Source organism: Cynara cardunculus (assembly GCF_001531365.2).
Source record: "Cynara cardunculus var. scolymus isolate 2C chromosome LG 9, CcrdV1, whole genome shotgun sequence".
In the NCBI taxonomy this organism is placed as follows: Eukaryota; Viridiplantae; Streptophyta; class Magnoliopsida; order Asterales; family Asteraceae; genus Cynara; species Cynara cardunculus.
This window is the reverse complement of record NC_037536.1, coordinates 15359672-15422724: the sequence shown is the minus strand read 5'-3', so window position 1 is coordinate 15422724 and position 63053 is coordinate 15359672. Positions and strand designations below refer to the sequence as shown.

At 32.0% G+C, this 63053-nt stretch overlaps 6 protein-coding genes across 8 annotated transcripts in view; 2 read left to right on the top strand and 4 right to left on the bottom strand.

Annotated features, from left to right (window-relative positions):
- The first annotated feature begins 2511 nt into the window (after nt 1-2511).
- On the top strand, nt 2512-3906 carry LOC112517837 (piriformospora indica-insensitive protein 2). The gene has a single exon (XM_025125207.1). It carries the CDS (start codon nt 2512-2514, stop codon nt 3904-3906), a length of 1395 nt encoding a protein of 464 aa, XP_024980975.1.
- A 1686-nt stretch (nt 3907-5592) lies between these two features.
- Nucleotides 5593-6890, bottom strand: LOC112517836 (CRIB domain-containing protein RIC6-like). Its single transcript, XM_025125206.1, has 4 exons — nt 6830-6890; nt 6656-6753; nt 6521-6560; nt 5593-5891 (listed from the first exon to the last, which is right to left on the bottom strand). Exons 1-4 carry the CDS (start codon nt 6888-6890, stop codon nt 5593-5595), a joined length of 498 nt encoding a protein of 165 aa, XP_024980974.1.
- Nucleotides 6891-9341: 2451 nt separating this feature from the next.
- Nucleotides 9342-11747, bottom strand: LOC112518190 (60S ribosomal protein L14-2). Its single transcript, XM_025125801.1, has 5 exons — nt 11682-11747; nt 11484-11585; nt 10421-10550; nt 10226-10338; nt 9342-9560 (listed from the first exon to the last, which is right to left on the bottom strand). Exons 1-5 carry the CDS (start codon nt 11682-11684, stop codon nt 9504-9506), a joined length of 405 nt encoding a protein of 134 aa, XP_024981569.1. The 5' UTR covers nt 11685-11747; the 3' UTR covers nt 9342-9503.
- Nucleotides 11748-26963: 15216 nt separating this feature from the next.
- On the bottom strand, nt 26964-35234 carry LOC112518206 (casein kinase 1-like protein 10). The gene is made up of 14 exons (XM_025125820.1): nt 34749-35234; nt 34598-34638; nt 33300-33369; nt 32902-33050; nt 32721-32816; nt 32179-32249; nt 31143-31204; nt 30853-30916; nt 30662-30746; nt 29416-29542; nt 29232-29305; nt 28621-28684; nt 27626-27699; nt 26964-27535 (listed from the first exon to the last, which is right to left on the bottom strand). Exons 1-14 carry the CDS (start codon nt 34822-34824, stop codon nt 27269-27271), a joined length of 1320 nt encoding a protein of 439 aa, XP_024981588.1. The 5' UTR covers nt 34825-35234; the 3' UTR covers nt 26964-27268.
- Nucleotides 35235-38961: 3727 nt separating this feature from the next.
- Nucleotides 38962-47832, bottom strand: LOC112518371 (serine/threonine-protein kinase tricorner-like). 3 transcript variants are annotated; one of them, XM_025126041.1, is made up of 13 exons: nt 47618-47832; nt 46880-47054; nt 45628-45711; nt 45301-45542; nt 44997-45216; nt 44365-44444; nt 43996-44080; nt 42404-42535; nt 42196-42309; nt 41907-41954; nt 41034-41118; nt 40116-40172; nt 38962-39100 (listed from the first exon to the last, which is right to left on the bottom strand). In XM_025126041.1, exons 1-13 carry the CDS (start codon nt 47827-47829, stop codon nt 38988-38990), a joined length of 1647 nt encoding a protein of 548 aa, XP_024981809.1. In that variant the 5' UTR covers nt 47830-47832; the 3' UTR covers nt 38962-38987. The 3 variants fall into 3 exon arrangements, with proteins under 3 accessions (XP_024981809.1, XP_024981807.1, XP_024981808.1); XM_025126039.1 differs by having other exon boundaries at nt 38962-39094; nt 47618-47829; XM_025126040.1 differs by having other exon boundaries at nt 38962-39088; nt 47618-47829.
- Nucleotides 47833-55445: 7613 nt separating this feature from the next.
- The window catches only part of LOC112518519 (protein CHROMATIN REMODELING 8), an 8851-nt gene continuing 1243 nt past the window's right edge, over nt 55446-63053 (top strand). Inside the window, exons 1-7 of the mRNA XM_025126237.1 lie at nt 55446-55724; nt 56272-56421; nt 56963-57520; nt 57718-58114; nt 59081-59936; nt 60486-61095; nt 62084-62539. Of these exons, the coding sequence (XP_024982005.1) occupies nt 56329-56421; nt 56963-57520; nt 57718-58114; nt 59081-59936; nt 60486-61095; nt 62084-62539 (2970 nt within the window). The 5' untranslated portion in view covers nt 55446-55724; nt 56272-56328. The remainder of the gene's footprint in view (nt 55725-56271; nt 56422-56962; nt 57521-57717; nt 58115-59080; nt 59937-60485; nt 61096-62083; nt 62540-63053) is intronic.

The following is a 63053-nucleotide window of genomic DNA, read 5'->3' as shown; positions in this document are numbered from 1 at the left end:
TAATTTTAATTAAAATAAATTTTATCAATTTTTTTTAAATGTAATTATTTTTTTGTAAATGTAAGTATTTTTTTGTTATATTTGTTTAATTTTATAGATTTAAATCATTTTTTGTTCAAAAAATGTTTATGGACTTAATCGTTTAAAATATAAATGTTTATTGAGTTTTTTTTTGGACTTTTTTCACTATTTTACCATATTAACTAGTTGTACAAGCTATAAGAATGTATTCAACATGTTTTAGAAAAATCCAAGAAGTTATTTAACATGTTTTAGAAAAATCCAAGAAGTTATTTAACATGTTTTAGATTGTCCAATGACTTATTTGTTCCAAAAAATTGTCCAATGAGTTATTTAACATGTTTTAAATTGTCTAAGGAGTTATTTAACATGTTTTGCAATGTTCAAGGACTTATTTGTTCCAAAATATTATCCAAGGACTTAATCATTCCAAACACTAAAGTCCATTGAGTTTTTTTAAATTTTTTCTTATTTTTTATTAAATCATTCAACAACTACCAAATAACTATGTAATCCATCATAATTTATTGTATAATAACAAAAATATTTAATTTGTTTTGAATTTTATTAATTTAATGGTAAAAATGTGAAATTGTGGACAATGAAGACTGAATTACATAACCTTAATTATTGAAGCGTCGTTTTCGTGTGGTTCGTAGGTGTTTTATTTGCGGAACGCGACAGGTCGGCGGCGCCGGCGGGTCTCTGTTGGAACTCTTATTTTTTGCTTTCGTGTCTTGTTGTCTCCCCCTATGCCGCCCTTTTCTTTTTTCATTTTACCCCCCTTTACTTTTCCATTTTCTTCAATTTTACCCTTCTAATCTAGTATATTACATTCTGGATATAACACCACTTCAAAAGGTTCCAAACCCTACATGTTCTTTTCTTTATTAATTTAATTTTATCGTTTTGGTATTTAGGGTGCGTTTGGTATTCGCATAGAATATGACAAAGTTGGACATAACAACTGTTCAGTGTTCAGTAAAAAAAAACTGAATATGACATAACAAATAAAATGATTAATTTACCTCTAATAAGTTGTTTATATATTTTGATCAGTTATGTAATTTACACAGTTTCGTGAAGAATATTAATCTGAAATCAAAGTAAAAAGTTTACATAGTTTCCAACTTTTGTTTTGTATCTTTTCTATACTATTTTTTTTATTTTGATATTTATATTGATAAAATATATGTTTGTTCCACCTTATTTCATGGGGTAGAGATGGAACACGTCTATTCCACTTTATTCATCTTTGTTCTTCATAAAATTTCTATTAAACATAGAACAATGAATTTTTGTTCTTAACTATCATGTCCAATATATCAAATGTACAGAAAGGTTTTTATAAAATTAATAATTATAAATTGAAAAAAGAGACTAATATGAAAATAATCAAAGTAAAGGGGACTAAACTGTAAATTACAGTCTGTATTTTAAAAGCCGTTGGCCGTTGCGGCGGGAATAAATAGGACTATAGGAGAGGATGCTAGCTAGGATCACAGGGGTATTCTGGTCATTTCATAAAGATTTCAATTGTTAACCTGCAGTCCTGCAGCGAGAAGATCTCTGCTACCACATTCGTACTATGATCTTCTTTTCTTTATTTTAGAAAAAGACAAATATACCCTCAATTCTTTATTTGAAAGGGGGACATCAATTTTTTTACTGTGAAGGTAAAAAACTCGAACATTTATAACAAAAACATTGTAAATGTTATCTTTATTTTTACAGTGTTTTTGCTGTGAAGTTTTAAATAACAAGATGTCTCACATGTTTCATAAAAACAACTTTGTTTCACATAATCTCAAGTTTCTCTTTCTATATATATATATATATATATATATATATGAAATATGTGGGTGTGTGTATATGTTGTTTCATTTTTTAAATCAAATAATTATTATTAATTATGTGAACCAACATTAGTCCTTAATAATTGAAATTTATGAATTAAATTATGACATATTTGTAATAAACGAAAATTTTGAATAAAAATAAACATTCTAAAAAATGAGTATTTGTAAACAGATAATATGACATATGAACATTTATAAAAAATCTTATTAAACACCTATGAACACCATACGGGTTTGAACACAATTTTATGAACATCTTATGATAATAAACACATATGAGCATATTATTATGTATACCTTATGGTTATCAACTAATTGTTATGAACAACTATACACATAATTAAATACCATAAAAAGAACTTACACATAAAAAATTATAAATTTTCATTAAATACCATACAATTAACATACACATAAAAGTTACATGTTTGTCCTTCATCATTAATTCAAACATTTGAAATAACGTCTATTTCAGAATGAATCTTATTAGTCCAATAAGTTGTACAGTTTCATCTCTATTTCTCTCTATATACATACATATATATATATATATATATATATATATATGAGACACTAAATGCATATAATTCCATATTCCCAGAAATCCCATTTCTGTCCTTTGCATTCTTCAATGGAGATTTCCTGTTCTTCATCATATTCCCTCGCTTTCTTCATCTCTTTGCTCATAACTACTGGAATCGCCATCGCCAACTCACAACCTGTTCTCAACTCGCTGGAGCAAGAATCGGTCTACCGAGTCCTTGAATCGCTCAACTCCGACATCCCATGGCGCTCTCTCTTCCCTGACGACCTCTGCTCCTCCGCTCCACACGGCGTCGTTTGCGGCTACACCACCGTCCCAACCGCCACCGACGACGGAGCTGTAAACATCCTCGAACTTAGTTTCGGGTACGTTTCTGACCACAACCCAAACCCGCCTTGTAACCCGAACTCCACGATTCACGACCCGTTTATGTTCTCTTCCTTTCCTTACCTTCGAAAGCTCTTCTTCTACAACTGTTTCACAACCCGACCCGTTTCTTTACAGACCTTCTCAACTCTCGGATCTTCTCTTGAAGAACTTGTTTTCATAGAAAACCCGAGTCTTTTCGGATCTTTGACTGAATCCATTAGTAACATGACGAGCTTGAAGAGGTTGGTTATCACCGGAACTAATGTCTCCGGCGAAATCCCAGATGGGTTTGGTGGGTTATTGAATCTTGAAGAAGCTACACTTTCACGGAATAGATTCACCGGAATCGTACCGGAAAACGTGTCAAATCTCAAGAATCTAAAGATTCTTGATCTCAGCCAAAATGGGTTTGACGGCAAACTTCCGGCATCCATCGGAGAGCTGCAGAACCTTATAAAACTCGATTTGAGTTTGAATCTTTTTTCCGGCGAATTTCCTGCGAGCATGAAGGATCTAAAGTGTTTGGAGCTTTTGGATTTGAGTTATAACCGATTTACGAACTCCGGGATACCCATTTTCTTATCGGAGATGAGTAAATTGAAGGGGTTGTATTTGAGTGGGAATGAATTAGGAGGGGTGATTCCTGACATTTGGGAAAACATGAGGGGTATAAATGGAATTGGGTTTTCAGGGGTAGGGCTGTTTGGTAATATTCCATCTTCAATAGGGGTATTTTTGGGAAACTTAACATATTTGGGTCTTGATGACAACCACCTAAGTGGTGGGGTACCTTTGGAGCTTGAAAGGTTGGCAATGGTGAATGAATTGAATTTGAAGAACAACAATTTGAGTGGGAGACTTCCATTTTCTGCTAATTTTGTTTCAAGGGTTGGAAGGAAGCTAAGGGTAGAAGGGAACCCTGAATTGTGTGTGGATGTAGGGGCAATTAAGTCATTTTCCAAAGTTCATGGAAGTTTGGATGAGTTGAAGGTATGCAATAATAGGGTTGCAAATTCCAGATTTACCCTTCTCCATGTTACTAGTAGTTCCATTTCTGTTAGTCGTCAAATTCCTTATCTAGTAACAGTCTTTCTTTTGGTTGTCATTATGTAGTTTTTGCCAATCTTGAAGGGCAAAAATGTAATTACAATCTCACAAAGTGTACACCTTGTATATGAAATGACTTGTGAAATAGCAAGAGAGATTCTGAAACCCATATGATTATTTCATTTGTGAAGTCCATATCCTCCTCTTTGATTGCAATCATTGATGAAATTGAGGTGAAGTGGTTAGATGATGGTATTTTTATTGAGGGGGTGTTTGAGATTGCTTATTTAAAACAATTTATGTTTTTTTGTAAAAATGCTTATTAATTTATGTGATATCAAATCGGAGTTAAATAAAGCAGAGTTAAAATTGTAAACTGGTAATAAAGGTTTTTTATAAGTCATGAATGATTAACTTATCAAAAACAGCTTATTACCGGTTTGGCACTGGTATAAACAGTTTTTTTTCTTATCCAAACATCAAAAAACAGCTTATCACCGGTGTCAGACTAAAATAAATTAAAAAACAGCTTTTATAAGCAATACCAAACACCCCCTCAATCTCCTTAATAAATGGATTGTTCTGCATCTTATGTGTAGTTCAGTTGTCAAAAAGGTGAAAAGATTTTGCACAAATACAAAACACGTCCTGATCTCGATTCCATCCCCTCCCCCCGGGGCGGATGCAATGGCAAAAAAGAGGGGAAGAGACCTCAGTCAAAAACACAAAAAAAAAATCATAGGTTAAAATTTAGATTTTACATTATTTACCTTTCACTTCCCCCATTACATTTTTCCATGAACCCCCAACCCCAATCGAAATCGTTACTCTAACCGAAAAAATCTATTGAAGGCAATCAAAAAAACCAAAAAAGTTATTCGAAATCGACAAAAAAAAAATCCCTCGAAATCAATCAAAAAAACTTTATAATTCACTCGAAAACATTATAATTAGGTTAAAAACACATCGAATGATTTTGTGGGTCTTTAGTCTACCTTAAAGGTGACCCCACTGAACAAAAATCTTGGATCCGCCACTGCCTCCCCCTGCTAGCCTCAACCTTTGAGTGAGCCAAAAAAATGCCCCTGGGTTTGGTATGTAATTGATTGAAATCAACGATAATCAACTTTTTATCCAAATAAATAGATAATTGTATTTAATTGATGGATAGATATATTTGAGGTAAGCTTATTGGGCCCCAAACTTATAGGTACGCATCTTAAAACCACTTTAATGTGTTCATTTATATTTTACACTAACACACCAAATTTTGCATAAAATCATTCTATTGAGCACATTAAATGTTGAACCAAATTTAATGTAATTAATAAAGTCACACTAAATAATGTTACATTAAATTAGGTGTAACATTATTCATCACACTACTTTTTGATCTATCTTGCAATTTAGGTAAATTAGTGGAGAGAGGGATCTTCCTGATTTTTGTTACACCTATTTTAATGTTTTGTTTTATCCCAGTATAATATTTGTGTCAGACGTGGAAAAACAGTTTTTTTGTATTTTCATATCTCGTCTTGTTCAGTGTATCAAACGCATTCTTATATCCAAGGAGTTAAAAGAGAGAGGGCAAGAAAATGTATTCTTGCAACCAAAACACCCATGGTTGTTTCTATGGGTAATCATACAACCAATGGGACTAGCTAAACAAAAACAAAGCAAAAACCCAAACTTTGGGGGTCGTTTTCGCCCCTTTTGCCTCGTGTTACAAAACTTGTGGTTCTACTTTCATCGTTATACGTCTGATCCATGATCGGAATCGTCTGTAAGATTGGACGATGATCTTGTTGCAGATTCGTCCTTTGGTTTCCTACGTCGTGAAGACTTCTTTGGGACGTCTGCATTTGAATCCTCCCCTTCGGTACGCCTTCTAGCTTCGGACGATCGATTTCTTCTTGTACGCCTAGCTTTAAGTGACGAGTCAGAAGAATCCAGAGTGTTGTCCATTGAACGGTGGCGGTTTCTAGCTGCTCGTGGAACCGATGGGAGGTCTCGAGAAGATTCCACACTTCGAGTACTCCTGTGGCTTGAATCTGCAGAAGATGATAAACAAGCAAATACATTTGTGTAATGGTTTTCTCTGCCTCAAGAAAATGTTCCTTTTTATTCATGTCACAACTAAGAGCATTCTCAACTGTTTCTTCTAATACTCCAAAATGGAGTGGAGGTGAGAATGGAAATTACAGTGAGAAGGGTAAGAAGAAACATCTACCTTAGATCAATCATAATTGAAGATCAACAATAATGAGATGCACCAAATCAATTCTTGTATCCAGCTTTATTCATTGGGTGGAGGTGAGATTAAAAGTGATTAAGGATCCAGATCCTTTCTTATGCTTCTAACCAAAATTCTTATTTCTCATACGATCATTCGTCTCTTTTTGGTTTGAGATGCTATTTTCTGAAAGCATCTCAAACATAATATCGAAAGTGAGATTTTGATGTTTGTCTCAATTAACAGATTCTCCAAAACGTTATTAAAATGGAGAAAATATGAAAGAAAGAATTTTCTTCATATCAGAAAAACAAGACGTCTATAGGATCAAATTGGATTCACCAATTCAACGATGACATAGAATTTGGGACTCATCATATTCATGAATCAAAATCAACATTCAATTCAATGATCGAATTACGTTAAAACATAAAGAAGATGAATTACCTATTGATTGAGTATCTGATGATGCATCAAACCCTTTCATCTGCATCAGATCGATCCCACAATAAAAAAAAATCATAAAATCATTCAACCAAAAAAAACCAACGATTTTGATCACAATGAAACGAAATACAATACCCAGCTCGGAGATTCAACAGCCGTTTCACAGCCAATATGCGAGACATGTTTCACATCGGTCGGCTCACCGATCTGTATTTCTTCTTCTTTTTCGTCCTCTGCAACCCAGAAAAACCTCTATTCACATGTGAATTCATAATGAATAGTATCGATATTTAATGGGAGAAATCTAACCAAAACGTGCAGAAATGTTCTTTTTGATGCCTTTGATGAGGCCTTTCACCTTTGTAGTCATATCTTAAAAGGATTTTAATGGGGTCAATGTGACCCCAAGAAAAAGGTTTGAAATGGGGGAGAAAGATTAGGAGTTTAGAGTGTGTATGCATTAAACCTCAACCTTAACTTTGCTTTTTATTTTTGCCCATTCAAATTACTGGACTAAATTTAGAGATAAAAGGAGAGGTTGTGTTGAGGTTAATTTGTACAATTTTTTTTTGTTTGAAAAATGGAGATTGAGAGTTTAATACGGTATTAGACATTTCAATCATTTATATTGCTTTTTTTTTGCCTAAGACTAAAAGCCCCTACTGAAGATTCAAAGGGTGCTGCCTTTGGCTCTACTCTAATTGGCATCTCCAGGGAGTCAGATGATTGTCTGGACTGCTTAGCTGTTCTTTTCGGATGATCCGCCACATTGGGACTGAGACACGACCTGGACTCTCGTGGGGGGGGGGGGGGAATATGACTAAGCATAGGGGTCTACGAGGATTCGTGGGGAGATCTAGAGAATGAATCGGGCGATACGTAGCATTCTAAACGATTTATAGTTCAAGAGAGAGAATCAAGGTTTAGTAGTACGCATGGTTCTCTTTTGGTTCAAAGAAAGAATAGAAAATTGCATACGAGAAGAAGGATGCATAAATTTTTGAGCTTGATCCTTTCTCTTTCTCGAGAGTCCCTTGGAAATATATAATGTATATTTATTGTGTTGATGTAGTAGGACCCACTCTACAGAATATGGTGGTACTGACTACAACTTCATTCTTTGTCGCAGTGTAAAAAATTAGTGGATCATGGAAGGTGTCAACGTATTATTTGTTGTGTGGAACCATGTATATTTTGAAACTATAATAATGACATAAATTTCCCTTGGTGGAGTTGATTTGTATGGGATTTTCCCACCTCGGACATGAGTTTGAATCCTGTTTGAATCATTTTTTTTTCTTAGTTTTTGGTTTTTAATTTATTACGTCTCTCAAATAATTTGATTTAAAAAAATTCGAAGACAGGACCTTACATATGCAAAACAAGGAATGAACCAACAAGCCAATGATGATTTTGTAGAAAAAATATTCATATATTAGTTTCTTATAGTCAAATGGTGTCACCGCTTGAAATAATTTCTAAGTCTCCCTCTGATGTGAGGTAAATGGTGTTGAAATTGGGGGCGTGAAACCTGACAGACATATTCCTGACATTTTATAGGTCGTGGACGAAATGTAAAAAAGCGCCCTCAATATGCACCAAAATATCTTCAATATATTATTTTATTATCAGAAATAAAATTGAATGCATAAAATATAATTGTGTATTGTAAAATGGTATAAAGTTTAACTATGGTTATAAAATTTAGTACAAAAACTAAAAAATTAGGGAAAAACTAGGTTGAGATGGCTTATTCATTGATGGGTTGTGAGGTGAGCATAAAGATCGGCTTATTTTAATAAAAATGACGTGAGGTATGACAAGGCAGCGAGGTCAAACCTTACTGCTTTGTTCTCGATTTCAGAAGGAAAATAAAATAAAATAAAATAAAGACTTTTTTGTGTGTGTGTGTGTTATTAAGAGTGGAAGAAAAGGGAAGAAAAGATAATAAATTTCCATGTTTTTAAACGGGAGAGAAAGAAAATATATCATTTTTACAAGTATATTCTTTGTTTTTTTTTTTGTAGTAGAATGTAAGTGATGGATAGATGTATGATCTTTTTTAAATAATTTTGATTTTTATAAATGTTTATTTTTCCTTTCCTCCTAAGAAAGGAAAAATAAAATAACTTCGTTCTGTTTCCCTAAAAAAAATTCGAGAACACATATTTTTCTTCCCTCTCTGCTTTCCTTCATTTTGCCCTGAATTCTCTGTAAAAGAAACTTGAGAACACAATGTAACACTTACACGCTATGGTGGTAGACGTGACATTTTTCAAGACTGTAAATTTATATGTCATATAAAATTATAAATATGTTTTCTATATATTATAAAATCAGATTATAATATTAAAAAAATTATATTCATATTAGAAATTATTATAATATAATTTATTATTAATTAAATATTTAAAATAGAAGGTAGTTTGACAAGTTTGTTTTAATTGCAAGTCTATTACATATATAAGTTGGTAGTGAAACTACACCAGACGTAATTAAATAAATCTATAAAAGTATAAAATCTAAAACTTAAATGTAAATACACAAATGTTACAAAAATAAACAAAATACTAAGAAAAATGTTCTTTCAAAAAAAGTCACGAAATGTAAAACGGCCCTCTCGAAATTCCTTCTAGAGCCTGTTGAATCATTTTTATGGATTCTGTCCCTAAGATGCTGCTAACTTTGTGCTAGCAGTCGCGGTAATACATAAATTTCCCCCTACTTCTTTTCTTTCTAGGAAGGAAGTGTCAAACACACAAAATAACACAAAGCAACGCCTTCAGAAAATGCAATCCTAATGACAGAGAAACGCCTGAGCTTGTTTGAATCCAATGCATTTGCCACTTAAAACACAAAGAAAAATGAAAATGGCAAAAATCTGATTTAATCCCAAAAAAATACAATATCATAAGCAACAAGTAATTCATCAAATATTAAAAAAAAGCTACACCAAAATCTTGATTTTCAGAAGAAAATTATATCAAGCTGTGGTCTGTTTCTTAAGGTTGGCTAGTTCTTGCCTTATAACTCCAGCTTTCTGCAAAACCACCAATTACCATTCACCCAATCAGAACGTAATATTTCCCAAAATAAATACCACAATTAAATGTGTAATCCTTATGCTTTTAAACCGACTAAATGACAATTTTACCCTTGGATGATAAATAAAGCCATATATTAAGGGTAGAATTGAAAAGTGGGAGTTTATTTAATGTATTACAAACATTTGGCATAGGTTGATTACAGTACACTTATTTAATATAAACTTAACATTTAGCTTAGATTGAGCATTTTCTGATAAAATACTAGTTTAAGGTCAATTAAGAGCATCTCCAAGTGGAAAAATGGGGATTTAAGGCAGATTTTTTGCACCAACAGATTCTACGGAACTTTTCTCCAAAATAAAAAAAAATAAAACTGATTACCATGAAAATAATTATTATATTCCCACCAAAAAAAAGACTTGAAATTTAATGTTGTAATCTCCAAAATTCAGACTTTATTGGAGTGGAATGCAATTTCTTTTTTGGAGATCTTGAATTTTGATTCTTCATTTTACAACCCTACTGAAAGAAGACACATATTTGGAAAAAGACAATTGAGGAAACACTGTTCTAAAAGATAATGAGATTAAGCTTGTCCAGCAATCAAGATATGTCCTACTTCGGGAAAATACAAAAAGAAGTGTGAAGTGGGACTGACCTTTATCTTTGCCAACATAACCTTAAACCTGTCGAAATCATTAAGTGAGGCCCTCTTCTTCTGAACGATAAGCTTTCTTCCCCATGAACTGCTCTCCCACTTGTTCTTAACATCTGCATATGAATTTTGTTGGCGATTCAGGCACCCACAAACGAATCACAATTTCATAAGGGCCACTAATAACTTGATACATACCAGCAGCCTCCAAAGCAGCAACAAGGGTTTTCTTCTTTGGAACTCTATTGATGTCAATCTTGATGTCGGTGAGTGTCAGTCTCTTGAAGTTGATTTGACTCCTTACCATGTCAGGGGAATCGACAAGCGCCTAACAATCAAAACAGAGTAATTTATAAGAGTGCTGTTGGTATAGAAGATTTTATTTACTTTTTTAGAAAAAGTCAAGTGCTAAATCATTTCTATGAAAAAAAGCCAAGTGCTAAATTATTTCTATGAAAAAAAGCCAAGTGCTAAATTATTTATACCGGAGGTGGGGATAGGATGTACACAGACCTACCTCTACTTCAAAGAGTAGAGCATTTGTTTAGTAAAGAGACACTTAGGGCTTACAAATTATTGTCACTAAGTTCGAATATAGAGGAGGAAAAAAGGAAGAGTTCAAAAGATAGATTCCTATGGAAGTAAAATGCAAAACATCATAACAATGGCTTGTGGCCGAATTGATATCTAAGTGCGGCAATGAACCTAATGGTTATGGGTTGAAGACGCTAACTGGGTGTATTTTCTCTGCTGTCTCACAAAAAATCCTATAGAACCACATACATTTCACTGTGATGATAATGCTTGATTGGTCAGTGAATTGGAATAACCAAAGCAAACGAGAGCAGAATATCCAACCCGGCTTTGGGATCTGGAATGTAGTGTAAGCAAACATGTATTAAGAAAGTATGAGTGGCCATTTCCTTCATACACTCACAACTTGCAAAAATTGTGTGCAAAACACACAACAGCCCAAATAGATACGGAAATATCATTGAATCATATGTTACATGCACTTTTGCTAATTCAAGTTCAAAAACTAATTGTATCCCGTGTTTTCCAAATGAAATGCTACCATTACAATCAATTTAGTATTCAATAAACCTTCTGTTGATCATCAAATGCATAAGCAGCTAAACAGAGATAAACAACAAATCAAAATCCCTGACAAGCACTAACATAAACATAGGATATTGTCCAATAACGAAACGAGCAAATAAATTGAGCTTATAATAAAATATCTGAAGCAAAATAAACATACTCTGTTCTGATCAATAACATCGACAATGACTACAAGCTTTCCATAATCTTTTCCGTAGTTAACGAGGGCGATTCTCCCGATCTCAACGTACCTCTTGAACGGCTACAAAAATCAAACCATACGGATGTTTTAAGAGCACGCATAAACACAAACTTACAAATATACGTAAATATGTAGCTAATTGGGGTTGAATTTTACCATTTCCGAGATCCTGGTTGCAGATCGCCGATGAAAATTGTGGCGGTACCGATGAAGATGATGAAAGCTAGGGTTTACGACCGGTAGAGGGTTTATATAGTAAAGACACTACTCTCGGCTTTCTGTTTGTTATTGGGCTTGGCCCAAAAGTTTTGTAACATGTCCGGCCCAACCCAAAAACTTAAGTGCTCACCGGCACCGCTAGCTAAATAATTATTTTGGATTAAATTTACGAAATAACAACTTATTTTCATAATTTTTTTATTATTAAATTATATTTTCTAACTTTTTTTATTAAGACGAGAACATGAATTTTTTATAAATCATGGGGACGAAAATCATACTTCACTTTTTATGAAATGCTGATTTTTTTTAACTTCTTTTACTCAACGTATCATGTTTTAATAATAAAAAAAAATAAAAATACGATTTTATAATAAGAATTGATGTATTAATATGATAATTTTGAAATTACAATGTTGTAATAAAAAATAACATGTATGTAATATCTTACATGTGGACATCTCATGTAGACAATGACATTGCATAGAAGTTGGATAACTTGTGTCATGTCATTTTTATTCAAATTAAAAGATTATCTATTGCTATAATGAGTAAAATTTTCAAAGTACAATGCTCTCTAACAAAAACAATAATTTGAAAGTATACTGTTATAAAAAAAAGTACAATATTATAATTTTTTTTATTATAAAAATGTGTTATTATTTCTTACATTTAATCCAAAAAACTTATTAGACATTGTTTTGGGTGGGTCTTACATGTTATGCAAACGTTTGGGCAAATCCCACTTAACAAAATAAAACCTAGCAACTAAATGTTTATCGAGTGAGTGTTTAAAAAGTCATATTAGATTAATATAGCAAGGACTGAGATTCTTATCGGTAAGAGCGAGCTCAAGGATCGAGAGTCTTACCAGTAAGTAAAAATGACGACTCTTACTCAGTTAACACTTGTCGGGTAATTGTTGCATATGATGTTGTTTTGATAGACTAAAATCTTACTGATAAGATAAATGATAGTGTTGAATCTTAACGATAAATGCTTATAAGATAAGTGTTTGAGTAAACGATCCCTTAGTTTCTTTGATCAATCTATTAGGTAAAAATGTTCAAAATATAATTAAATATTTACGAACTTCTAAATTATATTATTAAAAAATTTGATTATTATTTCTTATGATATTTAATTAGATTAAATATTTTTGATATTAAAAAATGTTCTAAATATTTTTATAATATTCAATTAGATTAAATATCAATGAAAACATCAATTTTTCTTATCTGAATAAAAAAAATTAACTTGATAATATTTAATTTTTAAAGAAAAATTAAGTAAATAATTTAAAAGATTGATATGCCCCTTACTTAACGACACTTTGACTGACGGTGTTAGAGTAAGGGACCATCTTTACAGTAAAACGTAAACTATAGTGACCATTTATGTACTTATTAAATTTTAGCTACGTTATTTACTTGTTTATAATTTTTTGTAAAGCACAAGGACCAAACTTATAGTTTATTTTTTAAATTATAACAAGACGAGAAATCAGTTTTTATGATATCAGAGGTTTTTATATAGAAAAACTCGATTATTATTGATTATCGAGTCATCTATTGTTATATAAAGATAATTATATATGATTTTTCTTAGTTTTTGTCGTGTATCGTACTAGTTTCTTATCGGGAAGAGTTTGTATAGTAATTTAAGTTGATGTTTGTTTGGTTTCCATTAAGTCATGTATAAATAAAAGTGTCTATATGGATTAATTTGTCTATATAGGGGTGAGAGAGTTTTTGTTTGAAAGTTTTTTCATATATAAAATGAACATAATTTTTTAATTATGATGAGCAGGTTCGGAAAAAATTTGAATTTCTGTATAAAACTTGTCCCTATGAACTTATTGAATAAGCCACCTTCAATACCGTTAGCACACTAGCAAACAATCATATAATTATATTTTATAATAATATTTATGTAATTTTAATGAAATTATATAATATTAATTACTAATAACAAATAAGATATTCATAATTTATTTACCAAATTGTTCTTCGTTGTTGTTATTTATAAAACTGATTGTCTGTTTATAATTGTTGACTGAAAAATTAGTTGTTAATTTGAGAATAAGTAATTAATAGTTGAAAAACTAACTGATGAACTAATTATATTTGATAAAAACTAATTGATAAGTTATTTATTAAATTTAAAATTATTAAAAAATATATGTTACAAAATTAATCAATTATAATATTAATAATATTTCAATTTGGTTATTATATTGTAATTAAAATCATTATATCCAATTCAATATATAAATATTAATTACACTTTTTTTATGTTAATTTTAATTTTTAGTTAATATATTCATATAGTGGAGGTTTAAACGAGAACCCTTGTGATTTACGAGAACGTGAGAACAACCTAATAACCTCAAACTTTTTTAATTAATAAATTAACTTAAATTAAATATAAATAAATAAATAAGGGCAGTAATGTAATTAAGTAATTTTTATAATTTTTATTTTATTTTAATTAATTATAATTATCTCTTTTTTTTCTGCACGTTCGTTTCCACTCTCTTTTCTTCCCTTGTGATAATTATGTGATTATGTAACCATAACCTATCGAAACTATGATCACTCGAGTGTAACCATAATCTATCGAAACTATGAGTAATCGTTGTGATAAATATGTGATTGTCTAACCCTAACCAATCAAAACCATGATCAAATTGAGTGCGCAAGTATTGTTATAATAGTGATATCACATGATTATCACACTCATATCACACCAAATCGTTTACTGGATTTCGCCTGTAATCGTTGTGATAAATGTGTGATTGTCTAATCCTAACCTATCGAAACTATGAGTAATCGTTGTGATAAATGTGTGATTGTCTAACCCTAACCGATCGAAACCATGATCAAATCGTGTGCACTGTTATGATAGAGATATCACATGATTAGCACACCCATATCATACCAATTCGGTAGTCTGTTTTCTAAGTTAACCCTGACCGAGTGGAATCCTTGTGATAATTGTGTGATAATCACATGATTATCACACCAAATCGTGTTGAAATAAGCGATAACCATAATAGCCAATTATGTTATCCAAATTATTGAGTTTAATGTGATCGTGTTTTAACATTTTTATCACTTTCAATTCCAATATTACCCTTTTGTCTCTCAATTTTTTTTGAATTGTTTTAATTTCATTTTTAATTTAAAAAAATCTTTAATTTTTATTGTTATCACAATATGAGGTTAATAGGTTGTTCTTGCGATTTCGCAAATCACATGGGTTCAAATGCAGCCCGTCACATTTGTACAACCAATGCAACCCAATCAACTGAGATATTTATGGAAATGACGAGAGTTCATATATTATGATTTGAATATTTATGAAATATGGTTATGGTTTATTAATTATAATTAGTACTTTATATTAGAAACAATCAAAACTTTTATAAAATAACATATTCATCAAACTAAATGGACAGTTGAGATTGAGTTGTATTGGTTGTACAAATGTAAAAGGTTGCATAATAACTCACACACACACACACACACACACACACATATATATATATATATATACTTGGGATCATGTGAGACAAAACTGTTTTCGTGAGACACGATTTTTACACTTGAAATTTCACAGCAAAACACTATGAAGGCAACCTTCACAGTTTTTTTGCTACAAATATTTGGTTTTTTTCCTATCTTCACAGCATTTTGTTGTAAAGTTTCAAGTGTAAAAATTCGGTCTCACGTGTCTCACCAAAACAGCTTTGTCTCACATAATCCCAAGTCTCTCTCTCTCTCTCTCTATATATATATATATATATGTATATGTATATAAAGTAATCAAAATATAAATTTACACCGGCCATTAAAATATTGCATCACAGATAAAACGAGGTAACTATATATGTTTTATATATTCATGAATAATTATATAAATTTATTTGCTTATTTATAAATTAAATTCGTTAAAATAAAATAAATAAATATTTTACAAAAAACTATCCAAGAAAATGAATGCTTCAAAAATTTATAAATATATATTTGAAATTATTAATCTACAAATATAATATTAATATTAATTTATATATTATAAAATTATGTTTTATAAATTTATTAAAGCAAAATCTAAACTATATTAAAAACAACAACAATGGAACAAGAAACCACATAAGAAGTGGGTTCTTGTTAAAGAGTTGTGACTATATAACAACTTGTGATCATAGTACAGGTTTTTGCAAGACTTTTTATTTGGAAGATGTTCCAGGCTATGTCTGAATTAATCTCGATAAATTTTGACTGTAAGAAATTAGTCTCGATAAATTCACTGACCACAATTGTTATATATGACCGGAATCAAACCCTAGACAGATGAGATATTACATCATATCCTTCAAAAGCTCAACAACTATTCCACAACCTCTAAATAAAGAAAACCCTTGTGGTTTTTTTTTTTTTTTTCTGGTGATTTTCATATTTTTCATTTATTTAACATTTTTCTTATAACCTGACCCTATAGGAATCATGTGAGATTAGATTGTTTTCATAAAACCCACGAGACCACTTAAATAACATTAAACCTTCATAACAAAACACTATGAAGGTTCAGAGTTTTTTTTTTTTTTACCTTCACAATATTTTACTGTAAAGTTTCAAATGATTTTTTATAGTTTAATGGGTCTCATGTAAATCCAACCCTATATATGTATGTGTATATTTTGAACGTCATGATTTTTGCAATTAATAACTAGTAATATTTAGCTTTTATCAAGATTATTTTTTCACAAAATCACATATAAATTCAAAAAGACATGTTATAAAACATCAATATATTTGTGCAATAAAATGTAATACATATTTATTATGTATATGGTATCCCTCAATTTTATTTTGTGAGTTTATGTGGCTTTAAAAGAGCAAAGAAGTATTCTTTTGGTTATCAAAATTTTGGGGTATTTTTCCATAGACACATATTTTGTATTTAAACATATCAGTTGATTATGCATCAGTTTTATAAAGTGAAACTGTATTAATAAATTGTATGTATATAATAATAAATTATAAGGCTAGATTAAAATTTTAAAATACTAGAAGGGTACTCGTACAATACAGCGATATACATCTTGATTTTAATATTTCATTTTATTCTTTATCTCAATCGATGTTATAGTATGGTCTTATGTGATTTTGAAAAAATGATAATGTTTTTATTTTTGAATAAAATATAAATTTGAAGATGTCATAAAAAATTGACAAGTATATATCAAAATTAGTATCAAATTAACTATTTAAAATTCATATTTTTTGTGTAATTTTTAATTCAAATTTTTTATTATAATTTAATTTAGGTTTAATAACGAAGTAATTTATATTTGGTTTAATAATATAATTTTCTTATAAAAATAATAATTAATTATTTTGTTAGAACTCGATAATTATCCTAATTATATTTTAATTTTTTATATTTTATAATGAGATGTTTATCTTCTAATTGATTATGTTTATCCGCGGTTAGTTACGCGAATTCAAACATGGAGCTTTAGTAAGTTGTACTTATACATAATTTACTTGTAATCTTGAATTTTAAGTAATATGTATCAATATACAGTACTTCATGCATAAAAAATGGTTTTTAAGAGTTTTTGTCAAATGCTTTATAATATAGTATAGATACATCGATATCAAATTATAAAGAATAAAATACTTATTTTTATATTAAAAAATTAATTATATTTAAGGTAATTTTTAAAAAAAATTGAGGGTAATTTGAGTTTTCAAAAACCGTTCAAATTTCAATTGCTATTATTTATAAAAGAAGAAAAATATAAATCTAATTAAAATATTTTGTATGCATTAATTATTGATTAGTAAATAACGTTTTAATACTTGTATTCTTGAAAAACTACGAGTTTTTAAAAATAAAACATCGAACACTTTATAATAAAATTAGAAGGGTATTCGTACAATACAACGAGATACATCTCGATTTTAGTGTTTCTTTTTTATTCTTTGTCTCTGCTAATGTTAAACATGGTTTTGTATGGTTTTAAGAAAATGATAATGTTTTTATGTTTGAATAAAATATAAATTTGAAGATCATATAAAAACTTGAAAACAAATATCGATATTAGAATCAAATTAAGTATTTAAAAGTTCTCGTTTTTTATGTAATTTCTTTTATTCGATTTTTTATTATAATTTAATAATAAAGTAATTTATTTCCGGTTTAATAATATAATTTTTTTATAAAGACAATAATTAAGTATTCCCTTAAATGTTAATGATTATCCTAATTATATTTTAGATGTTTTATATTTAAAATGAGATGCTTATCTTATATTTGATTATGTTTATTTGTACTTAGTTACCCAAATTCAAAATTGAGCTTTAATAAGTCGTACTTACGCGCAATTTAATTGTAATCCTAAATTTTAAGTTATATGCATCAATACACAGTACATTCATAAATAATGATTTTTAAGAGTTTTTGTCAAATATTTCATAATATAGTATAGATATAGATACTGAGTATGAGCAATTTTCAAAATTCATAATCTAAAAGAAAGTTTCCATTAGCAAATTACAAGAACTGATCAATCAGTAATTTCAGGAAGTTATATAAGTATTTTGTTTAAACGTATTGATAAGGTACTGTAGTTTAACATGAAAACATTCATCACATATGTTTTTATTAAAAAACGACATTTCTAATAAATTTATAGAAAAGAATATATATATATATATATATATATATATATTGTATAAATTGTATATATATTGTATAAATTGTATATATATTGTATATATATTTATAGAAAATAATATATATATATATATATATTGTATAAATTGGCACCCACGAAATAAAAATTTCAAATACTGAAAAAGTAATAGAATCCTGATTCGATGTTATTTTGAGGCTTGAACCATTGAACCAAGAACCGATCAGGGTCATATTCCCTTTTTTTTTACTTTAAATGATATGAGAATTTTTTTTTAATATGTAATCATGATTCTTAAATATTTACTATAAATAAAAGGAAATAAATATATTTTACCGTAAAAAAAATATAAAGATGTTAAAAGCAATACAAACAATGCAATCCATATTTTATGAGGTGTAACGAAATTTATCGCATGACAACCATTTGACTTTGCCATAAAAATAATACCAAAGAAACGCATAGTCGGAAATTCAAATTAGATGACTGGAAAAGATAATTCAGATTCGATTTACCATATACATCAAGCATAGAAAAAAGATGGTAAATTTATAATCAAAACCCAAGATGATTAATTACTAGACCGACCCAGACCAAGAGACGTTGCAACTTCGTTTTCTTTTTCACCTTCTAGTTGGTGTCGGTGTTTCACTGGTCCAACCAAAGCTCGGTAAACCCCTGAAGCTAATGTAAGTTCAACAGACAGTGATGGCTCGGGTGGTGGAGCAAGCGTCAACCGCAACCGATCAGGAAAGAGATCCACAGTGCGAGATGGTGCATCACTTGGCTTCTTAGATTGGGTGGATTTAGCCATCATGTGAAGCTCCAAGTGCCCAACCAACATCTCATGGTTTTTGCATAATTTGTTGCATATGAAGCATAACACTTCTTGGTTAGTCTCCATGCCCAAAAATGTGTTTAGATAATAAAAAAAAAAAGTGAATGTTTCTTTTTTTATATAAAAAATTTATTGGCAGGGTCAGAGGTGGGACAGGGCGAGGTGGGTGGGTATAAATGTATGATGACGGCAGATGTACAGTCAATAAGGGGTCTTGACTTGAAAAACGATGATAAATCTATCATACGATCAGAAACTAAATATGCATCATTTTTGTGGGATATGTATATATTAGCTGTAACACTTAAATTTGAAATTTTTGTTGGATTTTTTTGAACATTTTCGTCAAAATAATTAGTATAAACTACTCCTATATTTATAAGTATATTAATAATAATATTTATTTGTTAGCAATAAATAACATTCGTTTATAATATAATATATGGTTTTTGTTGTTTTTATTCAACCTTTTTTTATTAATAAATTAGACATTTTTAGACATACGAATCTTAATAAAAAACAAAAACTCTTAATTTCACAATGTTTATGTGATTTTATGGAGGAAAAAAAAAATCCCATTTTATAATACATGTTTATCTCATCGGATAGATCTAGGCTATGTTTGGCAAACCAACTGATAACTGATAAGCTAGCTGATGAATAATAATTCATGTTTGACAAAAACTAGCTTATAAACATGTAAAATGACCAAAAATGATATCTTGAAAAATTAATCAATTACAGTATTTCATAATATAATTAATACGAAAAATCTATTAATTTATAATTTTAAATAAACATTAGATATAATATGAATAAACATAAAAGCATCAACCTCACATAATCTAATTAATTCATAATTTTTCAAAATATATAATTAATTACTAGAATCATTTAACACATTTTTATTATCTATAAAACAAAATAAATAATTTTATATAACTTACATAAATATTTTTAAAATTTTTATATTTACTTTTTGATAACTAAATATATTATATAATAATTAACATGATTAATATTATTGTATATAATTAATATTAATGTACATTGTATAACTTAAATTAATTAATGATTAATAGTTAATATTTATTAACATGGCAATAATTTATTTTATTTAATATCTATTAATATCGTAATAATTATTTTTATTTAATATTTATTAATAATTAATATTTGTTTATTATTTAATATAACAAATAATAATCAATATTAATTAGGGTTATAATTGGAAAAAAATCACAATAAGTTTTCAAAACGCTACTCCAAGTATTGTTTCAATAAGCTAACTTATGATCATCCAAACGTGTACCCATAAATAAGCTCGTTTATTTTTGTCAAACACTGCCTTATACTGGAAATGCGTCCCAAGTCGAAATATCACAACTACCAGAAAAACTTCAACATAAATCCTTACGAGCATATAAAATTTATATAAAAACAATGTTAAACTATATGACACTGACAGGTGTACTATCGGTACTTAAAAGTCTGATTCTAATGGTAACAAATTACAAATCTACAATAAAATCAGATGAAACTAAATATAATAAAATTTGCAAGATTTTTTTATCTTTTAGTTGTAAAAATATACGTTGTAACACTTTGCCGAATATACCATGAGAATTATATGTTCATAATTAACTACATAGACTTGACTCATAAGTTGTAAAATTATTTTGTGAAATTTAAAGAGTTTCTAAATCAAACACCGTAAAGATCTAGTTTGTGATATAGTGATAACTTATAATTATTGTGTAGACTGTTGATCTTAAAAACGGCATGTACAGACAATTTGTCAGTATTAATTCATAGTATCGTGGATTATATACTGTATCTTGTTATATAATTGTGAAATAAATATCGTTCTCTCTCTAGCTTAAGATAAAATTTTATCATATCATTTTGTAAATATATCAAAAATATCAGTATTGACATTTTTCCTTGTTACTGTAAAAAACTGTTATCGTATTTTAATTCAAGAATTTGTAAAGATACTTGTAAGCAGGATCGACAATACGTTTGACTAGATTAACGACTAACCCATATCACATACATAATACAATAGATCATCAACTTATAATATTTCCTAATTTTTTTATAGTTAACAATTAGCAGTTATGACTCCGTATTCTTAAATATAAGAAACATCATAACTTATATCTCATTGCAGATAAAACGTTTATGAAAATGTTAACAGATAAAAACCAAACATTTATAGAACGTATACAGATACAACATGAAAAACATGAAGGATTCTTTAGAATTCGATTAAAATCAAGTTTGGTTTTTTTTCTTTTTAAATATTAAAAATTGTTAACTTAAAATTAAATATTTTATTATTCAAGTTATTTAAAATAATTGTTTGAATACATATATTTAGTCATTTTAACCTTTTGAACAATTAATATAAGCTATAATATTATAATTATATTATTCATAATATTCAATATTAAAAATAAATAAATTTATTTTATAAAGTAACATATGGCTCTTATCCCTTTTGTTTATATTTTATTAAATTGGACATTTTAATTGTTTATTTCTAAATGGAGAAATTAAAAGCAAAAACTCTCGGTTTTACGATATTTGACTGAATCAGACGTACGTGCCATTAAGAGGTCTATCAAGTGATTTCACGGGGAAAAAAATCAAACGCCTCCTTCGACAATGTACATTTAACTCATTAAATAAACTTATATTTGGCTCGAAATTAGTATTGTTACACGAGGAAATAAAATTTATATCTAAAGAATTGTTAAATCGATGGAGGAAGGATGCGGCCACGGGACAACTGTCCAACGCTGGCATTGTGCCAGTATCTAGAATCTATATCAGTAAGCGTGCGAAGACGAGCCCCATCGTATCCACCGGGCTATTGATCGATTCCGGGAAAATTTAAAGGAAAATCGTCGTTAGTGGCAAGTATGGCAGTGACAAGTGTACAACTGATCTTTAAAAGTCTGGCTTTGAATATACTGAATCTAACATAGAATCATGAAGATTGTGATTGCAAGATTTCGAACTAATTAGCTGTTAAGATATTCGTCGATTAGACATTATATGATATATCACAAGAATATATGATATAAGCAGTAAAATTATATAATACAGTGACAAGTGTATAGTCGATCCTAAAGTCTGACTTTGAAGATAATGAACCTAAATGTAGAATTTGAAATTAAATATGATTACGTTTTGCAAGATTTCGTACTCATTAGTTGTAAAAATATTCACCCAGTTACACTTTAGATGATATATCATAAGAATTAGAGTAAATTAACGTTTAGTCCCTATAGTTTGTTAAAAGTTACGATTTTTTCCCTTGTGATTTAGCAATTAAGGTTTCGTTCTAATAGTTTGTAATGCATTGCTTCTTTCGTCCTTATGATTTATAACTTATTGTTGTTTCAGTTCTTATGGTTTACAATTCTTTATTAATTTGGTCCCTTATACTTAAAAAAGTAAGAATTATTTTAGGGATGGAAATAGCAATAAATTACAAATTATAGGGACGAAAACCACAATTTCTAAACCACGAGAACGGAAATCACAATTTTTAACAAACCAGAGGGACGAAAAACGTAATTTACTCTAAGAATTATTTGTTCATTATATAGTTTGTGAATTTAAAGAGCTTCTAAAGAACATTTAACTTTGTTATCACAGTTATAATTGTATGAAACCAGTATGGTGGTAACAATAAATCAGTACCGATTTCGTTAATCATTTATAAATATCAATGATTATAAATCAATTATCTTGATTATACATACATCATTCACTCTTTACGAAACCCTACATGAAGAATAGCAGTATAAAGCATAAGAAGGAAAAGAGAATTTTTGGATCTTTTAACTCGTCCTAGATTACAGTGTTCTTTGGAGTTTGCCTGGTCGCCATCAGTGGCAACGAGGACATATCGTGTTTGCATGACGTAAAATTTAAAGTAAATATTGCTTTCTATCTAATACGGAAAATTCCCAGATATGTTCTATACGTGCCAATATCTAAATCAGTATTTTGCCAAGATTATTGGAATCAGTATTTTTCCAAGATTATCAGAATCAATACTTTGCCAAGATCATGAACATGTCGTTATCCAGGTCAGCAACTAAATCATTCATGTATATTGTTGTGCAATAGATGCTCAATGTATAACGATAACATATTTATGAAAACCTGTAATATATGTGCCAAGAATGTCGGAATCAGTATTTTGCCACATTCATCAACATATCATTTTCATTAATCATGTCAACAACTAAAGCATTGTGGTACAATGTTTGCAGTAAACGATCAGTATATAACGATATAATATCTATGAAAAATCAAATGGATCAAAACATCGTTGCTCTAACCATAAAGATTCTACACAACGGGATATAAAAATCTAGTTGTTGAATATTCACTAATTGTGTTAAATAATAATCATAATTGAATATTTTTAAAGGGTAAATTGCATGAAAAAGTCTTAAATATTTAAGTACCTGTGTAACCGGTTGAAGCATTAACCAGTTACCATGCTGATGTGACGAATGATGAGATGAAATTGGGTTGAATAACAAATAATACTGAGTTGGATACCATATCACTCGCCACATCAACATGGTAACAAGTTAATCTTCAACCGCTTACCCCGGTACTTAAATGTTTAAAATATTACATCTTAGGTATCAAAATGAAAGTTTTGAAAATACGTTACCCAAAAATCAAATTAAAGTACGTTACTTTTTCATACAATTTTTCCATTTCTAAAACATGTAGAGAAAATAAAAACAAAATTATCTTTTATTTATGTTCATAAAAACTCTAAATAGATCAAAATTTGTTATTGTCGAAGAATAAAAATAAAATTTCGATCACTGGTGTTATGGATAATCAGATAATTCTATATTTACCTTCAAATATCAATAATGTCGTAGCAGTTTATTAAATGTTTCTCAAGATTTGATTATTTTTTAATATTAAAAAAACCAAAACTTCGTAATCAGATTTGTCACACTGTACAACTGTAAAGAATAAGTTATTTCAACTTCAAATTACAATAACCAATTATGTACTGCATCCAAACATCCCCTTAGATCATGCGAAATACATAATCAACGTACAAAATCTCTGATATGCACAAATAAATTTAATTCGTGGTGGAAGTTTTTTGTTTATAAATTATCGTAATATTTGGGAATTAATTTAATTCATCGTTTATATTGTGTTTTTTTACAGGTGTTATTTTGATATCTTTTATAGAACAAATAAGCAATACTCGGTCACTGGACAACCATATTTTTTTCATTGAAATCGTCCGGAGTTTGACATAAAATGATAAATAGAACACATTTTCCAAGCAATAACTTCAAGACATACGACTGAAAAAGAAAGCTGACTCTAATAGAACTTACACCAGACGACTCTGATAAAACACAACAAATTTATGACTGGAACACAGAAATGCTCAGCCAGAAGGTGGTCTCAAAGTGAGAGTTGTTGAAACTCCATTTTCTCCCCGCTCATTGCGAATCGCGGCTTGGTTGGTTTGTGGAGCCGGTGGGAGCTGAATCGACTGTAACGGCTGAGAGGGTGGAGCCATCCTGAGCTGCAACGGATCAGTGAAGAGAATCGCTGGTCGAGGTGGCGCATTGTTTGCCTGTCTGGCTCGATTGGCTGCAACACTCAAATGTAGATCCAAATGATGGATCAACATGTGAGAGTTTTTGCAAATTTTGTTGCAAATGAAACATGCAATTTCTTGGTTACCTTCCATCCCTAATGTGTTTGATAATGTGAACCTTGGTTAAGTGGTTTTCTTTATATACAAAAATTTGTTGGTAGGGTGGGGGGTGGGGCATGAGGGGGGAGAATCATATACAAAAATTTGTTGGTAGGGTGAAGTGTGGGGCATGAGGGGGGTAGGGATAGAGTGGTGACGGGGTTCAGTATTACAAGTGCCAGTTGTATGGTCGATCTTTAAAAGTTTAACTTTATGAGAAGATATCATGTAGGATCATATGAAACTAAAAAGATTACATATTCAAATTTTGGATTTTATTAGCTGTCAAAATATTCTCCAGTTACGCTTTAACTGATATATCACAAGAAGCACATGTCCATAGTTAATTATCATGTTTATTGATTCAAAAATCGTGAATTTAGAGGTTTTTATAACCTACTGTTGTATTAGGAGATGGTTGTGCTGATACCCGATGGCGAAAATGTCATTGGAACAGTTCCAAGCAATGGATGATAAACGTGTAACGATAAATACGCCATTGGTTAATTGCTTACAGATTATATTCCATAGATAATTATAAAATAAATGTTATATTCTCCATATAAGGAAATTTTTCATGATATCATGTTTCATGTGTATCAAAAGGTATTGGGATCAACATTTTTTTCGTTGCTGACATCTGAAAACTATTATCAATTTTTTATTCAATAAATTTAACTTACATTTTTAAACCATATCAGAAAACAACGAATTTTTTTTAGCAAAAGCACAAAATAATTAATATATATATATATATATATTAATTGTAAAAACTACGGTCATAAAAGAGCATCTAACCATCTACAAAAGTTATTCAGGTCTGTTTGGCTAATACTGGGAAATGAAAATGACTGAGAATGAAAATGTGAATGAATTTTCAGTTCCCCCAATTTAACCAGAAATGAAATATTGGGCTTCTATAGGAATGAGCTCATTATATTATAGAAAATCAAACAGTTTCTTTTATTTTTATTTTCATTAATTATTGCTTAATACCTCTAAACAAGCACTCCCTCACAATTACTCTAAAATGAAAAAAAATTCAAAATCTCCAATAAAATTACAGTAAGACTTCAACAGTTTCTTATTTTTTAGATTTCAAAAATAATTATAGTATTGAAATATTTAATAATATAATAAATGACTTTTTCCTCTATTTTTCTCTTTATTTCATTGGAAAAGTTTTTCTAAAAGTTGTTAGAGCGTAAAAGACTCTAAAAACCATGTTTTCTCTGTTTGGAGAAGCTGTTAGAGATTCTCAAGATTTTTTTTTTTTTTTTTTTTTTTTGGCAAAAAGTAGTTTCTTTTTCAATGTTATAAAAAAAAGAAATAATTAACATAGCGGGTTAAATATCTAGGTTAATAAAAAAACAGCTAAAAGGTGATAAATTTGTAAACTGTAATACCACATGTAATGACACTATCGTAAGCGTTTACCGGTAAAATTTAACATTATCATCTACTTACTGGGTAAGATTTTAGTCCACAAAAACGGTATCGTATACAACAATTTACCTGATAAGCGCTTACCGTGGTAAGGGTTGTCACCCTCACTTACCGGGTAAGACTCTTGGTTCTTGTCTCGTTCTTACCGAGTAAGATTCTTGGTTCTTACCATATTCATCCCGTAAGGTAATGTGACTTAGTGTTCACTTACTTGAGTAAGCGTTTTTATAGACGACGCCTAACTTAAGAAAACGCACGTCAATTTAGAACCTTTTCTATTGCACGCACGTCAATTTAGAACCTTTTCTATTGCGACGAGCCGATTGGACGGTAGCCTGATCAAAACGTCGATTATCGAATACTAAATCTTCCCTATGATAAGTAACGAGCAACGTTTACATTTCACTACAGATAAATGTAAACCGGATAGAAGATCTATCGAAACCTTAGAACAGATAAAAACCAATGATGTTACTAAATTTTCCTTTATACAGAGTGTCATTAATACCGATATAACACGAAGAACACGAAAGATTTTTATGAAGTTTCATTTAAAATCATGCTCGAAAAGTGCAAAACCGACAACGAAATTTACAACGGGTAATACCCTTTTCGCTTATTCAAGATGCCCCACATGTCATGGTAGTAATACATTCCGGTGACACGAGACTCGTGTTTCGGGTTCGGCTGGGTCGAGTGAGCGTAGAAACCACGATATCCATTTTTGCAAGAGCTAAAATTACTTGAATAAAATGGAGGTTTTTTCACTTCCTGATCGAGAGAAACTCTAAGCTCCGGAGCGCATCGTCATGGCCGCCGCCCTTTGCGGTACGAGAAAAACCCGACAGTTTGGTGTCATACCCAGGTTGGACTCGATGAGTGGTCGACAAGCGGCCAGCGCTGCTCGAGACATGACGGGTTAACCGGCCTTCGGTTGCTTCACCTGAGGAGGTTGGTCTGCCACCAGCGATGGCAGCCCGTTTTGACGAATCCCCGTTTCGAGATGATCGAAGTTTTTCAGAATCGGGTTGCTGTGGATCAAGAAATTATAAGCTCGAGTTAGTACGATCTTCGTTACAGAATCAGATTCGGGTTTTAACTTTTAAGGATATAAAGTTTACCACATCTTTCGAAGAATTTCTTCTCGAAAACACTTCTACTGCACCCAAGACTCTATCACGGATATCTTGACCAGCTGCACAAAAAGAAGCAAGTCGCGGTCGTTAGTTTCAGACCCGAAACTCCTTTGGTTCGGATACACCACACGGGCACCGTGAAAACGCTCGATATGTGCCTACTGAATCGCCAAAAGAAGCATTCTCAACGGAAGGATCTAGAAGACTCTAGAAGGTTTAGTGATTCTAGGGACAAGGGGCTGTTTGGTTGTTTTTCCATAAACGGCCTATTTGTTAGCAAATAATGAGCCTAATGGGATTCACAACTTATTTTGTAGTGGCTTAATAACATAGAAAGTGGCTTCTTCAGTAAGCTTTTAGGAGAAGCTTTATTCAGTAAGACGAGTTTTTTCCAAACCTACCCCTCCCATTAAAAAACACGCTCCTTCCATCTATGAAACCCCCTTCTGAACAAACACCCTCCCAATCTATCCAGACAGATTAATCCACATAGACGGCTTTATCCATATAGGATTTAATAAAAAACCAACCAACCAACCTCATGTATGGTTAAGATCAATTGCCATTTGTTTGTTGTGCTGAATGACAAACCCAAAGTAGCAGACTGGCCCAATAAGTTCCAAATTAACTTAAAATCATGTTGCACGGAGATGTGTGATGGGATGTTACAAATACTTTTTTTGGTGACCCACTAGGCTCCGGGGGATTATTTTCAATTATGCCACTTACATTGTTCCGATTAAGTTCTTATTATTTCCTTTTGAAGTCATTTTACATTATCAGCTAGCTTTTACCAAACATGACTAGTTTATCAGCCAACATCTAGCTTATCATCTAGTTTGCTAAATATAGCTTCAAAGATTTCTCTTTGTATCTAAAAATCAAAAATGAAGTGAACGTTGCCTCAAAATCATTTAACAACGTACGATTCGACAAATTGTATCTAAATGGTATTTGTGTTTCATTTACAGGGTCTATACCTGAGGTTCTTCCAGGCTTTTCGGCTGACGTTCCAGCGTTTACACCTGCACTCCCACCAATCGGCTGCCAAAAATGGCAGGAAATAAGTATACGTTCTTATAAAGATACTCCCTCCATCCCAAAATAATTATCTCGTTCCAAAATTAAGTGTATATACTTTCCAATTCTACCCTCAATTAAATGGTGGAGAATTTCTTTACTCCCTCAATTATTAAGGGTAAAATTGTCATTTAATTAATTAAAAAGTGTATTAATTACACATTTCTAAAACTATGCGCCTTTATTATTTTGGATGGAGGGAGTATATCGTGGTAGACGGAGGTTCAGAGGAAAACCCAACCAAAAATGAAAAACTGAGGAACACCCTAATAACCATTCATCTATAAGGTATATACATGTGCATACAAGTAATTGAAGATGTTTCCTGGTTTCTACGCACGTGTGAATGTTATGCACCTGTGCATATGCTGGAAAAATTACTTATGAATTACTTGTATGCACATGTGCATAGAGTGCAAATGAATGGTAACTAGCGTTCCTCAGTTTTTTATTTTTTTTGCGATTTTGCTCTGAAGCTGACCCTATCGGATTGTAAACAATTTGTACTTACTCGTCCTCTGGAGCTGGCACCAATTTGAGGGTACTTCAATATGGTCCAATCGAACACATAGTCGAATTGATATCCTGCGATTATGATATTTCCATGAGATGAAGAATCAGAAAAAAAAAGCTCAGTGATTGTAATATAGTTTCCTATGAAACGTTAATGTTTAAATTGGATTGTGAGTTTTGACCTTCGCGGATAAATAGGTCTCGGAAAAGCCTCTTCAAATACGAATAGTCAGGTTTATCCTCGAATCTCAATGATCGACAATAGTGGAAATACGATATAAACTCCGATGGGTATGATTTACATAGCACCTGTTGAACAAGATTCCATCGATGTAAAATTCAAATTGCTCGATTATCAGGAAATTAATTAACTATAAACGGCAAGAACTTAGCTTTTTCAATATATTCATATATAGGGGAGATTTCATTTACAAACCATTTAATTCTAACAAACTATACAAACCATAATCAATGCTTATATTGGGAAACAATAGAGATATTTATGGACAATGATCATGATTCATTAATTTTATGATTGAGATATATATGGAAGACGATAAGGTTCATTCAAATCATGGCTTTAGATTAGGAAATAAAATGAAATCATATATTTATTAGACTAGATGGACGGCTAAGATTGGTTTGTTAGAATTGGATGATTTGTAAATGAAACGTCCCCTACACACACACACATACATATATATATATATGTATATATATGTATATATATGTATATATAGGGTCAGGTTCAGGGAAAACCGCAAAAAAGAAAAATTGAGGAACACCCTGGTAACTGTTCATTTGGACGGTATGCACATGTGCATACAAGTAATTTGTAAGCAATTTGTCTTGTATACACATCTACATAACATGCACACGTGCACCAAGAAACAACTTCAATTACTTGTATGCATATGTACATACCGTCCAGATGAACAGTTACCAAGATGTTCTTCAGTTTCCATTTTTTGGGGGTTTTTCCCTGAACCTCCCTCTCTCTATATATATATACACACACATATATTTATTTATGTATGTACATAGACACATGTGGTGCGCTACATATATAGATGTATGTATATGCATCTAAGGGGAGGTTGAAATGAGAACCGTGAATATTTTGAGAACATGAAAACCAACTATTCATGTTTTATTCGATGAATGACGTGATAGATATTCACAATGAAAATGCATGGTATTCATGATTATTCGGGGTTATTCATAATGAATAATACGTGAAATAGTTGGTTCCCAGGTTCTCAAAAAAATTATGGTTCTCATTTGAACTTTCGTCTATACATTTAATGTATGTACATAGATACATGTGTCTACATTACATATATGATGTATGTATGTATATGTGTGTGTATCCTTCCTGTTTTACTTATATGATTAATTGATCAAAGAACACAGGGGTATATATAATACCTCTATTGGAGTAAACATCTTCTTTTCGCTTATTTTGTCGTATTTCTGCTTCTTGTTTCCTGCTTTCAGTCCCTGCCACGGAAGGCTTAGGACACACGTAGGATTTCGGTTAGAGCACGGGAGATAAACGACAATCACGGGGTCGAAAAAATAAGATGAAAGATTGGCAAAAAAACAACACATCTGCTCACCTTCCTCTTAGGAAATACATAAGAACGTAACCAAGAGATTCAAGATCATCCCGTCTACTTTGTTCTGCATGATCATATATAGATTTAAGTATCTAAATGCATCAAAATCTTTAACAAAATCTTCATTAAAAGTACTCCCTCCATCCCAAAATAAGTGTCTACTTTCATATTCTACCCTTAATATGAGATGGAGAACTTCATTTTGTTAATAACGGTAAAATTGTCATATGGTTAGATAAAATGTGTATTAATTACACATTTCTAAAATTTATGCCTTTTTTAGAACTCACCAACACCAAGGTGCGTATTGACACTTGCATAGCGAGCGGTGCCCGTGAGATTCTTGTTTTCCCTGAAATTTTTTCAAAACAAGTTCATAGTTGAGCGTCAATCCGAAATGCTTACGATCGAGTATAAATAGACACGAAAAGACGACAAATAAAACACAAACAAGATAAAGATGAAGCAAAAACCCAACATAGATAAATGCAATCAGGGATTGAGCATAGACCAAACCAAATGAACCAATTATATTGGTGGGGGTCCGGGGTGGGTAAGATGTAGGAAGACCTGACCACCACCCCAAAAAAGTAGAGCAGTCGTTTCCATAAAGACCTCGAGAAAGTTAGAGGAGATAAAGTTTTGAAAAGATGGTTAAGTGTAAGCAATAGCATACAAATAGAAGTCGGTACAAGAAAAACATAACCCAGATAAGCTATTAGCATTTAGGAGGTGACCCTCGTGCACCACGGATCCTCTTTTTTTGCAAAAGTATGGGACTTTCGGCTGTTCCATGAACCCCCCCCCCCTCTCTTTTTATGCTTCTCACCATAATTTCACTTCTCACCCGAACCCAACCCTATATCTCTCTCTCTCTCTCTCTCTCTATATATATATATATATATATAGATAGATAGATAGATAGATAGAAAGGGGGGGGGGGGACGTTCAACGGAAAACCCTCAAAGAAATGAAAAAGCTAAGGAACACCCTGGTAACCATGCATCTAATATTGCATACAAGTAATTGAAGTTGTTTGTTGGTTTCCATGCACATGTGCATGTTATGCATTTGTGCATGCCGAACAAATTACTTACAAATTGCTTGTATACACATGTGCATACCGTAAAGATGAATGGTTAACAGGGTGTTCATCAGTTTTTCATTTTTTTTGCGGGTTTCCCCTGAATCTAGCCCTATATATTTACTTCAAAAATCCTAATTGATCCAGAATTTGCTCCATGGGATCATAATTGGCCATAAAGTAGATAAGATACAGAACACACTAACAAAAAAAGGTAATAAATTTTCGAAAGATGGATTTACCTATATGGTATGTGTTTATGAGTTTGAAGATCTCTATACTTTTTCGCGAGGCCAAAATCAATGACGTAAACCTGCCAAGACAAGGGCAATCAGATGATAACCGAGCTCAGAAGTTGGATCCATGAAATTTAACATACCGTTGCTCCAATATTGATATGTTTTTTCTACCTTATAGTAAAATCGAGTTATGATTTTGACATCCAATTATTTAACTACCATTTAACATAAACCAATTAATCAAAATTCTGAAACAAAATGGTTAGCAATAAAAGAAAACAGGTTTTAAACTACCACCAATTTTGCAAAAAGTTGTGCAAAACGGGTATGAGCCACCCTCTGACCTAGTGGGAGGCTGGGCTCTACTGGTAACCCGGGTACCGCCAAGCAATGGCCCTTTGCTAAAAAGAAGTGCATGTTTAATGTTTTAGAGCACAATAACGAGACTACTTTTCAAATGTCGTAAAAAGAACCCACAAAGATACGCATGCCACTAAAAAGTGCAAAAGGAAGTGATGTAGAGGCTAAATAAATCGAACAACTACCTGATTAGCTTTGCGGCCCAAACCCATTAGGAAATTGTCGGGCTTTATGTCACGGTGAAGAAAACCCCTCGCATGCATGTACTCGACTCTGTTTATCTGCGGAAAATTGGTAGAAATGAGAAAAGGTTTTGATTTCAAAGAACGTTCTTTAATGAAGTTGAGTTCCCATAAGCTTTCTTACTAGTTGATCTGCAAGCATTAGAACCGTTTTCAAGGTGAACTTTCTACTACAATAGTTGAAAAGGTCTTCGAGGCTCGGTCCAAGAAGGTCGATAACCATGATATTATACTCCGTCTCGACACCAAACCACTTGAGGTTCGGTATTCCAGCTTCATTAATAATGTAAACAAATTATCAGACGAAAGTATGACCTTATAAAAACTGAATGACCAACTGTTATGAACAATTGTGCTTGATATTGAACATCATTCTTCCCAAAACGCGCGGAAAACACTATACTTTCCGATTATACCCTTAATTATGACATGGAGAAATTCATTACTCCCTCAATTATTAAGGATAAAATCGTCATTTAGCTAATTGAAATGCCGAAGAAAAAAACAGAGACCAGGACTCACTTCCTCCTTGGAGAAGCACGTATATTTTCGATTCATAATGAAGTTGAGGATGCTTCGTTTTGACAGATTCCTGGAGAGTATAATAAGAACATAGAAACTAATTTAGATTTGATATTAAGGTTTAAGAGGGATGGAACTCATCAAAGCAGTTAAAAAGTTAAAAACCGTTCAACAGGCATGGTCATTGGTATATTTAGATATATTTATATATATAGGGTCAGGTTCTGAGGAAAACCGCCAAAAAAATGAAAAACTGAGGAACACCTAGTAACCATTCATCTGGATGGTATGCACATGTGCATATAAGTAATTTTTAAGCAATTTGTCTGGTATGCATAACATGCGCAGGTGCATAAAAACCAAAAAATAACTGCAATTACTTGTACGCACATGTGCATACCATCCAGATGAATAATTAACAGGGTGTTCCTCAGTTTTTCATTTTTTTGGGTTTTTGCCTGAACCTTTCTCTCTCTCTATACACACACACAGACACACACATAAGGGCAGCTTCAAATGAGAACCATAAATATTTTGAGAACTAGGGACCACCTATTTCATTTATTATAATTTATTCATGATGAATAACCCTGAATAATCATGCATATTATTCATCATGGATATCTATCACGAGATTCATCTTGAATATCTAATGGAAAAACCTAGTGATTAACTTTTCAAACCATCAAGATTTCACCTCTCATTGCAATAAACCATAGTTGTTGCAACAATGCAACCAAATACATAAGGAAAACAAAGGATTGTACTGTGATGTGTTCATAGAATTCCACAAAACTGCTAATTTCTTCGGGTTTTTAACAAGAAACACTCTTTATCCGCTACAAAAAAGATTCAATTCAAGTACTTGGTGTTTGAAAAATTAATCCCAAAATCAGAAACATTGTATACCATCTAGGGGATTATTTGGTTGGTTTTTCAGTGAGTCATGTATGGATAAAGTTGCCCGTGTGGATTAATCCGTCTATATAGATTGACAAGGTTTTTGTTTGAGAGGGTTTTTCATAGAGGGAAGGACCATTTTTTTCATTGGGAAGGGTAGGTGAAAAACACTTGGCTTTTTGCATAAAGCTCCCCTCCAGAAGCTTACAAGCTTCTGGATAAGCTACTTTCTATATCCTTAAGCCACTACCAAACAATCATATATAGCTAACTGAATAAGATGCGAGTCTCATTAAACCCATTAAGAACATGCTCTTAGTTTCAAGATCAAATGTATCAAGAAACCAAATAAAAGAATTATAATCTTAGAAACAATGATCAAGAATTGAAGTCAATACCAGCTTAATAGCAACTTCTTCCCCACTTTGAATATTAACACCTGCATATCATCAAACAACAAGATTTAATAACTATTTAAGAATCAAATTCAGATATGAAAGCCTTCAATCAATGATGACCAAGTACAGTAAAAAAAAATCAAATAAATACCTAAATAAAGTTCACCAAAAGATCCACTCCCAATTTTCCTTCCAAGCTTAAACTTCCCACCAACAACATGATCCATGATTCTTTCTTCAATAAACTCTAAATCCCAAATCAGATTCACGTATAGCTAATTTAAAAACCTCAAAATTAAACTAAACCCTAGTTGATAATCTCAAAAATAAACCCCAAAATTTGGATGAAAAGCTACAAATCGACTAGCAAACCAACACACTGTACAAAATCAAGAAACACCCAATTGAGATTTGTTTGAAAGAATACAGTAACACTGGCTTTCGATTAAGAAAAAGAGGGTTTTGAGAACTAATTTAAGTGGAAATAATACAAAATTGAGAACACCCTTGATGGTTATTGGTAGAAATACGCGGGTGGGAGGGGACAAACGAGCGAGGATTGAGGAAGGAGATGGGGGAAAGGGGAAGATAAATTGATGTGTGATTTGGAGAGTTAAAAAGAGATGAATGGAATGGAATGGAATGGAATGGATTGGATTGAATTGAATATAAAAGAAGATTGGAGATGGGAAGGATCGTGAGGAGGAGGATGAAGAAAGAGGAAAGCATGTAGTAGTGTTCATAAAATAATGAGTTGATTATCATTGAATTGATTTGGGGTTAAACCATTCGCTATTCTTTATTTGACTACTCAAAACACGTTTTCATCTTTCTTGGTTACGTTATTTTTCCAACAACAAATTTGACTTTTTTAAAAACATAAGTGAAATAACGAATTAGATATCCAGATTAATAAATGTAATTAAATAAATTATATTTGATGGTAAAATAAATACAGATATATTTATAAAAAAAATGTATTTTTTTTCCTTTTTTTCATGCTCAACAACATGAAACCGTGTTTTCTTTCTTCTATTCTTCACCAAGAATACTAATTAAAGCTTTTCTTTCTTCTCTTTCTCTTAAATTTGAGAATACTACATTAGAGATTAAAAAAAAAAGCTCAGTATTTTTGGGTTTGGACCCGAGTCTTCTAAACCTGTTCTAAATAGTAAAAAGAAGGCCTAAACTTTTTAAAGCCCGACACAATCGAGCTTTTCCAGCTTGAGTTTTTCCGACCCAGATCCGGGTTTTGAGACATGGTCCAGACCAGACTTCAGACTCAGAAAAGCCTAACTCACACTGGACTTAGGGGTTGTTTGTTTGCCTCTTAATAGTTTCATTAAGAGCCGGTCTCTGAATGATTAAAATTTGAATCTTGTTTGGCAAAAAAAATTATCTTTTTAATGGTTCTAAAACTCTCTGAATGATTTAAACGTCCTAATTTCGTTATAAACAATTATTAAAAAGTTATATTTTATTTCGCACTATATTATGAGAGCCTATGAATCATTGTTGACCACTTAATTATTTTACATTAAACCATTTAACAACTATTAAATAAGGGTTTCTTTTTCATCTTCACTCTCTATCATGGAACCAAATTAAAAAAATTAGGAATTTTATACTTATTAATAAAACAAGCCAAAAATAACTTTCAAAATATATTATGACGTAATAATTATTAATTGGTAATTAATTGAAAAATTGTAATAATTAATAATAATATTTATTTAGATTTATCACACGTATTATAAAAATTATATTTTTTTATTAATTAATAGATGCATGAAAAACGTGAGTAAATAGAAAATTACAGGTGGAGTAGTGTGGCCTCCAAGTGTCTTGACTTCTTCCACGTGTTAAACCAGCCTATTTATTACGTCTTATAAAAATGACTTTTCGACCATCACATCCTGTTAATTGTTAAATGAGTCAAATTTGGTCCCTGTAGTTTGTCAAAAATTATTATTTTTTGTCCCTATAGTTTTGAAATTATAAGATAGTTATCGTCATTTTCAAAAATGTTCTGATCTAGTCCCATCCTCTAACGATAGTTAGAAGATTCCGTTAAGTAAGATGCATTTTCGTCCTTTTATTGATTGTTTGTCTTTTATCCAATCAAAATCCATTTTATGATTGTGTGTTTTTGATTGGGTAAAAGACAAAAAAATCGATAAAAATATGAAAATACTGCTCATTTAACGAAACCTTTTAACGACCGTTAAAAGAGGGACTCAATCATGACGTTTATACAAACCACAACAGTCTCGTTGTAATTTTGAAACTGCGAAGACAAAAAGTGTCACTTAAATAAACATTAAAGCGGAATTTAACAACTAAAAGTTTAAATAGGTAAATACTTACTTTCAACCCCGAACAAGAAGAGTCGAACACGAATTCTTTGCACCTTGATGTCATTTTTTATAGGCTCTAGATATCTGGTAGCAGTGATTCTTCTTTCTTTTTTGTTTAATTATTTTATATAAGATTTCAATTTGTTCTACATTATTATTCAAAAGACTTAGGGCACGTTTTGAAAAACATTGTGGCATCATCGTAGCTTGTAAGACTTAAAGGCTAGACATCGTCAACATGTCATGTCACGTCACACGTCATTTAAAGCCTTATATATATATATATATATATATATATATTAATTCCGTAGAAAAAAGTTTATAATTTCTAGAACAATAGGTATTAATAGATGCAAGCAATATTCAACGTTACTTGTATATGGCCAAATTGGGTCTGCTCCACCCCGGGGCCGGTTTAGGACTGGAACCGGGACCGTTTACGTTTTATATGAAAATTCAAGCCTCGGCCCAAGACTGGTCACGGGATTGAGACCGGGTGTAAATAGATCAAGTTTTTTTTTTTAAATTAAGTTTTTGTAAATTTAATATCAAGCTTTTTAATATTTCTACAAGTTTTTTAAAATTTTTCAAGACTTTTTAAGTGTTCCAATACTAAATATAGAAAATCATAATTATAAAAACATCTATAACATTTTTATATAAAAATATATAAAAATATATTTTTAAAGTGCGTCTAAATGACCCAATTAGAGATTTTAAAGTATATTTCAATAAGATATTGTTCAAAAAAATCTTCAAACAAGATTTGTATATGTTCAACTTTTTTTTTTGAACCAGTTTTTGTGACCAGCTTTGTACATGGAGAACGAGCAGGGTATTTTTAGTTTGGATCGAGACCGGTTACAAAACGAAAATCTCGGTTTGACCCGACCCGGGAGTCGGGATTGTCTTTTGACCATTTCCACTTGTATAATTTCAGGTTTTGGATGGGCCATGGACTAAGTTTTAAAATGTCGGGCCCACCCAAGCCCAATAGGCAACCATTTCATTTAGGTCTGCTTATATATGAACTCATATGTTATAACTTTATAATTAGACATACCGTTACTTGTTAAATGAAAGATATCTACTATTTCTTATTCACATATATCAACATCAGTGTTACCTTTTTATATTTTTAATGTACGGTTTAAGCTGATTCTAAGATAACCATCGTGGTTTACAAAAAAAAAACGTTTGAATGCAGTCCCACCCTTTAACAACCGTTAAGAATTATGTTAAATGAGAAGCATTTTCTTTATTTTATCGATTTTTTTTTTGTTTTTTACCTGATAAAAAACACGAGGACCAAAATCATAAAATCAATTTTGATTAGGTAAAAAACAAAAAACTCGATTAAAGAACAAAAATACCCCTCATTTAACAACATTTTTCAACGGTCGTTAGAGGGAGGGACCAAATTTAGGCATTTTTGCAAACCATGATGGTTATCTTGTAATTTTAAAAATGTAAGGATGAAAAGTGTTATTTTCGAAAAATCACAAGGACCTAATTTGAGTTTATTTTAATATTTATATATGTCAAATTAAACTCGACATATCTTTACCTTTATTCGGATTTGAATTCTTGACCTCTAAAAAAATGAGGTTACTACACTGTTAGGAGGGATGTTTGTTTTTCAGTATTTTGTAAGAGAAGTCATAAAGATTACAAATTGACCCCCGAAATATCCCATGAATAGTGAATTTAAGTTCATATTCAGATATTGAAAATATACAAGTGCTACCTCCCTAAAATTACCACCCAATTAAAATACAATTTTCAAAACACAAATAAAACTGTATAAAACGAAAATACATGTCTTAAAATATCATTTATGATGCTCTATATATTGATAGCTTATAATATGTTTTGTTGCCGCCTACTTAGACCATTTTATGTGTCATTTTTGCAGTGAAATATGAAGTAGAGATTATGATAGCAACTTAAAGTGAAGAAAAATTACACTAAATTATAAGTTGAAATGAGTCGTTTTGCAACGATTTTAGCCAAATAAACCCGAAGAGTTGATGTTATCCCTTGTGCTTTTGTTTTTCAGAAACTTCTGTTTTTGGTGGCAACCGGTTTAAATACGATCCGTTTGCAGCCGTCTCAGAACCATCTGTGTCTATTTCTGGTTCTTCCTCTATAAAACAAAGTATATTAAATCAACAAGCACTGAAAATAGTCTTCAATGTGGGGAATACTTGTCCCACACCGGAAGAAAAAGAAAGCTTACTCACTTTTATATATAAAATACAAATCATATGGATTCAAACTCTATATCTCCTCGTTGTCCCACCAATCAACTTCTGACACATTTATTTAATTTATTATTTTTATTTTCTCTTTTCAAGAAAATGATGATATGTCAGGGTCGGGTGGATTGATGAACAAAGAAGAGACATGGAGTTTTTCCTTTGTAGCATGAAGTATATTGACTCAACAAATCAACGATCGTTGAAAATAGCCTTCAATATATATTTATTTAATTTATCTTTCTGTTGTTCTTTTTTCCCAGTAAAATTAAATGATATGCCGGGGATGGATTGATGGATAGGAAAAGGACAAGGAATTTTGTGGCACATGATTTGTGTTCATTACTAGATGGACTAATGAAGGTTTTCCCAAATTATTTTATGCATATTTGATTTATATTTTTTATTTTTCAGATAACGACAAATGACTACATTGCCTTTGCATTTTGAAAAAGAGACTGTCTGTGTGAATAAAAAAAACTTGGGAACATCTCCAACAGATTCTCAAAACAGAGAAAATGTAGATTTTAGGCATTTTTTTGTTGTTATAACAGATTCTCCAAAATGGAAAAAGTAGGAGAGGTAGTGTAAAAATCTCTAAATTTGGAGATCACTTCAAAAATGATTACAATGAGACAGAAATATTATTTAATATGTTTCTCCCAGTAGGAAACTATGAAAATAAATATTTAGAAAGAGAAATATTATTTTATTAGATAAAAGAAATATTTTAATAATGTAATTAATGTTGTAATTTCCAAAATGAAGAATCTGTTGGAGTTGAATGTGTTTTTGTTTTAGAGATTTTGAAGTTCCATTCTCCATTTTCGAGAAATTTTGGAGATGGTTTTAGTAGTTGTTTTAGAGGGTTTTGTAGTGAATAAAAGAACGAAAGAAGCATACCGAATAGTGACTTGATTGTTGGTCTCTTCGGTTTGTTGCTTTTCTTTTTAAGTTCAGCTGCAACAATAAATATGACACAAGATGAATCAATGTTACGAACTTAGAAGACCGGTGAAAATCACCAAAGAATCATTGGCCTAACGGTATTCAGGTAATTAGTAAAGCCGAGCCTTCTACAAGGTTAAGGGTTCAAACGTTGGTGAGGAGTGTGTGAATATTTGTCGTATATAAATATTATATATTTAAGAAGAAAGGCATGTGCAAATTCTAAAATCATGAGCTCTGAATAATGTCATCAACTTTAATCTTAGAGTAAATTATAAATTTGTCCTTGTGGTTTGTTAATAATTTCGATTTTTGTCTCTGTCGTTTAGAAATTGCAATTTTCGTCCCTGGATTAATTCCTGCCTTTAAAGTACAAATGACCAAAACAGTAAAGAATTGTAGATCACAGGGATGAAACAACAATAAATTGTAAATCAAAAGAACAAAAATAGCAATGAATTACAAATCATAGGGACGAAAACCGTGCAATTTTTCTATACCACAAAGATGAAAATCGCAATTTTTAACAAACCACAGGGATGAAAAACATAGTTTACTCTTGATCTTAATTCTTACATAGCAATGACTTTTAGTTTAAACCGTACCCAGTATATCCCACTAGGAGGTAGGGTCTGAAGAGGATATGATGTACACAGACCATATCTCCACCATTGACATTGATTACCAGCTTAAACCAAACCTACCTAGTATATCCCAGTATCCCACCAGGTAGGGTATGATGTACACAGACCATACCTCCACCACTGACTTCTAGTTTAAAGTCTTGATTTTGCATCATGAAATGGAAAGCTTAAACTATGATGATAGCATCCTATATCTACTTGGGTTGATGAGAGAAAAAGAGAGGGATACCCATTCCGGGAACTTGATAATCATTAACGATCTCAAAGTTCTTGTATGTGTATCCAACAAAGTTGATATCTTTGGATGAAAGCATCTGCAGATGATTTAAAGAAAACGGCATAGTGAGGAGGAAAACAAGAGACATAATAATGACAACCCGACATATGCCACTACAACAAAATCGCTTTATAGGATGCCATAGAGGTCTAAATGTCCTAATAAACTGCTTTATAGATCTTAGGTTTATAAGATCAAATAAATGTGTGTCCTATATAAAGGTGTTACGACAGGATGTCCATACTTATTTACACATCTTCACAAGTTTTTTAGGATATTTTTTAAATAAAGTGTTTTAGTAGCTTTTTTATATGACATTTTTGAGACATGTCTTGTCAACAAATTTTTATAGGACAGTTGTTTCTCTAAGATACTTTTTTAAATAATGTCATATAAAAATCTAATATGACACTTTATTTTAAAATTGTCCTAAAAAACTTGTTAGAACACCCACAAGCCTCCTATCAACTTATTGTAACACATTTATATAAGCCTCCTATGAACATAAGTCCTATTAAGCAGTCTATTAGGATACACTAGGACACTAGGAGGCTGTTTGGTTCAGGCATAGGAATGATAATGACGGGGAATGATAATGACGGCTTCTGGGAGATGAACCCATTATATTATATAAAACCAAATAATTTATTTTATATTCGATGATCTTGACTGCTTAATACCTCTTATCAAACACCCCCTCAGACATAATATGACGTCATATAAACCAATTTTGTTGTACTATGCATATATATTCGGTATCATATCTTTATAAAGGAGCACACGAGATTGTGAATGCCCATTATGAAGTCAAGAGAGCAAGTTTACCCGTCTCCACGGCCCAGATCTTGCTGAACTATTAATTTGGTGTTCAGACTGAAACAACCGAGAAAATAAAGTATGTAAGAGAAAGCTCATGTATACATCATGCATATAATCAAAGTACAAACCAAACAAACCTATTATATCCCAACAGGATGTGGGGTCTGGGGAGGGTAAGATGTACGCAGACCTGACCTCTACCCAAAGATAGAGTGGTGGTTTCCATGAAAACCCTCAGCTTGTGAAAAGTGTGACAAAGAGAGTCATATAATCAGAGTACGATAGAAGAAAATACCTCTTCAAACTTTTCGAAATTTTGAGTATCCAACTCATCATTAACTTCAGGAATGAATGCGGCTTCCATTTGATAAATTCTATCCCAATCGATTCCTCTAAACCAAGGATGAGCCTATATCATAACAACACATTAAAGTAAGTCATTTTGTTTCAACTTTGGTGCTTGAAAAATCCAAGAAGCTAGAATAGGACACACCATACAACACCTTTATTTCATCTGCACCTTTTGAACCCAGCCTTTGGTTGACATTACAAAGCAGTTTGCTAATTAGATCTTTTGCCTCTAGCGAAAGCTTTGCTTCTTCAGGAAACTTCAAATGCATTTTCCAATTTACTATCTACAAATGTAAGAAAATTAGCACCCATAATATGTAATAGAAGTCGTTACATGTCTAATTAATTTCATATCATCTATATAATGGTGTGAGAATATGTGGAATCCCATTAGATTACTCTTCAGAAAAACCCTTGAGAAGAGCAGTGAGGTTCCAACATATATTGAGGAGAAAAGGTTCTAGTCTAGCCGATATGAGACTCCAACACTCCTCATTAGATTACGTTTCAAAAAAGCCCTTGAGGAAGGTTCCAATATATATTGAGGAAAAATGATCCAAGTCTAGCCGATGTTAGCCTCCAACATGCCCCCTCCAACGGAGACTAGACGGACACATTGCCCAATTGTGTCGAGAGGGGGATAAATGAGTGCAGATTGACCCAGAGTCTCGAGTCCCTAGAGTGGTACACTTTTGGCTCTGATACCATGTGAGAATATCTAGAACCCGTTAGATTACTTTTCAAAAGAGTCCCGGAGGAAGTAGGGAAGTTCCAACGTACATTGAGGAGAAAAGGTCTAGCCGATCTGTGACTCCAACAAATGGGAAATACCAAATAGCTTATGGTGTAGAACAAGAAGGTTACCAGACCAGTTGCTTTAAGTGAGAAGAGTGATGTTGGAATGTAGACAATCTATATGTTATTGGAAAATAAAGGTAAAAATAGTGATTTTTCACATATAAAATGAGTTGAGAAACGTTAAGATATAGAAGAGAATATAAACAATTTAGATGCAAAAGAGAATGCATAGCTTTACCTATTATCGACTTTACATGAACATACTCCATCTGTCTCAAAATAAATGTCTTTTGCTTACAACATAAAAATTAAGGAGATCACTGTTAGATCTTTGCAAATAAAAAATCACATGTTTTGGTTATAAGGGTTTGTATTTATTTCTTTACTAGACATCTTAAAACTTGGGTTGTGTAGAATTATAGTAAACTGTGTTGTATATGATAGAACACTTTCATAAACTACAACCAACAGAAGTAACAAAAGAGCTGGATGATCAAAAGAGGAATATTCTGAAGAACCAAGTTGAATTGCACTTGAATTTCTATAGATTACCAAGGAGGAAGTAAATGTTACTAGAAACTGAACAACGTCAATCAGCTTGTATTTTGGAGTTAAAATAAAACACTTTGCACAAGCTAGGGTCTTCACGGAAGCAACCCCTCTACTCCTTAGGATGGAGATCAGGTCTGCATACCCCCCACCCCACCCCACCTCACCTCTAGGTGGAATATACTAGGCTTGTCTGGTTTGTTTGGTTCTGGGATTAAAATAGAAGACATTTTGGCCATTAATTTGAGACCTTTGGCCATTAACTTGAGACCAAGAGAAAATTACAGAAAACTAAGGAGGTACTTGAAAATACAATAACATTTATAGATTGCAAAAAAGCTGCAGCAGTTAATAGTTAGGTTCAATAAAAGTGGAAGATTGGTTTATAATAGGCTACCTTCCTACAGGTTGACATCGGATCATCAGAGTAGAAAGGTGGATACCCCACAAGCATCTCAAACATAATAGCACCAAGGGACCACCTGAAGAAGAACAAGAATTACATAACCATTTATAAAGGATGCAAGTCAGGATGTAAGACCATCCTATTCAATTTACAGGAAAACCACCTACTACCTTTAAATTTGGATAACGATTGCAATCAAAAGCAACTGTAGCCAAGAGTGTGAACATACAAAGCAATGATTCTTAAATTATAAAAATAAAATAAAAATAATGAATGGAATCAGGTTTAATGTATGAAAAATCTGAAGTGTTTCTACAAAAACATCATGAACCCATAAAGAAATGCTGGTAGGGCACTTACCAATCACATTCCAGTGCATAGCCTTTCTTCATTAGAACCTCTGGAGCTATATAATCAGGAGTTCCGACTGTAGAATAAGCCTGCAATGTCACAGTGTTGAGTTTAAGAGAACCACTCCCCAGAAACTTTTCTACCAATTGTGATACAATGTAAAAAAGATGGGTAAAATGCGTCAAAATGCAACTAAGTTTGCCTTAGTTCCTATTTAGTGTAACGTTTTTTCCTCAATCCATGTAATAAAGTTTTAAAATTTCCTACTTAATGTAACAAAGTTTCAAATTTTCCTTTATTTACTAATTTGACTGGTAACATGCTTATCTTGTAACATTTGATGACGTTGATGTCAAGTTTATCGTCCACTTAGTTGTTAACCCTTTTGGAAACATTTCGTAAACCTTTCATAAACGGGTATCCAATTCATCAAATGTAACAAGATCAACAAGTTTCCGCTCAAAATGGGTACAAAATAAATTTGAAATTTGTTACATTGATTGAGAAAAAAAGTTCTTCGTTACACTAAATAGGAACCAAACAAAACTTTGTTGCATTTTGATGCATTTTACTCTAAAAAGAAGATTGAATCCACTATAGATAGTTGCAGAAATTGAGTATGTAGGAGTAAGATTCTTTACAAGTGTCCTCCTATTTTTCTGCCAATGCTGTAATTGTTCTTGTTGTGTTCGTCTTGGAGCTGCAGCGCGCTCATTGCTTGTTGAAGTTCCACTCGCATTGTCAACAGATGAAAAATCTGTGTCTTCCAGTGTACTACAATCTAAAGGTTTACACAATCCAAAATCTGATAATCTCAAATGACCATATCTATCAAGTAGCAAATTATCTGGCTTGATGTCTCTGTTGCAAAAAACGTAGTGGAATATAAGTATACAAAGTGGAAATGAAGTTCGTAAAACATACCAAAGCCAGTTATAGGCATACCTATGTACATAGTTATGTTTGTGGATGGATTCAATAGCTAAAACTGTTTCGGCAACATAAAATCTGGCTTCGTCTTCATTCAAGGTATCCTTTCTCATAAGCAGGGTCATCATGTCTCCACCAGGTAGATATTCCATTACGAGATATAGATATTCGGCATCTTGGAAAGAGCAATACAGCTTGACAATACAATTGCTGTCCACCTCTGCAAGCAGATTCCTTTCAGCTCTCACATGTTCAACCTAAATGTGATCTATAAACTAAGTACCAGCCAGCATATAGGGTAAACGAAACATAAACATTATCCAGAACCAGAAAATTACATACTTGGCCTCTACGAAGCATTTCTGATTTCTTAAGTTTTTTCATAGCATATACACAGCCTGTTGTCTTCTCCCTGCAGACTCTGACCTACACCACAGGATGACCATAAAACTTCTTCCAAACCTACGGAATAGAGCATATAGGAGAAAGAAAATATAGCAAGAGATAAAATTACATATCCTCCCAAAACATTACAAAAATAAGTCCTTTATCGCAAACTAGTTCAGGTAAGCTAAAATGAACCCAAAAAAATGAGGTGGTGAAGCCTAACAGAAAGCATAAAGTGGTGAACATGCATAGGGATCCAACATGAATTAAGTACTTCCACACACTCCTATCCAAAGTCAACTCCTTTAGTGTATTCCACCTGATGAAACTTCTCTTCACTATTTCCCCCATCTCAATCTGGTCCAACCTCTACCTCTCTTAGCAACCTATTCTTAAGTCGTAACATGAGTCGTTTCTAACTGGTTCATTTACTATTTTCCACAAGTATTATAATTCATGAATAGGAGCATGGGCAATCCAATCCTTGACATCTACCTCTCTCTGAGAATTATAATTGTATGCTACTGTAGAATTTCAATTCATTAACTATAAGTCTATAATTCCTCCCACAGTAATTCACAGACTGGAATACTGTAGAAGCTTACAATCACAATTCAAAGGGAATGAAAACCATGAAATCTTCAGGAGAAAACAAAGTTGTCAGAAATATAGCCCCATGCTTATCCAACTCCCGCTTTCTTAACAGGTTGGTGGTTTGGTGCACATAATAATTGATCAGACTTTTCATGCATCCAAACTGTAATAGTGAATACAGTGCCTTTATGACCTATCATCCATCACATTATTAGGCAACTGAGTAACCAACAACAGACTGCTGCACGTTTTCCCATTGAAAGCTCTCATTTCTCTACAACTCTGGAGATACTATAGCTATTAGAATATATCTATAACTGTGGAATTTTCAATAGTTGATAGGGGGAAGTTCAGGTAACATTTAGAGTATTAAAAATAGATTTATGGGAGAGAATAAATCAATCAACTCAGAAAAAAAATCCACCTTCAACCATTGTCATTGCATACATGGTTTCATTATCTACTATCCCAGAATATATTCAGCAAAAAAACGTAACATCAAAAAGGATGGAAGCTGAAAAGACAAAGGTAGAGCTAACATTAAGTACTAGTATAACCATGCCATGTTGTCTATCAGCCCAAACTGAAAAGAAAAAATCAGAGCAACCATTACCTCACCAAAAGCACCCTTCCCAATCATTGTGAGTAGCTCAAAATCATCAGCTCCCATTTTGTGCCTCTGAAGGCGCATGTATTCAGTTTCCTTCTTCTCTAGAAATTTAAGCAAGTTGTTTTGATCTTCCTCTGAAACATCAGCATCAGCTAGTTTCTTCTCAAGTAAAATTCGCCTATTGAACGAAAATTGAAGTGTTATCTTTCTTTAGGAACCAACAGATTGCTATTCTCTATTATGCGAAGGGTATAGACTAAATACATGGTTTAGTTTGGCCACATGATGTGAGGTGTTTCTTGGTCCATAAGTGTAAATACTTGATTCAATGTATATTTTTCAAAAGAAAGGTGTAATGTTCTATAATCTTTGGTGTTTTGTTGGCCACGTAATCTGCTCCATTTATAAGTCTTGCCTAAGTCTTAGACTTCAATGAAGCTGCCTGGCTGAAAGTCATAATCTTAGGTGCTTCTTGGTACATTGTGGAGAACCGGTAAGCATCTAAAGATAGGATAGATGGAATAGATAATACATATGTTTTTAGGTAATAGTAAAGTACAGAACAGATGTAAAGTTTCTGCTAAATTTTAGCTTCTTGTAGTCTGTATCAAGCCAAACAGATCCAAGGACAGCGAAAGCATTACAAAAACCCCAAGTGCAAAGAAAAATGACAAGCCTATAAAAATCACCCATATTTAATTGACTTTAGAAGTATGTAATTTCATGAAGACTGTGATATACCTTTCTCTCCTCTCCTGCAAATTCCTCATTTGCTCCTTGTAATGGTTCTCAATATATTTCTTAGCTGCAGCAACCTTCTGCTTTGTTATAGCTGATGCCTCTTCACCAGAAATTTCATCTTCACCCCCACCCATCGAATCCCTCCTCCTGTTATTTGACCTTAACCTGTCTCTTGGTTGAAACTTGTGTAGCCAACTCCTTGCTGAATCCATAAATTTCTCTCACCCCAAGAAATTCATCACCAACCCACGAATCAATACCTCAGAAACACACAAATACTAAGGATTTCCCACTGGACAACAGATTTCTGCAATCACATTGTATTCAAAATCAATGAAAATGAACACATCATTGGAGGAAAAACGAACATCAAAAGAATAATGTACAAGAAGAAATGTTCCAGATCACAACTTCATCACAGTTATTGACGATTCTGTTTCAAACGAACTCATGAAATATTCATATTCCAAATGCAAATGACAAACAATAAACATTACAGAATTTAAGCTTACACAATTCCAACACATCTCTTTTCAAGATCCCATAACCTCAAACCAATGCATATATACCAAGATTTCAAGTCGTAGACCGAATTTTCACAAAGATAAAGCACAATATGCAATAAAAAGCTCGCAGATCAAAATACTTTATAAAAAAACGCGCCTCAAACAAAAATCCAACTTACCGTAATGAAATCAAACTAATCCGAAGAAGCAAAAACAAAAAGAATCGGCTTGAGTTGATGCAGAATCGGCCGGTCAGTCAAGAGGCACCAACGAATTCCTGTGTCGGAGAGATAATAATGCAAAATTATATCGATCGATGGAGGAAGTTTTATATATGTGAATTAATTAATGGATATGGATACATATAAAGAATCATTCCGCCATTTTCGTGCTTGCCTTCTCTCTCTTCAAGCTATCTCGTTCGCATCTTTGTTGCTGCCCACACCTATACATACAACCTCCATACACATTTGCATTTTATATACCTTCGTCAAGTTTTCTGTTACCTCTTTTTTGTTTTTTCCTTTTATTTATATTTATTCGAATTTTAATTTTAACTCCTTAAATAATTATTGAGTAAATTAATATTATTTTCATGACATGTTTAATTGGATATATAATTTAATCGAAATATCTTTTAGAGGGATAATCTTTTCATAAGTTTTTTCAATTTATTTATTTTTATTATAAGGGTACTCGTACAATACAACAAAATATATCTCGATTTTATTGTTTTCTTTTATTCGTTGTCTATTGATATAATACAATTTTATATGATTTTGAAAAAATGGTAATATTTTTTTTATTTTTGAATAAAATATAAATTTGAAAATATTGTAATTAAATTTTTTTTTTAAAAATCATATTAATATTAAATTAATTATTTAAAAGTTCTCGTTTTTTGTGTAATTTCTTTTATTTAATTTTTTATTATAATTTAATTTAAGTCTAATAACGAATAATTTATTTTTGATTTAATAATATAATTTTTTTTATAAAGGTAATAATGAATTATTTTATTAGTTTAATAACGAATTAATTTTATTTTTTGGTTTAATAATTTATTTTTTTATAAAGATAATAATTAAGTATTCTATTATAACTCAACAATTATTCTAATTATATTTTAGATTTTTTATATTTAAAATGTGATGTTTATCATGTATATGATTATGTTTATCTGYAGTTAGTTACAYGAATTCAAAAATGGAGGTTTAATAAGTTGTATTTATACTCAATTTACTTGTAATCTTGAATTTTAAATAATATGTATCAATAAGTAGTACTTCATTTATAAAAAATGGTTTCTAAATTTTTTTATCAAATGTTTTATAATATAGTATTAGATTATAAAATATATATATATATATATACACACACATATATTGATTTATGTTTTATAAATTAGTTGATAAATTTGTTATTGGATGAAAAATTAGTTGTCAGTTAAAAACCGTTTGAAATGTAAACTGACCTAAAATTATTTTGAAAAATATTTGGACAAATAATATTAAGGTTATAATTAGAAAAAAAAAATTGGAAAAAATTAGTTTATAATTTAATTTGTCATAAACAATACACAGTTTTTTCAATAAACTGATTTACGATTGTGAAAGATGACAAATAAACAAGAGATCTGCTACACCTATACTTTTAGTCACATTAACTATGCGTGATACAGACGAATGACCATGTGAAAATATGAGCTAAGGTGGGAAGCATAAGAAATGATATGGATCTTTGATCACTTGTAGTCTCAACCTCACCCATGAATTGCATTTATCACATGAATTGATTTGATACATCTTGGTGCATTACAATAGGGCATTGACCTTCAATTAGGATTGATCAAAAGGGTAAAGATCTTTTCTTATTGCTCTCACCATAGCTTATATTCTCACTGGAATCCAACCAATCTGATATAAATAATACAAATTGTAAAATAAATTAGTAGTTTATATAATTAAATGTCGTATTTAAAAAAATACATGACAATTAAATAAAATAATAAACTAAAAGTAAATAATATATAAGAGTTAGAAGAGATAAAACAAGGATTTATAAGATTGCATGGTATGATCCAAGTTGACCATCAGCACATGGACGTGCATGTTCTTTTGTTTTTGTGTCACGTGCCATTGCTCTTCAAAAGAAATTTCTGAGCAATTTCTTTTATCCTATTATTAAATTAATTAATTATTATTACCCATACAGTTAATTAATTATATACGTATTTTTTACATTTTATTGTCGTGTTATCCAACGAGATCTCCGTTAATAATATAATTTTTTTATAGTAATGATTTTTAATTCAATTTTTTATTATAATTTGATTTAGGTTCGAAAACGAAGTAATTTATTTTAGTTTTATTAATATAATATTTTTTATAAATATAACAATTAAATATTATGTTGGAATTCAATATTTATCTTAATTATCTGAAATGAGATGTTTATCAGTTAGTTATATGAATCAAAACATATAGCTTAAAAAAGTTGTACTCATGCACCATTACCTTTTTTTTTGAATTTTAAGTAATATACGTCATTATTTAGTATTTGATGCATTAAAAATGGGTTTTAAGAGTTTAATCTAAATGATTTATCATATAGTGTAGATTAAATCATAAAAATGTTTTAATTTTTAATTCAATTATTAGATTTTAAAAACTTTGATTGTACTTTTTTTGGCATAAGTTGATTACTGGTTTTACACGGAACCCGCCTATAATGACAACAATGTGAAAAAGCTTATTTTGCCTCACTCAGCGGCTGAGGTTAGCCGCCCGGGAAGGGTGGTCGAACACGAGACCTATCTTATATTTGGACAAACCCGCTTCACTCATTTGTCCACTGAACATGTTAGAAGCACTTTGGTTATAATTGTTAGTTATTTTTTACTATTGTATATAAAAATAAATTTAATTATAGCATAACAAATCTAGCACTAAGAAAAATGCACTTTTATCAGGGAGGTTTCGGAAAATCTGTCGGTAAAAAAACTTTTACTGGTTAATAAAATGAAAGCTCCAATAAAAGTTGAACTTTTTGTCGAGGAAAATGTTGTCAGCAAAAATAAACTTTTACATACAGACTTCCGAAACCTGCCGATAAAAGTGTGTTTAATATTTTAAGACATCTTTACCGCCGAATTTCATTAACTCGTCAGCAAAAGTATTATATTATAATTAATAAAAAATTCTACTTAAACTTTTATCGACGAACTTCCCAAACTCATCAGTAAAAATGAACTTTTGCTGATGACTTTCGAGATTTTTGCATTTTCCTATATTCGATAAAAACTGTTATGTTTTTTGGGATAATTTTTAATAAAAAATTATTTTTGAACAATAATAATTAATTTGTCTTCAGTCTGTAAAATTTATCGCTCCCTTACTGATTATATGTGTGTGTGTGTGTGTATATATATATATATATATATTCACTTTGGATATCAAACCTTGACAATCTCGATCTTTTATTTATCGAGTCATTTTATAGGATCTTTATACATTGTATCAAAAAACAAACTAAATATCGACACATCATCTTTTGATCTTCGAATTAGAATTTGTGGGACATACGTTCTAAAAAAGGAGTTTTTAACGTTCACCCTTCGTATTGTTATTTAGGACATTTAATCAGATCAAATTATTAACAATTTTATCATAAAATAACCAAATACTTTTGGGACCAAACATAGAAACTTGAGCACCAAATTTGGACCTTAAACTAAACTTATTTTAGAAGATACCAACTAGTGTGTTTGCTTCTAAGGCTTGAAAAATCAAGTGGCCTCTAAATGTGACCAAATTGACACTCAAATGAAAGTGGACCAACCAAATTTAAAACAATGTACAACTTTTAATGCATAAGATACAAGTTATTGTAATGAAAATGGAAGAAAATGAAACTGGGCCCATTTGAAAAGGTCAATTAATGTACGTTTTAACTACATAAGGTACAAGACACTGTAGCACAGTTGGACGGTAGGAGAAACATAGCAATCAACAAACTTCAATATTGTTCATGGTTGGACAGGAAAAGTAGACGCTTGAATAATGAATTTTCGTTCACATTCATCACCTAACGACATACTACTTTAGGTATGATCGTGTTCAAGAATAATCAAACATGACTCGTAACGAGTCCAACGAACAACCAAAGTTGTCGGAGATGTAGATACGAGCGGCAATGAAGTGAATTTCAATTTGAAAAGACATGTGAAACAAAACTGTCAGTGTTTGATGAGTGATTATGCAAGTTGATTGTAGCTTATAAAGATTCTATGTTCTGGAATATTATGCATCATCGTCACAGTTCAGTCATTTCTATCATCTAAAAACGCAAATCTTTTCGAACAAATGGCCATTGGCCAACAATACATGGGTTACTAGTGGATACCAACTTCCCTGAAGATTAAGGGTTCAAACCTAACAAAAGATGAGGAGTATGTGACAGTTTCGTCATTATAACTATTATATATTTACAAAAATAGCATATCTGAGTTACATTTCTATTATGTGAACTCATATGTTCCGACTTTGTAATGATCATGATTTTGAATAACGGTCATATCACGTATGGCGCTTTTGTTCCAACTGGTTCATGGCATTGTGTTGATCAAAGTATGCTTATCGTGATTGAAATTTTAATAATTGGTAACAGATTTGAATATAAATGCACAAAATATATACTCACGTTTTGGGTCGTATMTTGACCAAGTGAAATTCAGGGGAAACTTTAAAAAAATGAAAAAATGAGAAACACTTTAATAATCATCAATCTGTACAGTATGTACATGTGCATACAAGTAATTGAAGATGCTTCTTGGTTTTTGTGCACGTTATGCACGTGTACATACCAAACACATTACTTGTATTACACATGTGCATACCATATAGATGAATGATTATTATGGTGTTCACCAATTTTTCATTTTTTTGCGATTTTCCTCAGAACCAGAACCTACCTGTACGCCTGCACCAATCGTAACTTGTTAGAACCAAGATTTTTAAGTCAGCCACCACCTAACACATGTTATTGCAATATAATAAAAAAAAATTGTAATTTTATTAATAATACAGTAAAAATATTTTGGTCCAAATATTTTTTTAACAATTCAGACCTTGTTTCAACCCCAAATCCCAGTTTGGGCCTAAAAAACTCAAGCTCTTTTTTGCTTTACTAAAAACAGTCTTGGAAAGTCGGGGACATGACTGAAAAGCCCTCAATCTTGTACATCTTTAGACTGAGGGATTATTTAATTTAATTATTGAAGGATTGCTAACCGGATAAGCACTTACAGGGTTATTAATCTTGGATGAGTATGATAAGAATCGAGAATCTTACTCAGTAAGAGACATGACAAAGACGGAAAATCTTCATCGATAAGAGAGGGTGGTAAGTCTTATTGGATAAGAGACGTTTACCAACAATCTTACTATGTCATTTTCTTTAGGATCAATAATCGTACCCAATAAGGTAAATGAGGGCAGTGAATCTTAGTATCTTATGCAATAAACACCTACCCGATTGGTGTTGATAAACGACCCCCGAGTCTTGTATGAACTACGTCATTTGTTTGTTTTATGTGAGAAATAAATCGTCTGAATGAAAGAAATCACCATTCTGCCCTTATGTTTGAAGTAAATGTTGAATAAAAAATGATTGTTTAATAAATTATATAAAAAAGGTTAATAATAATAAAAATATAATTTTATTAATTACTTAAATAAAATCTACTTAACATTAAATTCTTTAGTAACTAAAATTACAATTAAAACCATTGTATATTAGAATATATAAATCATTCATAACAAAAAAATAATAATCCAATATTTATAAAATAAAATACTCATTTCCAAATACGGTAAGGGGGCGTTTGGTTCGTAGAATGGAATTCGATAGAATTGGAATTTATCAAATAAATTTGACTTTAAAGGAATGAAATGAAATCTGATGGAATTAGACCATTTCTTGTGATTGCGTTTGGTTGCATGGAATTGAAATGAAATTCTTAACGGAATTGGAATTTTTTTTGTTTGGTTCACGGAATTCAGCTTCGGAATCGAAATTGAATATCAACAAATGATTTTTATGAAAATTCATAGCCTGCCCCAGATTGGACCAATTATAAATAGGCCCGACTTAAAAAAAATTAAATTTTTATAAATTGTATATATCAAGTTTTTCAATATTTCTACAAGATTTTCAAAAAAAAATTATACCAAAACCTTCAAGTTTTTTTAAAGCTTTTCAGTTCTTTTTGACGTTTTTCAAGTTTCTGTAGGTGTTCTAATACTAAATCTCAAAAACCGTAATTATAAAAAAATCTATAACATTTTTGTGCAATTTTTTTGGTTCTCAAATTGTATTCAAATGACTCAATTAAAGATTTTAAAGTGTATTTCAATAAGATATTGTCCCAAAAAAATCTTCAAACAAGATTATTTACGTTCAAAATTGATTTTTGAAAAAAAAATTGGGACCAGTTTGGACTTGGCCCGGGACCCGTTATAAAATATGGAGACTGGACATGGGTTTTCAGTCAGAACTAAAAACGGTTATGTTGGGACCAATAACAAAAAGAAAATCAAAGACGGGACTGATTTAAGCCCGATCCACTTAGCCCGAGACTGATTTTTGACATCTCTACGAGGCAATAGGCATTATCATGGTCAATTGTAATACTGTATTTGTTTTCAATAAAATTTGCCTGAGGTTATGTATTTCTTTAAAAGAAAATCATATAATTATTTTTAATTTCAATTAAATAAATTATAAGTATTTGATTTTAATTTAGAAAAAAGTTTAAAAAACCCCAACAAACTTTCTCATTTTGGATCATTTAGTCAATGACTCTCTAAACTATTTTTTTTGAATGAAAAAACCATTAAATTTTCTCATTTTGAATTTGTAAGTCAGTAAACTTTCTCTTTTTGAATAAAAAATCATTAAAATTTCACATTTTGATTAATTAAGTCCCTGAACATTTTTTAATAAATAAATCATCACACTTTTAAAAATTGATTACTTACATTATTTTAACCTAGAAAAATTATATTAGCCGACTAGTAAAAGTTCTATGACTTATTTAAAAAAAATCAAAGTCTTGATCATTAAAAATGTTAAAATTTAATAGATTTTTCATTTAAAAAATGATTTAAAAATTTAATTGAAAATTTTTAATGGTTTTTCATTAAAAAAATTAAATAGTTTATGTTGTTTTTTTTTTCCTTTTTCCTTTTAATTTATTAAAAAATATGTTTTTTTAACGAAAGGCGCGAATCATAACGAGAGTCAAACAAGCAAACCGACCCGACTCGACTCGACTGAGTTCACAGCTACAAATACGACGTCGTCGCTATCTGTACGTTCTTCTCGATTCTCATCCCTCTTCTTCCGATTGATTTAGGTTTTAGGTTTCGAATCAACGGATTTGAAAGAGGGAAATCAGAACCAAAGCCGAGTTCACAAATTGTGGTTTCCGTCAATCTAGGGTTTGATTGATCATCTGATCGAGCTGTATTTGTTCTATGATCCTCTTATTGCCTCGAATCAATCGAACATCGTGATAAATAGAGACAGCCAGACTCCCGGTAAACTACATCAGAAGACTTGTTTGGATTAGACTGACCGATATTCTTTTACGTTATTTGAACTTGTATAGATTGCATTTGAACAATTCAGTCATTGTTAAATTTATGCTGAAACAAGTATGTTTGTGGTCGAAGAAAGGGTTTATCTTTTTGTGTTATTGTTCGGTTTTGTGGCTGAGTATGATGCTTAATTTGGTTGGATGTACCGTTGTGTTTATAGTGCTTCATTTGAGCGTTATAAAGATCATGAATGTGTGAGTTACTGCAAGAAATTACGATGCATTCTGAAATTGCCCGAAAGTGAACAACTCTATTAGACATAATTCCTAAATATCATGTTCGTTATAGCATATAGTGGTTATTCAGGAATGCACAACAAATTTAGAACATTACCAGGTTCAAGTTATATCTTTTCGTAGTTGCACACTTACATTGGCTTGTTTTGATATCTGAATTGTGTTGGTTATGTCGTGCCTGTTAAGGTTCATGAAAACTGCCATAACTTATCCAAATGATAGCAAGTGATGTATTTGTGTGATTGTGGCAGTGGTTCTTTGGGATCTCAATTCTCAGCAGTAATCATGGAATAGTTGGTGTGTTCAGAATGAAAGAAGAAGAGGAAGATAGAGCTCTGTTAAGTAGTCTTGGCGTCACATCAGCAAACCCAGAAGAGATTGAATATGATATATTAGAAGAGGTGCTTCATATATCTTAGTTTTTTTTATTTGTGTTGGTTGTTTTACTTGAAAGTTGGCTTAGGATGATTATTTGTTGTTTGCATGATATAAACCATCTCAATTCTGAGTTTAAGCTATCATATTTTGCTTATTACTTAGAATAATGATGATGACTTGCCATGACCATTGCACAAATGGTGTTTAGACTTGCCTTCATCAACTAAAGTAAAGTATCGAACGCACAAATGGTGTTTAGACTTGCCTTCATCAACTAAAGTAAAGTATCGAACAKGAGCAATATAGTCACCAGCCTACTCTTAATTAGATTACCAGTTTATTGTATAATGCATTAGGATTTGCTTGATTGATCTAAGCCGGATGTGCTACTGCTTTGAAAAATATTAAAATATGAACTATATGTAACCTGATGCCAGCTTAAGAGAAAGAAACAGTTACCAGTTTTAGACATTAAACTACTCTGTTATACATACATTTGCTTAAAGCATTTGAATGTGTTCTTAAGCGCAACCAAATTTAATCACAACCTTTATCTATTGGCAGGCAAGAAACCATGCTGAACAAGTGGGAGGAACTGCGGATGATGAACATCTTGAGAGACGACAAAGCAATGAACCATCATGCACCGGCAGAACGGATGTCCTTAATAAATTAAGAGCCATAAATGTCGAAATAAATGCTGTTGCAAGTACAGTTGAAGATGTGAAGAACTTTTCAAAAGCTGAAGAACATGTACACAGCAGTGATGATGAGAACGGGTTGGGGGATTTAGATGGAGAACAAAGCATCCTGCAGGCTTCTTCCAATGATCTGACCCTTCAGCATGCTCTAGCAACTGATCGACTGGAAAGCCTGAAGAGGACGAAGGCTCAGCTCGAGAAACAATTTGCAAATTTGGGCAATGAGGGCTTTCCAGAAGGTAGTAAGCATGCAAAGGTCTTGCAATCTATTGTCAAGGAAGAGCCAAATCACAAGCGAAAGCAGAAAGAAATCCCAAAAACAAATAAGAAATTGAAGAAACGGCATAAAACAGTGGCCTTCAATGATGATGGTGATTTTGATGCAGTTTTAAATGCAGCCTCTGCAGGATTTGTTGAAACAGTGAGTCCTGGGTTTCATTGACTCTATTTTGTGAGCTATATGATCTCCTGTAGGGTACAAGAGGTTCGAAGTGGTATAATATTTACTTTTTGAAGCATGAAAAGTGATTTATTCGTTAGAAACCATATATGTATGAATTGCCCACAAATTTGGATTATTATGGACAGTCATTGATAATTTTGATTGGTTAATCTCAGGAAAGGGATGAGTTGGTTCGAAAAGGAATTCTAACCCCGTTTCATAACCTCAAAGGATATGAACGTCGCATCGAAGAACCAGGACCATCTCATACAATTGAAGAAGGCGATAAAGGCAATGATCTTTCCTCTACCAGCATAGCAAGAGCTGTTAAATCAATGTCAGAAGCTGCACAAGCTCGTCCTACAACGAAGCTATTAGATCCAGATTCCTTACCAAGACTTGATGCACCAACCCGTCCTTTTCAAAGACTTAAAACCCCTTTTAAAGTTCCTCAGTCCCAGGAGAGTGAGGGAGGAAAGTCTAAAGATTCAAATAGGAAAAAGAGGAGGCCTTTGCCTGGGAAGAGGTGGAGGAAGGTAGCATCTCGTGAGGATAATTCTCTGGAAGAAATTGGTATGTGAATTTGTAGGTATTTCATAGTCAAAACTTGCTCTAGGGAATTCAGTAATTTATATGGCCTTAGCCTCTACTTGATATAAGCACATTCTTTAATTTTGAAAAAAACAAAACCTTTAAATATGCATGGTTTTCCTTGATTCACTTCTTCATATTTTTATTTTATTTTGTAAGTGTGTTTTCTTCTTTTGTTCAGGCACACTCGCTTTGGTTTCTATTGCTTGCAGATGGTAAAGTATTCTAGGGAAATTAATTTATGGTGAATCATATAGGTTTGATAGTTGTTTGTGGATGCTATGTAAATTTTACTGCACATAGACTCTTGAATGGCACAGCAGCCCCTTTGTTGGCTTTAAGTGTGAGTTTCATATTATCCGTATTAAATTAGTAATGATACACACACTGGAGTGAAGGCTTGCATAATTTTTGTAGGGTGACTAGAATTGGGCCACTGGCTGTGGCAAATACTCGTGTCTTGTGAATCGGATTGCAAGTTTGCAACAAGAATAGTATTCTTAGGCTTTTTTGCAGAAGTAAATACAGATAAAGAATGTATGCTTAAAAACCGGCGTGGAAGATGATACCTTTTTTAAATGCATTTACAGTTCATACATTGAAGTTTCATGAGTAGTGCCAATAGAGACTGTTTGGTGTGATAGATTTCACGAGGGTAATGAAATATGAATGTATCATATGGGGAACATTCATATTTGAAATATTTCACTTCCATGATTGCAAGAATACTCTCTCAGGTTCAAATATCAGCTTAAGTTTCACATGATATCTGTAACTTCTCATCGAAACAATCCATTGAGGATAGGCTAGTTTTAATGATTGAAAAAAAACAAGCTGTTTGTGTAGATCTATATCATCTTTTAAAACTTACTCTGCTTCTGATATCTTCATTTCCCCCTTCCCGGCTAGCCTCTATCAAACATCTGATATTATCTGTCCTGAATGCAGAGGATGCAAAAGGGTCTAGTGCTGAAGAAGATAATCAAGAAGGTGTTGAAGATGTGGAAGGCGGTGAAGCTTCTTTTGTGACACTAGAAGGTGGATTAAAGATTCCATCTTCTGTGTTCAGTCTGCTTTTTGACTATCAAAAGGTGGGTGTACAGTGGTTATGGGAGCTTCATTGCCAAAGGGCTGGTGGAATTATTGGAGATGAAATGGGACTTGGGAAAACCATTCAAGTCTTATCTTTTCTTGGAGCTCTGCATTTCAGTAAGATGTACAAGCCTAGTATAGTCATATGTCCAGTCACACTTTTGCGGCAATGGAGGAGAGAAGCAAAGAAATGGTATCCAAGCTTTCATGTGGAAATATTACACGATTCTGCTCAGGATGCTTCCTATAAGAAGAAGCAAGCCAAGTCCGATGAAAGTGATTATGAAACTACATCAGAAAGTGATGGAGGAGGAAGTTCATTGCCAAGAAGCAACAAGAAGTGGGATTCCTTGATAAATCGTGTTTTGAGAAATGAATCTGGTTTGCTGATTACTACTTATGAGCAGCTACGGATCCTTGGAGAAAAGCTGCTTGACATTGAATGGGGTTATGCGGTATTGGATGAAGGACACAGAATACGAAACCCAAACGCAGAAGTTACTTTAGTTTGCAAACAACTACAGACCGTTCATCGAATTATAATGACTGGTGCACCTATTCAGAACAGGCTAAGTGAACTGTGGTCATTGTTTGATTTTGTATTTCCTGGAAAATTGGGTGTTCTACCCGTATTTGAAGCAGAATTTGCAGTTCCGATTTCTGTTGGTGGCTATGCTAACGCATCACCTTTGCAAGTATCCACTGCTTACAGGTATGCATGAATTTTCATGATACTTGCTTTCAAACTCTGTGCTTTAGAGTTTAGATATAGGTTTTGTGTTGATTGTCATCCGATACTTTTATTTCCTCCTATGGACAAATAGCTGAATTTTGCAGTGGTTCGGTGTCATGGACGAGATGAGAAGGAAAAAGGAACTATAAAGAACCTTTTGAAGGAATCATTTCATTTAAATATATAGTTAAAAGGGCAAAATGCAATTATATCGCAACAAAGTTTGGTTTAATTCCTATTTAGTGCAACAAAAAGTTTTTCTTTTTCTTCCCAAAGTTTGGTTTAATAAAGTTTCAAATTTTGTTACAAGTTCATCAGGTTATCGGTCAAAATGGGTAAAAGAAAAAGAAAAATTGAAATTTTGTTACATTAAGTAGGAAAATTTGAAACTTTGTTACATTCATTGGGAAAAGAATACACAAACCTTGTTACATTTTGATGCATTTGCCCCTAATTAAAAGACATGCATCTTTTGGTCTTTATAGTCGTTGCTTGAGTTATATTACTGATTGAGTTAATATTCTGCAGATGTGCAGTTGTTCTACGCGACTTAATCCTGCCTTATCTTCTTCGAAGAATGAAGGCGGATGTTAATGCTCAGCTTCCAACAAAAACCGAACATGTCCTCTTTTGCAGCCTTACATCAGATCAACGATCTTTATACCGGGCATTTCTTGCTAGCTCAGAGGTGGAACAAATTTTCAATGGAGACAGGAACTCCCTTTATGGAATTGATGTAATGCGTAAAATTTGCAATCACCCCGATCTACTCGAGAGAGAACACGCTGCTCAGAATCCCGACTATGGAAATCCAGAACGAAGTGGAAAGATGAAAGTTGTTGCCCAGGTGCTCAAGGTGTGGAAAGAACAAGGCCACCGCGTTCTTCTTTTTGCACAGACTCAACAAATGCTCGACATTCTCGAGAATTTCTTGATTGCTGATTGCTATACCTATAGAAGAATGGATGGTCAAACCCCTGTAAAACAGAGGATGACTTTAATGGATGAATTCAACAATTCACCTGATATCTTCATCTTCATTTTGACGACAAAAGTTGGCGGCCTGGGGACGAATTTAACTGGTGCCAATAGAGTGATCATCTTTGATCCTGATTGGAACCCTTCAACGGACATGCAGGTTTGTCTTCTTTTACTTATATTTTACCAAGCGGGTGTCTTCATGGAATAGCCGTGCTACTCTTTGAGAGTAGAGGTTAGATCTGCATACAACTAACTCTCTGTACCTCATCTTCAGATGGGATATATTGGGCTTGTTTGGTTTGGTTACTTATATTTTACCACAAAATCTACTTGTTGGTTTCCCCTGATAGGACTTAGGGCCTGTTTGTCAGCAGCTTAATGAGCTTAATGGGACTCACAACTATTTGGTCAGCTATAAATGACTGTTTGGTAGTGGCTTAATGATATAGAAAGTGACTTATTCAGTAAGCTTCTAGGGGGAACTTTATGCAGAAAGCCAAGTTTTTCCCGAATTAAAAAACAAGCTCCTTCCATTTATGAGAAAATCCTCCCACACAGGAACCTTCTTGATCTATACGGACAGATAAATCCACATAGATAGTTTTATCCATACAGGACTTAAATGGAAAACCAACCAAACAGCCCTTTAGATAACGTCAAGTTCCATGAATTTTCAAAAGGCAAAATGAATAAAAATGCAAGAAAGTTCGTTTTAGTTTCTATTTAGTGTACCAAAGAACTTTTTTTCGTCAATCGATGTAAAAGTTTCAAATTTTACTATTTTGTACCCATTCTGACCAATAACTTGCTTATTTTGTAACACTTGATGACTTGGATGACTCGTTTACACAAGAGTTACGGCAAAGTGGACGATTAACTTGAGATTCTGCCATCAAATATTACAATATCAAGTGGTTACCGGTCGGAATGGGATAAAACAAGGAAAATTTGGAACCTTGTTACATTGATCGAGAAAAAAAAATTAGTTACACTAAATAAGAACTAAACAGAACTTTGTTGGATTTTGATGCATTTTGCCCTTTCCAAATTTCAATACTTCTAAACTTGCATCCTTTTCTTATCGGTTGTTTGTTGATTTTGTGTCATGGAAGTTATGCTCATTGTTCTTTCACTGCATATCATAGGCGAGGGAGCGTGCTTGGCGAATTGGTCAAACAAAAGATGTAACAGTTTATAGATTGATAACCCGTGGGACGATAGAAGAGAAAGTGTATCATCGACAGATATACAAACATTTTTTGACCAACAAAATTTTGAAAAATCCACAGCAAAGACGATTCTTTAAGGCTCGAGACATGAAAGATCTCTTCACATTGAACGATGATAGAGAAAACGGCAGTACTGAAACATCTAATCTTTTCGGTCAGTTATCCGAAGATGTAAACGTCGTGGCCTCTCCTGCAAATAACCAAGATTTGCAAGGGTTAAACGGATCAGCAATTGTTAAAGATGATAATGCTGCAACGGGAACCCAAAAGACGTCTAAAAAGAAAGAAAAGGGAACGACCGATGATAGCAAAGAAGGGGGAGGTGAGGAAACAAATATCTTGCGGAGTCTCTTTGATGTTCAGGGGATTCATGTAAGTCCGTATCACCTTTTAGGTCATTTTTGATGAACATAAGTTAGCTTATTTTTTGAACTTGTTGAAAAAGTCTCGTTTGGTTGCCATAAACTAGCCTTTTGAAAAAACTACTTCAATTAGCGTTTCATAAAACTTCTTTTTTTAAGTATATAATATTTATATACGGCAAATAGAACAAATAAACTCACACACCCTCCTCACCTTTGGTGAGGTTTGAACCCTTGACTTCCTAGAAGGCCAAGGACTCGCATACCGCTAGGCCAAAGGCCCTCTGGTGCGTTTCATAAAACTATAGGAGCTTTTTTCCAATTATGCCCTTACGTTTTTCCAATTAATTTTTCAGCATATCCTTTTAGGTCCTTTTACTTTGTCATCTAATTTCTTTCAAGTATATAATATGTATATGGGGTAAATACTCACGCACACTACTCCCCTTTGGTGATGTTTGAACCCTTAGGGCTTGATTATTAGCAGCGTAATGAGCTTAACGGGATTCATAGATACTGTTTGG

Excerpts from the sequence above, each read along its gene's own strand:
- LOC112517836 (XM_025125206.1), bottom strand. The coding sequence starts at position 6,890 with ATGACTACAAAGGTGAAAGGCCTCATCAAAGGCATCAAAAAGAACATT. Across the intron at positions 6,754-6,829 it reads GAACATTTCTGCACGTTTTG|AGGACGAAAAAGAAGAAGAA; the intron begins GTTAGATTTCTC and ends TCTGGGTTGCAG. Across the intron at positions 6,561-6,655 it reads CTGTTGAATCTCCGAGCTGG|ATGAAAGGGTTTGATGCATC; the intron begins GTATTGTATTTC and ends GATCTGATGCAG.
- LOC112518206 (XM_025125820.1), bottom strand. The coding sequence starts at position 34,824 with ATGGATCATGTTGTTGGTGGGAAGTTTAAGCTTGGAAGGAAAATTGGG. Across the intron at positions 33,370-34,597 it reads AAGAAGTTGCTATTAAGCTG|GAATCTGTCAAAACGAAGCA; the intron begins GTATTGACTTCA and ends TATACTCTCCAG. Across the intron at positions 32,250-32,720 it reads TGGGCCGCAAAGCTAATCAG|GTTTACGTCATTGATTTTGG; the intron begins GTAGTTGTTCGA and ends TTGTCTTGGCAG.
- LOC112517837 (XM_025125207.1), top strand. The coding sequence starts at position 2,512 with ATGGAGATTTCCTGTTCTTCATCATATTCCCTCGCTTTCTTCATCTCT.
- LOC112518371 (XM_025126041.1), bottom strand. The coding sequence starts at position 47,829 with ATGGATTCAGCAAGGAGTTGGCTACACAAGTTTCAACCAAGAGACAGG. Across the intron at positions 45,712-46,879 it reads GGAAGGGTGCTTTTGGTGAG|GTCAGAGTCTGCAGGGAGAA; the intron begins GTAATGGTTGCT and ends CCTGTGGTGTAG. Across the intron at positions 44,445-44,996 it reads AGAAAAATAGGAGGACACTT|GCTTATTCTACAGTCGGAAC; the intron begins GTAAAGAATCTT and ends GTGACATTGCAG.
- LOC112518190 (XM_025125801.1), bottom strand. Across the intron at positions 10,551-11,483 it reads ATGTTATTGATCAGAACAGA|GCGCTTGTCGATTCCCCTGA; the intron begins GTATGTTTATTT and ends TTTGATTGTTAG. Across the intron at positions 9,561-10,225 it reads TTATGTTGGCAAAGATAAAG|AAAGCTGGAGTTATAAGGCA; the intron begins GTCAGTCCCACT and ends GTGGTTTTGCAG.